The sequence below is a fragment of the Chionomys nivalis genome, chromosome 24 (assembly GCF_950005125.1).
Source record: "Chionomys nivalis chromosome 24, mChiNiv1.1, whole genome shotgun sequence".
Lineage (NCBI taxonomy): Eukaryota > Metazoa > Chordata > Mammalia > Rodentia > Cricetidae > Chionomys > Chionomys nivalis.
In genome coordinates this window covers 41,853-102,800 of record NC_080109.1, presented here as the reverse complement: position 1 = coordinate 102,800, position 60,948 = coordinate 41,853, and the positions used below count along the sequence as shown (strand labels likewise).

At 41.7% G+C, this 60,948-nt stretch overlaps 2 protein-coding genes across 2 annotated transcripts; one reads left to right on the top strand and one right to left on the bottom strand.

The window, feature by feature from the left end:
- Positions 1-5,791: 5,791 nt before the first annotated feature.
- LOC130865753 (cytochrome c oxidase assembly factor 4 homolog, mitochondrial-like) lies at positions 5,792-12,508 on the top strand. Its single transcript, XM_057756725.1, has 2 exons — positions 5,792-5,882; positions 7,869-12,508. The coding sequence occupies exon 2, from the start codon at positions 7,879-7,881 to the stop codon at positions 8,140-8,142; it is 264 nt and encodes an 87-aa protein (XP_057612708.1). The 5' UTR covers positions 5,792-5,882; positions 7,869-7,878; the 3' UTR covers positions 8,143-12,508.
- A 431-nt stretch (positions 12,509-12,939) lies between these two features.
- LOC130865954 (39S ribosomal protein L48, mitochondrial-like) lies at positions 12,940-29,612 on the bottom strand. The gene is made up of 8 exons (XM_057757130.1): positions 29,523-29,612; positions 24,749-24,801; positions 21,727-21,764; positions 19,791-19,879; positions 18,881-19,050; positions 16,847-16,949; positions 14,787-14,876; positions 12,940-13,196 (listed from the first exon to the last, which is right to left on the bottom strand). The coding sequence occupies exons 1-8, from the start codon at positions 29,541-29,543 to the stop codon at positions 13,122-13,124; spliced, it is 639 nt and encodes a 212-aa protein (XP_057613113.1). The 5' UTR covers positions 29,544-29,612; the 3' UTR covers positions 12,940-13,121.
- Positions 29,613-60,948: the final 31,336 nt, after the last annotated feature.

The window sequence follows — 60,948 nt, the reverse complement described above, 5'->3', positions numbered from 1 at the left end:
CTTCCTTCCTTCCTTCTTCTTTCTTTCTTTCTTTCTTTCTTTCTTTCTTTCTTTCTTTCTTTCTTTCTTTCGAGACAGGGTTCCTCTGTCTAACCATCCTAGCTGTCCTGGAACATGCTCTTGTAGACCAGGTTGGCCTCGAACTCACAGAGATCCACTTGCCTCTGCCTCCTGAGTGCTGAGTTTAAAGGCATGCGTCACCACTGCCCGGCCCACCGTGAAGATTTGTAGCTGTGATTGGTTTAATAAACAAGCTGACTGGCCAGCTGCTGAACAGAATAACTCAGGCGGAGAACTGAGAATGCTGGGAAGGAGAAGGGCTGAGTCAGTGGTCACCAGCCAGATGCAAAAGGAGCAGGTGATGAATATGCCATGCTAATAAAGGTACTGCCCCCATGGCAGAGCATAAATAAGGAATATAGGTTAATTTAAAATGCAAGAGCTAGGGCTGGAGAGATGGCTCAGTGGTTAAGAGCATTGTCTGCTCTTCCAGAGGTCCTGAGTTCAATTCCCAGCAACCACATGGTGGCTCCAAACCATCTGCAAAGAGATCTGGCGCCCTCCTCTGGCGGGTGGGTATAAATGTAGGCAGAAAGTTGTATACATAATAAATAAATCTTTAAAAAAAATGGAAGAGCTAGTTAGTAGCTGGGCATTGGTGGCGCATGTCTTTAACCCTAGCACTTGGGAGGCAGAGGCAGGTGGATCTCTGTGAGTTTGAGTCTACGAGAACTAGCTCCAGGACAGGTTCCAAAGCTACAAAGAAATCCTGTCTCTAAAAACCAAAACAACAACAACAATAACAACAACCCCCCCAAAAATACTAGTTAGTAATAAGCCTGAGTTATTGGTTGAGCATTTATAAGTAATATTAAGCTTCTGAGTCAATTATTTGGGAAGGGCTGACAGGTATTTGGGAATAGACAGGTGGGAAAGAAACGGCTGACTATAACCAGGGCTGTTACACAGAGAAATCCTGTCTTGAAAAACAAAAACAAACTTCCTGAAATATACATATATAGAACTAAGTGTAGTTCATCTCAGCATTTGAGTGCTGAGGCAGGGGGTTAGTAAATTTGAGAGTTTAATCTTAAAAAAAAGATCTATATGAAGCCACTTGGTTTGGAGAGATGGCTCAATGATTAATAGCAATGGCTTCTCTTCCATAGCTCCCAGGTTTGATTCCTAGCACCCACATATAGACTCGTAACTGTCTGTGACTCCAATTTCAGGGGACCCAATGCCCTCTGAGGGCACCAGGCATGCACATGCAGGCACAGTATCCATATATATAAAGTAAAATCAATTTTAAAATATATATATATATAAGAAATTTTTAATCCTAATTTCTTAGAGCAGACTTTTAATTCTGTATAACTCAGTATTGTTTCAATTTTTGTAGCTATGTATATACTGATTATATGTTTTAAAAATTATAAGAAAAAATAAAAATTGTAATGCCTATAACTTGAGTGACAACACTGCTTAAATGAGATATTTTTAAAATCAACAATACAATGTCTGAGCAAGATATTTCATTTTTCTCTGTCTACTCTAATCAGCTGAGAGTCAACAATAATAATAATTAACTGATATTTCAAAAATATTGATATACCTGTCCATTATCTCATTTTTAGCCTTACTTTGCAGATGAACCAAGAGGCTGAGGAGATCAAAACATCTTTCAAATTTCTAGAGCCAATTAAGTAATAAAGTCATTTCTGACTTAAACCATGTCAATTTCTTTCTGTTCTACCATATTGCCAATACAGTAAGTAGCATGTCCGCAATCGTAATGGCCACAGAGTAGACCAGTTGAGTCCTTTTGAAATCCTACAGGCCAGGTAAGAATCACCAGGTGTTCTGTCCTTTAGGGCCTGTACCTTGCACATAGGGGTATAGCCAGCCCCATTAATCTCAATCACATAGTCCAAGTCTCATGGACGAAGACAGCATTTGTCACCAAAGATGGAAAGAAAATACAGACAGCTAAAGGGAATGCAGCTCTGCATGGATTTTACTAAACTCAAGGGTTTTTTTTTTTTTTTTTTTTTTCTGTAGAATACTGGCCTAAAGAGGATGGTCTGAAGCTGGCGGGATGTTTCAGCAGATGAAGGCACTTGTTGCCAAGCCCGACAACCTGGGTTAGTGTCCAAGGACCTGGATGATAGAAAAAAAAAAAAAAAAAAAAAAGAACCACACGCTGTCCTCTGACCTTGCTGTAGCATTTGCAAACCACCCACCCACCACACAAAGATGACCTGAGATGCTCAACAAGTCTTTCTATGAGGGCCAACTAGGACCATGAGAGGTGTGTCACTGGAGGGTTTGAGGGCCAAGTGCAAAGTCAATATGAAGAAGTGTTGTCTTTGATCTACAGCATCTGTCAAAGACACAGTCAGCAGCTGCAAGCTCCCACAGTTATGCATCTACTTGCAAACGTATCCTTGTCAGTGGTTTAACATATGAATCTATCCATACGACTGTTTTCCTTAATTTGCTCTCAGAGCATTCCTGAAGCTTGACTACATACACTAGGACAATTAGAGTGTTTATTCAGTGGCTGGAGTGATGGCTCAGTGATTAAGAATACTGACTGCTCTTTTAGAGAAACATGGTTTCAATTCCCAACACCTTTATGGCAGTTCACAATGGTCTTGAGCCTCTGCAGGTACCAGGCACACTTGTGGTATACAGACATTTAATACAGGTAAAACACTCACATAAATAAAAATAAATTCAAATTTAAAGCTTTCTTTAAAAAAATTCAAGCAGCATGTTCTTAGCCAGCACATCCTTACCTGGCTGTCTACAAGCCCTTTGTTAAATGGAGTTTTTGCCTCCAACCACATGACAAACCACATTGCCAGCTGCAGTTTAGCTGACCTGGATCTGGAAAGTCTCCTAAACCACAAATTGAACTCTCTTGACTGAATTAGCCATGCCAGCAGGGAACAACTTTTACAAATTGATTCACTCCTTTCACCATGTGGGTCCTGAGCATTGAACTTGGGACATCTGTCAAAGATGACTTCTTACCATTTGACAATGATGGTAGTGGAACTAAAACAGCAAAGGATTTGGGAGCTGTCATGAAGTCTTATGCAGAATCCCACAAAAGCAAAGTTAAAGGGCATGATTAATGAAGCAGATGTGGATGGTCACAGTCCATCAATGGCAAAAGAAATAAAAGACAGTTTGTGCAGGGAGGTTTAGAGAAGCACTCAGCTTGATTAGGCTGGCAATGGCTGTGTGGCTGCAGCAGAGCTTTGCTGTGTGCTGACAGATCCTGGAGAGCAGTTAACAGATGAGAGCATGATGAAGATATCAGGGAAGCAGATACTGCCATGACATAAAGAGCTTGTGCAGAGGATGGCAGCAAAGTAAAGACACAATATCCTTAATCTCCTGCACAAAACTGTGCAGTTGCTCTTTCCTTGTAACCTGAATAGGGTTGGGTAGATCAGATGGCAGAGTGCTTGCCTAGCATGCCTGCAGCCCTGGTTTGGGTCCCCATAAACTAGGCATGGTGGTACATTACCATCAAAAGCACACATCTTTGATTATTATACAAATGAAGTAGAGAGGATAAAGGTAGCATGGATGTATGAAGGAGCTATCTGGCTAGGACCAGTTTTCAATGCTGTGCCATTTATAGTGTAGACAGAAGTTTCTGTCCCACCCCACCCCAAAGAACACAGAGGCTTATATTAATTATAAACTGTTTGGCCTTTTGCTCAGGCTTATTACTAACTACCTCTTACAACTTAAATTAACCCATAATTCTTGTGTATGTTTAGCCATATGGCTTGGTACCTTTTCTCTGTAAAGCATTCTCATCTTACTTCCTCTGCATCTGGCTGATGACTCCATCTCTGCTTTTCCTCTTTCCAGAATTCTCTTAGTCTGGTTGCCCCACATATGCTTCCTGCCTACCTACTGGCCAATCAATGTTTTATTAAACCATTATGAATGACAAATCTTTACAGTGTACAAAAGCATTATCCCACAGCATACAGTACATAAAACTTGCCTTGTTCATGTTATCCACAGCAAATCCTTCTAAACCTGTAAGTTCTGGGAACCCATCTAGGCCAATTCATTGATAAAAGGCTACCATACAAAAATGCTTTCCTTTTATAGCACAAAAGAATATCTCAAAAATAAAAACTTGTCGGACAAAGTGGTGTACACTTCTGATCCCAGCACTCTGGAGGTAAGGCAGGTAGATTTTTGTGAATTCAAGGCCAACTTGATCTACATAGCAAATTTCAGCTCTGGGAGGGCTACATAGTGAGAACTGGTCTCAAAATTAATAAATAATAAAGTTCATATTATCATCTTAAAGATTCAATTCAGGCACCTTCACAGATAGTATGCTTATGTAATTGACTTATAGGAACACCACCACCACCCACACAAATAAACCAAAAAAAAAAAAAAACAAAAACAAAACAAAACAAAACCACACACCATATTGAAGGTAGGTGAACTGACTGGGAACAAACTGAATTTGGGAGGGAATATGATGAAAATATAATCAGAAAACAAAGTTTTAGATACATAATTTATCATTTGTAGAGAAAGTTGCTAGAATAATTTTAACTTGGTTTTCAGTTATGAAAAAGAACTCACTTTCTATGATGATAGGTGAAATCATCAGGCATATATGTATTTATCATATATATGTATATCCAAGCTTCAAAGCTGGGCATGAGGGCACACATGTGTAATTGCAGCACTCAGAAAGTTAAGGCAGGAGAAATGTCACACGTTTGAGGCCAGCCTGAACTACATTATAAATTCAAAGGTAGTCTGCACTACAGAGTGAGCCCATATCCCTTCAAAACACAAAAATACTCAAAACAAAACCAGAAATAAATATACGATATAGCAATGGTATCTGAAATGACAGATAATCAGGAAAACAAGCCCTTCTTACAGAATTTAGGAAAGCTGATTTCTTTTTGATGAACCCAATGACACAGAGTGCCATTCAGTGGGAAAGAGGCTGAAATTTGAGAGCTGTCTGGATCTGGCTGGGTGAAATAACTCATTTTTCATCCTGATGCCTAGAACGATGATACAGTTAGGAAACTCTAGCAAGTGTGCACTGCGGATGAGAAAAAGAGGGAAAGGAGGGAGACAGAGAGGAGGGAGATATCTCCCTTGTATCCTGAAAGATGGCAAAGATGCCTGCTATCAAACAAACCTGAGTTTAATCGCGGGACCCACATGGTAAAAATAACAGTACTAATTCTAGCAAGCTGTCCTCTGCTCTCCCAAGTGTGCCTTGGCGACACACATAAATAAACAAATGTAATTTTAAGAATAAGAAAAAGTCTCTTTCACGGCAACAATTAAGTGCTTATTGATCTAGTTCTGACATGGATCACACTACACTTCGCATATATGTTTCCTTGGTCTTGGGAATGAAAAATAATGTCCATTCGGTTTTGAAATTTATTTTATGTGTCCTATGCCCTCCAGTTTACTTGGCAAACCATGCAGTGACCCACTTCGACACAGGGGCCAGGCATAGCTCTCGCTGATGCAAAGATACAATGGGCTACACGCCTCCTCTACTCCTCTTTCATGGCTGGAGTCAACCGAGAGTGTCCACCTCGTCTCAGAAACATCAAAGATACCTCCCCCGTGATGCCGCTCCCATTTGTCCGCCTCTTTCTCCCTTTCCCGGAAAAGTAGGACGGGGGAGGGCTCTACATGGAGCTCACCAATGAGAAAGTGCAGAGGGTTCCGTACTTCCGTGTGTGCACCCCCGCGAAGGTCCGTTTCCTGTGGAGAGTACTAGAGAGAAATCAGTTCCTGCAGAGCCGAGAGCCCGCGGCGTAACCGGTTCGCACGCTCTTCTGCACCGGCAGGTGAGCCCTGCACACTCACCCTCGCGTCTGAGGCACCTTGGGGACCGCCGTAGTGCGCCCGAAACTGGGAGAGGTGCTTCAGGGGACCTGGATACCTTTATTTCTCTGCTTCCCCTGTTGTCATGCTTTCCCAGAAACCAAGCTGTCTGCCATCTCTGAGCATGGGTCTAACTCCTTTCTCATTCAAGGAATACCGTGGGCAACAAGTTTTGGGTGTAGACTGTATTTAACATTTACTGAGTCTATCTAGTGAATCCCAAAGCTGTTTTTGTGTGTGTATCACTTGCTGGTGATTCCACCCAATGAGGCAGGTTTCCAGTCAATGTATTTCAAAGTCATTTTCCCTTTTTTTTTTAAATTATTTATTTATTTATTTATTATGTATACAATATTCTGTCTGTGTGTATGCCTGCAGGCCAGAAGAGGGCACCAGACCTCATTATAGATGGTTGTGAGCCACCATGTGGTTGCTGGGAATTGAACTCAGGACCTTTGGAAGAGCAGCCAGTGCTCTTAACCTCTGAGCCATCTCTCCAGCCCCCAGTCATTTTCCCTTTTATTGTGTAAGTGATGTTTATACAGAAATGGAGCGCTTTAATCCTTTTTGTGCCTTACTCCTTGTCCTCATAATAATAGTCTTAAACTCCTAACATGGGTTACGAAACTTTGCTGGTCAATCATTTACTCATTTCTGTCAGTTTTCATTTCCTGCTCAACTGTTTTCTCCAGTCACTGAAGTGTTTTATTGTTTTGTGATTCTGGGAATCAATTTTAATGGACTCTTCCATCTTGAACATTTGCTCTACCACCAAACTACACCTTCAGCCCAGTCACCAAACTTTTGATTCCGCGTGTCCAATGCTGTCTTTCTACCTCTAGCCAGAAATGTTTTTTCCATGTCTGGCCAACACCTAATCATCCCTGAATTTCAGCCTGGAAGTCATTTTCTCTAGAACAGCGGATATCAATCTTCCTGATGCTGCAACCCTTCAATTCAGTTTCTCATAGTGTGGTGGCCCCCAACCATAAAATTATTTTGTTGTTACTTCATAACTAAATTTGCAATGATTATGAATGATACTATAAATATCTGATATGCAGAATATCTGATATACAACCCCCATGAAAGGGTCTTTCAACCCGTGGAGGGGTCTCAACCCACAAGTTGAGAAACATTGCTCCAGGAAATCCTCCAGGCTTATTCCTGCCCCTGTAAATTGCCTAAATTTTAAACTCCATGAGGGCAGGAGCTGTCTCTAATCTGGTCATACTTGTACACTCTCAACATAGTAGCTGGCACACAACTCTCAGTTACCAGAAGAGAAGAGGCGTTTAGAGTCCTTTTAACTCATTTACAGCCCATCATAAAGCTTGTGCAAAGGTGACAGTCATCTCTATTGAAGCCTTTCCTCCTTGCTGCATTCTGTGGGGTGCTGAAGCAGATGATTCTGGGGAACAGTCTGGGCAAACACACCTCACATTAGGATATTGTTGACTGAGTAACTTCATACCCCACAGACTCACCTATTGCCCCAGCCTTAATGTGCCTTGTGCTACAACTACACTGAACTCTCAGTCCTGTATGTCAATCTTGCATGTACTTGGATTCCCTTCCAAGTGTTTGCTGTTACTCTTCTAGAAGAAAGAAGAAAGGCTGGTTCTTTTGAGGTAGATCAGAAATGGAGTCTTCAAAAAGATAGCCATTTCATTTAATTTGCATTCCACAAGCAGACACCACTGAGCTTAGATACTTTTATCTCAGTTCTGCTCAAATCATTTTGCAGACCCTCTCTCTGCCAGGCTTCCGGCTGGGGGTGGAGGTCCTATGGTAAATAAAGCTCAGTATTTGACCTTAAAAAACTTAGTCTCTAAGTGACACAGGCATATAAGCAGGCCACAGAGTGCACCTTGGACTATATTGTTTATGAGCGGGAAGATGTGTATAGTCATATCTGTATGTTAACCTTGTCTGTGTTGATATTCTAGGTTCCTCAAGATGTCAGCTTCAGCCTCACAAGGCCATAACTGGACCCGACAGCTGAAGAAAGAAGACAAGGAAGAAGACCCACTGGACCAGCTGATCACCCGCTCTGGCTGTGCTGCCTTCCACTTTGCAGTGCAGGAGTGCATGGCCCAACACCAGGACTGGCGTCAGTGCCAGCCACAAGTGCAGGCATTCAGGGATTGCATGAGTGCACAGCAGGCAAGACGGTGGGAGGAACTGCAGAGGAGGAAAGAGCAAGCCAGTGTTCAACACTGAGACCCTAAACCGTCATCCCACAACCTGGCCCTGAAGAAATAAGCACCCAGAGCGACCCTGGGAAGAAGTAATCCTAAGTAGTAGAGTGTGCAATAGGAGATAAATAATTTGGACCATCTTTGGGACTAGGGTTGAAAGCACCATGAGCTGTTTTTATTCTATGATCAGATGGGACACATCTATACTGTTCCTGTTTCACCCGTACTTGTATCTAAAATTAGTGGGATATGGACCACCCCCTCCATCCTACCTCTTAAGTGTGCCAAGTACTTTGTAAGTATATTCACAGGCTAAAGGTAAATTGGTTGCTCAATCAGGCCTTTGTTTTTCAGTCACAAATTTAACAACAACAAGTGTTTCTAAGGCATTGTGTTATTAATGTGCAATTTGAAGAGTTATGTGACCTTCCTGTTGCTTAGAGACTAGTGCGACTGGCCACACTCAAACAGTGAACTCAGTTTCCAACAGTGACAGAAGAGCCTTTATCTTTTCTGGGTGTTTTATTCAGTTTAATGGGGGTCAGGAGCTAATCGAGAAACATTTTTTAAAAGACGGAATCTATGTAGTCCAGACTGACCTTGAACTTTCTGTATAGCCAAGGATCACCTTAAACTCATGATCCTCCTGCCTCCACCCCACATACTGAGATTACAGGCATGTGTTACCACACTTATCGAGGAAACATTTTCAGCTGAGTACTTGGTGTATGTCAGGCTCAGTGTAACAGATTCAGAGCCTGCCCCATCCTACCAACACACAAAGCTTGCCAGACATTTTGTAAGTATGTTTGACATTAAAGTACAGACTTTGACCTTTGGAAAAATGGAACCACTATATGCTACTACTTGACAACAGTTTGACAGAGCTGATAATGCCTTCTCTGGGGTGCTGTTTCCTGTTTATAACATCAACAGTTGCTTCTCATTTTTATTCAGCGAAACCATGAAATCTGTTTCTGCATGCCCCTGGAAGTTATTTGGAAATAGGAAAGGGTTTGGAAGGTGACTCTGCCATAGAAGCTTGGTTTTTTTTTTTTTAATTTATAATTATTAACAAACATCTCTCAGGCATCTATATGTTAGCGGTCCAAGTCTGAATTATGGTAGACCCTAATACCTACTTGAGCCTTGTGTGCAGAAATGTTAGGGAAGACAGAAAGTAGAGAAGTTTATTGAAGAGTAAAGCCCTGTTTCAAGTTGAAGATAAGTGAGTAGATATAGCTGCATCTCTGCCGGTCCACTCCTGCTTTGAGTTGAGTCAGCAGTGGGGCAGGTAGTGTGCATTGTGGTGTCGTCACAAATCCCAGAGATGGGCACAGTGTGGTGCACGCCTTTAATCCCTGTACTCAAGGCAGAGGGAGGCAGTTCTCTGATTTCAAGGTCAGCCTAGTGTACTCGTGAGTTCCAGGACAGCTATAGGTGCATAATGAGGTTCTGTCCAAAAAAATTAAAAAATCTCAGAGATAAAAAGAGGGACTTTTAAAATTGAAGTACACATTACTTATTTGTAATGTCGGAAGAATTACCATCTGGAACAAATTCAAAGTACATCATGGTCAGTAAGAAAAGACAAGAAGAAACACTGGCTGGACTGAGGCCCATTCCTACTTATATCCCAGCATTTAGGAGGCTGAGGCAGAAAAATCACCCATAAGTTTCAGGCCAGACTGAGCTACATAGTAAGTTTTAGTTTAGCCTAACCAATAAAATGAGATTATTTAAAAAAGAATATGCTTTAGATTATAGGAAAATATAAATAGGTGCTCTATTACAGACAATCCAAAAAAACAAAAATCCACACGCTTTTAACATAAAATGTTAGCTGATCCTGCTGGCAAATGAAGTGACCAGTATTGGTGGAGAAAGGAACAGACTCATTCTTGTGAGGAGAGCACTAACTTTTTGGATGACAATTTGGTAGAACATACACAAAGCTGGCTGCAGTGACACATGCCTATAATTGCAGCAAGGCTGAAACAGGAGGACTGTAGCCAGTCCAGGCTACATTGAGTTCCAGGACAGCCATAGCTACAGTGTCAGCACCTATCTCAGGAAAAAAAACATAAAATATACAAACCCGTTTCATAAGAGCCTCTACTGAATACATGTTGTAAGATGCATGTGCTGTGTGTCCTGCAGCATGCATCACAGTCAGAGGGTAAATTCCATCATTAAGGACACAGTTACTCTGTATTCCAGTCTGTAATGATAATGTGTCTACATGATTTACAGTGGGGCTGTGTCCCAATAAACTCTCACTATAAGTGGAAATGCATTTAGTTAAACAATGTACCATGAAGGAAGGGGAAAATATCCTGAATGAGAGAGTACAGAGGGAGGGTGAGAGAGTAGGAGGAAGGGGATAAAATGGAAGCTTGGTTCCCAGGCGGTATTGGTGCACACCTTTAATCTCAGCACTCAGGGAGGCAGAGACAGGAGGATCTCTATGATTTTGAGGCCAGCCTGGTTTACAGAGTGAGTTCCAGGACTGGTTCCAAAGCTATACATAAAAAACTTGTCTCAAAACAAAAAAATTGAAGTATAGTACAGGCATATGTGTACATATTTTAAGAAAATCCTTTACGATTACAGCAATTAAGCATCAGCATTTTTCTGTGTTTTTTTTTTATGTATTTAAAGAAACATCTAGGCATTAAAGAGGAAACTCACAGGTTAGAGGCTAGCCTTGGTAGTATAGCAAGATCCTGTTAATAGATAGTAACTAAAGGCAGGGATTGCCTCAGTGGAAGAAAGCACAACCTGACAAGGACAAAACCCTGTTTGTTCTCCAGCACCATCAAAGAATAAAATAGCACATGAATTTGGGAATGTTGGCTCACTCTAATCCCAGCAAGGGAAGCTAAGACAGTCGGATTGCTTTCCTGAGCTCAAGGGCAGACTGGGCTACAGATTGTGAAGTACCTGCTGAACATCATAGCCTGCCAGCATAGCACACTGTAGAATCAGTTGTTCACCTTTATCATGCTGCCTGAGGGGAGCTAGGATCACGGCCACCCACAGCAGACACTGATGCTCAGATAAGCAAGCACAATAGAGTCTCCTAGACAAGACATCCCCAGAGAAGCATCAGCGTCATCACCTTGGAAATGGTAAGATACAAAGTTAAAACCTTTGCTCCTTATCTACAGGTCAAAAATAGATGACTGCAGTCTAGTGATTAGTGCTCAAAAACCCTGACTCGAGACCCTGATGAGCAGTCTGAGAAACAATGATTTAGCCAAAGATTTGACAAAGTTTACAATGGGCAAGACAGCTGGCATTTGTGTGACTGTTCAACTCACCCACTGCACCCCAGTGCAGTCAGAGGCAACAGCAAGTAGATGATCATGACTTTTTTCCAACAAACTTTTACTAACAGGAAGTTGAACCAGACAAGAAGTGATTATACAGTATTGTGAATATACTATATAACACTGAAATGTGCATTTCAAAATGGCTAATTTAGATTGTTTTATTACACATTTGTTTTTTGTGTGTGTGACATTCAGAGGTCAGCAGACAACTTTCAGGAGTTGGTTCTTTCTACCTTGTAAGTCTCAGGAGCCAAATGGAGGTCACAAGGCTTGGCAGCAAGCATCTTTACCCACCAAGCCACCTTTCCAGTCCTACAATCACTAGTTCTGTGGTATGTAAATGTTACCACAATAAATTATTATACAACAAAAATAGGGCCAGAAATAGTGGTCCACACTTTTAATCCCAGCTCTTGGCAAGCAGATCTCTGAGTTCAAGGCCAGGCTGGGCTACATGTAAATTCCAGGACAGCCACAGCTACATAGAGTCTGTCTTGAAAAAACAAAAAACTAAAAATAGGCAAAGGTAGGATTTGATTCATAGACCATATTTTGCTGACCCCTGACCAAGATCAAGTTTTTGAACTTGGCAATGCTTCTGCTTCAACCTCCTTAATACTGGGATGATACATGCCACCACACTTAGCAAGTATCTTTTATGTATGTACATATGTATGTATGTAGATAGAGTCTCATGTGAGCCAAGTTGCCCTTGAAGTCACTATGTACCTGCAAATGACCCTGATCTCGTAATCCTCTTGCCTTTACCTCCTAAGTATTGGGAGTACAGGTGTGTATTATCACAATTGGTTGAATCTTTTACTTTATAAAGAACCCAGCCTCGGGAACTTCATTAAAGCAACAGAAAATAGATGAGCACAGAGTTCACTTATGTTGTAAACTCTAATTCATTACAGAGCTACATGTCTCTATATCTATATAATGATACAATTTTTTTTTTTTTTGGAGACAGGGTTTCTCGGTAGCTTTGTAGTCTGTCCTGGAACTCACTTGGTAGACTTTGTTGGCCTTGAACTCATGGAGATCCACCTGTCTCTGTCTCCCAAGTGCTGGGATTAAAGGCATGCCAAGTCATACTCATACCGAGCACATTGGCACACATCTTTAATCCCAGAATTTAGGGGGTGGGAGTTTGGGCAAGGAGGTAGGTGGATTTCTGTGCATTTGAGGCTACCCTTGTCTACAGAGCAAATTCCAAAACAGTCAAGGGCTACATAGAGACCTTGACTCAAACAAACAAACACATAAACGAATAGCTTATACTAGATTGCTTTAAAACATGAGTTCACACTAACTGAAAAAGTATGGTGGAATGAAAACATGATTAGACAAGGAGACACAGAATTCCTTAAAGATAGTTTGACGCTAGCCTGGTCTACAGAGCTAGTTTCAGGACAGCCAGGACTGTTACACAGAGAAACCCTGTCTCAAAAAACGAAACAAAACAAAAAAATTTACAGGATAATTACTACCCACACACACACAGAGGCAATAGCAAATTTTATTAGGTAAGTGGTAATTGGCAAGCACCGCATGCCACAGACACAGGAGGCGTTCCCAGTATGAGCACTCTTTCTCTTGGCTTATGCCTTCACGCATGAAGATTTCTCTGAGGCCGATGATGACATGAGAGGGCTTGCAGTGTTTAGTTCAACTTGGCCAACAATTCCTCCAGTTCTGGCCGAGCTTTGAACCTTCCCTTGAAGTCTTCTTCGGTGTGCTAGGACAAGGAAAAGAAAACAAATGGCAATCACCACAGAACTTTTATTGCCCATACATATAAATGCACCTCCAAAAAGGGTCCTTGGGCAGCTCTGCAGAGAGTAATCCAGAGTCAGCCCTTTCTCAATGAGCATGCAGCGTGACCCAGACTTGAGCTTGGTACCAGGAATCAACGCTGAACCACACTTTATCTTGTCTGAGACAAGACAGACATGTAAACAGGATGCTACAAGTATTACACCAGAAGTTTTCTGGCTATATTTATTTGATTTTGCATCATATTATAGACCAGGGCCTTTCACATAAGAGGTAAACACTGCCACTGAGCCATATGGTCTAAAAACTTTGGGTTTGTTTGTTTTATGAGACAGGGTTTCTTTCATAGTATTTCTGGCTGTTCTGGAACTCACTCTAGACCAGGCTGGCCTATAACTCATAAAGATCCCCCTGCCTCTGCCTCTTTTTTTTTTGAATGATGTTTTGTGTGTGTGTGTGTGTGTGTGTGTGTGTATGTGTGTACATGTTTACCCATATGGAAGTAAGGGCAACATTTGAAAGTTAGTTCTCTCCCTCCACCATGTGGTCCTGGGAATTGACTTCAGGCTGTCAGGTTTGGCAGCAAGAACCTTTACTTGCTGGCCCATCTCACCAGTCCTGTTTGCTTTTTTGAGATAGGTTCTTGGTATATAGTCCAGGCTGACCCTGAACCTACTATTTAGACCTGGCTGGCCTCAAACCTCAATCTTCCTGTTTCTGCCTCCTCAGTGCTAGGATTATATGCACAGGAACTGCAGTATTTTTAACACCATCAGCACATTCTCACTCTATATGCAGATCTCTGTGGAACTGAAATAATCACCAGACAGGTATGCACAGAACAAGGGTAGCTAGATGAAGCAATATACCAGGCTAACATGACATAATGGGAACTGTGTCATAAGAAGGATTGTCATGGCCACTATATTTGAACCCAGTATTTAGGCTAATGTTGCTTATTTCTGCATGCTTCTCATTCTTTACCAGATACATTCAATGGAGCTATAATCATTCATTGGTGGTCTAGAAAACGTCTAAGGTAATGCCCTGATGCAGTGGTTTTCAACCTGTGGATCATGATCCCTTTGTGGGTCAAATGACCCTTTCCATCAGAAAACACAGATATTTACATTGATTCATAACAGTAGCAAAATAAGTTATGAAGTAGCAACAAGAAAATGATGAGGAACTGTGTTAAAGGGTCACAGTGTTATGAACGTTGAGAACCACTGCATTCATTATACTGTTTACAACCTTAAAACATGTTTCTGCTTTATCGCTTCCTTGAAGAGAGAATCTGGAGGTGATGGGCTCAGTCCCTAATGTCAGGATGCTGTGATGGAGGCCAGCTCCTGTGTTACACACAGCATCATTCCTGACACCTCAGAGGTCTCAGAGTAATGGTCACGGGGCCACCAGGCTGTACAGTTCTCCTGACAGCAGCTGAAATATACATTTTTCTGTTATTTCAAAACTAAGCAGCACTGACTTCTTTATCCTCATTGTGAGCACACAAAGGCCACCAAGAGCCTCTTTCCACACTGGCACCTACCTCCCTCACTGACAACTTCACTCCTTCTGGAAGATTGCTTTGTAGTATTTCCAAGAAAATCTCTGCAAACGTAGCACTCAGACTGCTGATCTGCAAATGAAGAGAGATGTCTAAGGGAGAGCACTGAAGGTCAGGTGACTTGCACACAGCCTGGATGTCCCTGCAGCAGCTCCCGTGGGGAAGAGGCTGACTACCAAGCAGGGCCTGGACTCCCTTTCAGCTCCAGTGGGGGAGAGGCTGATATTCAGGCTTCTGAGCTCAGTTCCCACAGGATTTCTCTTGCTCTTTGTTGAAATGTCTGCTTGCCATTGTTTCTGTAGGCAGGGAATGTCACAGCCAGACCAATACTGATTTTCTGATGCAATTTGGGTTTACCATACTGCTGTGGTCCTCAGGAATCATGCAGTGAGATTTCAGCTGACCCACCAGAATGAATATATTCTGATGGAGATAAACCCAGTTTGCAAGGTACTGGGCCTACCACCTTTTGTATATTGGCTGATTCTCACAGTAGGTCTCTTGTGAAGCTATAAGCACTCTTCCTTGGTGCAAGATTCAGCATAGTATGGATTATTGGGCACAATTCTTTTCCATGTACTAGTATATTGGTTCACCCCCCACTTTGTGGTACTTAGTCCTGCAGTCAACAACCTTGGTTCTCACAGTCTAATCTCTGCTTCATTCTCTGAGGTACATTAGGAGCCATCTCCCTGCAACTATCTTCCATTTAGCATGACATGCAGTCAGGAAACGAATCTTTCATACAGATCACATTTGGGACCTTCAAAAATTAAGCGACGTCTAAGCTCAGAGAACTGTCTTTGTTTTGCGCTGGAAACTTTACAAAATAGGAAGAGAACAGCCAGAAAAGATAAAGAAACTGGTGCAGAAAAAGACATAGTGGAGAGGACATTTCTCCTTCAGGTCTAAGTCCCGTACTTGATGTAAGTCTTCTTCTGGACCCTGAGGGGACACTAAGGCTGGCACTCAGAAGTCTCTGATACCATACTGACCAGGTGTTGGTGTCAGGCCTGTCTTGAAAATCCAGAGGTGAGTCAGATGTGTGGTGGGAAGGCATAAAGAGTACTATGAGGACTCACAGGAGAAATAAGCATTTAACTCATTCAAGGTTAAGTTAAAAAAAAAAAAAAAAAAAAAAAGCTTCAGGAGTGGATAATGTCTGGGTGAAGTCTTGGAGTAAAATGGAATTAAACCAGTAGAATTAGACAGTAGCACGGTCAGTTTTCATGGCTGAGAGAGTAGCATTCTATAAAATGTAAACTGCATAACAGCATTAGAAAATCCAGATAAGCTCCTATGGTTGGAGTGAAAGGGACATCAAAGAAGAGCAGGAGGGGACGCACAATGGTGCTAGTGCTACAAAAATTCTACTTCACACTATTGGTCTTGGCAGCAAGTAAGAGGCACCTAAGATACATCATAAGCAAATTGCTATTTAAAGACTTAAAAATTTCAAAGTCACTTTAAAATTAGGATATTTAGATTTAGGTGTTGCTCCCTCAACATTCTTACTGCTGCTGATAAGGTTAAGGTTCTTTTGTGGACCAAAAGGAGGAATACAATGGAACTGTAAATAAAGTTTCACACAGTGGAATATTTCTTGGTTACAAAAATGAATGAAGTTTTATACTGAACAAGTATCAGAAGACAAAGAAGGATTAAGCATTAGGCTCAAAGGATTACAAAGAGGGAAACTGTCCCAAACAATTAGTTTTCCATACAATCAGGTCCAGGAGTACAATGTGCAACATCCACAAAAGTCCACTAGACAATCAGGTCTACTGTATTTAAAGCTCAGCCAACAGATCAGGGGTATGTGTGTTTGTGTGTGTACCTAGGGGTATTGTTATACAATGATGCTTGGTGAATGAATGCGATTTCATAACAGGAGAGGTGGAGGAGTCGAGAACCCAGCTGTAGAGTTCACCATTATTTAAGGGCAGTTAGAACAAATCGAAAAAACTCTGACATATGGAGAAAAAGATGGAGGAAGGGAACCAGAGAAGCAAAAGAATTATGAAATCTTCCAGAGTGCCTACCTGAACCACTCGCTCATGGGTGGTAAGGACTGAGTCTATGACCATTTTGTTGCCTTGTTCTGGTAGCCTCATCACCTCCATGGTTTTGGTGGGCATCGCGTAACTGCAGAAGAAGAGTTAGCTGTTGAGTGTCCACCACATCTACCAGGATCCTCTGTGAGTACAACCACTGCTCCATATCATATCTCCTACAGGATTCTTACCTGCAACCTTGTCTAGACATCTCTGAACTCTGAGGGAACACACTGTGTTCAGTGTCTTTCTGTGTCCCCTTGACAATGACTGACACATTACCCTGTGTGTAACCTTGGTGATGATACACATTTGCTGCTCCTGGAGCAAATTCTAAGGGATTCTAAGGGAATCCAGCCCAGCACTTAGGCATACTTTGGAGGTGAGCCCTGATCACTGTGTGTAATGGAGAAATAAGGCGACGTGTCCAACAGCTCTGGAGCAGTGTCTTTCAGCGTCAGCACTGTAATGTTCCACACCAGGCATTCTCGTTGTGGAAGCTGGCCTATGTATCCCACCTGTACCCACTGAATGCCGTGAGGACCCCTCCAGTAGGACAGAATGATTTCAGTCACTAGTTTGGGAGTCACTACTGTCAATTCTGTGCTTACTTGCTCTATTAGCTTCAGCGGGCCAAGCTCTACGGGGAGGAGAGCAGTGTGGAGACTGTCATTTTTCAGTCCACTCTTCCCTATGACATTCATGTGTAAATGAAATTACAATCTGAGCCTCTGTGAGCTACTGAGGATCTGATGTGGTGGTGAGACTGAACTAATGGCCATGTAGAATATGGTATGTTGCATTCATCTTACTGAAAAGTTCATCAAACTAAGGAGAAATGAAATACTAATAACGACAGGTAGCGGTACCACATGCCTTTAATTCCAGCACTAGGGAAAGTGAAAATCTGAGTTCAAGACCAGACTGTTCTACAGAGTGAGTTCCAGGACAGCCAACACTACACAGAGAAACCCCATCTCCCATATCAAAAAAAAAAAAAAACCAAAAAACATGCTCTTGTATACCAGGTTGGCCTTGAATTCACAGAGATCTGCCTGCCTCTGTCTCTCGAGTGCCAGGATTGAAGGTCTGTGCCACCACCGCCTGGCAACAAGAATTTTTATATGAACTAAGTAATACTCAAAACAATTGCTAACTTGGTGGTTTGTTTAGTTTGGTTTTTTGAGAGTGTCCACATAGCCTAGGTTTCCCTTGAACTCTTAACTCTCTTGCCTCATCTCCCAAGTCCTGAGACTTTAGGTATGCACTACCACACTTAACCAGATGAGACTGAGGGTAAAATTAAGATGGGGGAGTTGATTTCCTATGTTGTCCATGTTGGCCTTGAACTTCCAGGTTCAATAAATCCTCCTGCCTCAGCCTCCAGAGTATCTAGAACTATAGTCTGCTGTTCTATATCTTGATTATAATGGGATTGTTTCTACTGTGTGCATTAGTCAAAGCTCACGGAACATGCCCACTGAAAGTAAAGGACACCACAGAAAGTCCGACTTTATGTCATGATATCAGCTGATATAAGTAGAAGGTTAGTTAAAAATAAACACAATGAAAGCAAAATCCATGTCACAAAATTCTAGCAAGATATCTTGCCCAATATTCCAAGCCTGAGGTCCCCTTTTTATTGCAAAGATTAAGAAGTGCTAGATCAGTGTTCAGGACACACCAGCGTCACTCTGAGAATGTCTCCTTCGCATAATTAAGTTGCATAAGAACTTAAAGGGAATTCATTTCCCTTTAACAAAAGAACTTAATCCTGAAAATCGACCTCTGACCTTTACACATGTTGTGCTTTATGCACCCTGAGACATGTATGAACAACACATACACAGTAAATACATTTAAAAGCTAGGTTAGTTACCTTTCAGTGGTTGCCAGAACTGCAGTTTGGGAGGGGAAGAGACTGGCTGTACGGGAACATTTTAGGTCAGTGACTTGTTCTATGCTTTGACTGAAAAGTGAAGTATTATACAGACACATCCCCAAAAAAGGCACCCTTCCTACCTTTCCTCAACTTTGATGGAGAGCCGGTTGCAGAGGCGGTGGACATACTGGGCATAGCTTTCTGCTAGAGTCATGTCATAAGCAGTCAGGTGAATATTTAAAACACCATATTCATATTCTGTCCCCAGATTAATGGCTCTCACGTCCACTTTTGCTTTCTTCTTTTTAGGCTGAATAGAAAACAAAGAGAAAGAAAATAAGTCCAAGTATTATATAAGAAATTAAAAAAAAGAAAAAGGGAGGGAGGATAGGAGGGAGGGAGGAGAGAAAGAAAGAAATAAAGAAAGAGAAAGAAAAAGAAATCTGCTGGGCGTGATAGTTAGGCATTCGAACCCTCAAAAGGCGAGACAAGTGGATTTCTGTAAGTTCAAGTCTAGTCTGGTCAACATAGGAGGTTTCAGGTCAGCCAGAGCTACATAATGAAATTTTATGCCATACTCCCCCGCCCCCAAAAGAAAGACATTTAATCATAATGTATTAAGGTTTGTCTTCCAGAGTTACATAACTAGAAAAGATAAACTTCATGAACTAAATCCAGAATTGGTTAACTGCAATGGATTATTTATCTTGAGCAAGTTCCTCTTCCTCTTTATTACTGAAGCTTTCAATAGGAGTGGCCACAGCAAACTTCAATGCCTTACCATGAGTGGGAAGCCTCAACACTTCCCTGGCTAAACAAGCTAGGAATCTTCATGGCAATTAACACTGCAGTCAGCACAGTGGAGAAGGCTGACATCTGGAAGGGAAGAGAGACGGTGCAGATCCCAGTGAGGAGGAGCCGTCTGAGGACTCCAGGAGGCTTACTGTAGCCACAAGAAGGGCTAGGAGAACAAAGAAAGCTGATTCCAGTATCCTTTTTGGTACCCTCCTTCTTGTCCATGCTGGCCTACTACATCTGCCTGTAGCTCACCTCTAGCACTTTCACCAAGTGTCGGTATCTGCCAATGCCATGAGTAGGCTTTGTTCTGTAATGCCGGCTGGACCTCATTACAACACCACCTAAGGGAAAACAAGACAAATCAGAGACAGAAGGAACATACGTATTAAGGTTGTTCTTGCTTATTTCCAGTTTTCCCTTTCTTTTCCTCTTTTTCTTAGCTCCCACTAATTAGCTTTCTTTGGGAAAATCTCTCCTGAAAAGTCAAAGGTGGTCAAGGGAACAAAATATGTTTTAATGAGACTCTCATTTCTTCTTGCTCCTCAACAAGCCATTTTTTGACATTTTTGTTTCTTGGTATGTTTTGTTTTTTTTTTTTTTAGTTTTTATTTATTTATTTATTTATGTATTTATTTTGAGAGCAATTGCTCAGCAGGTGAGTGTGCTATTGCCAAGCTTGATGGCTGAGTTCCAACTCCAGGACCCAGATGTAGAAAGAGAGAATGAATCCTGAGAGCTGTCTTCTGTCCTTCACATGTTTGCACACACACCACAGACCACAAATCCTCCATACACACATACCTCGGACCATATTCTTCTTAATACAGGGTTTCATTTTGTAGCTCAGACTAGAACTCACTATGTGTCCCAAGATGGCCTGAAACTCACATCCTTTACTCCTCCTACCTTAGCCTTTAAAGCACTGAGATCACAAGTATAAGCCACCACACCCAGGCCTACTTGAAGTATGGAGAAAAGGGAGCAGGCAGCAAAAATAGCCAGGAAAAAAAAATCAGCAATTTCTATAAACTCTTAAAAATCTTGCAGTACTGTACACAGCTCAGCTGCTCACCACTTGCCTAATGTTCCCAATTCAAGTTTGAGCCCAGTTACCACAAAGAAACAAAAAAGTGTGATTTGATTTATTTGTGTTTATAGCACAATATTCAATATATATTTTAAGTGAACATCGTTCCTCCCAAATCTAGGTTCATTATTAAGAAAAAGCAGGGGCTTTCTACACATGCAGTGGGCTCAGCAGGAGGACTTACTGCCAATCTCTTGCTTCCAAACACACACATACACACACTTTTGTTGTTTTTTTTTTAATATTTTTTATGGTTTATTTAACTTTATTTTATGTGCATTGGTGTGAAGGTGTCACATCCTCTGCAACTGGATCTTCAGACAGTTGTGAGCTGCCATGTGGGTGCTGGGAATTGAATCCGGATCCTCTGGAAGAGTAATCAGTACTCTTAACCACTGAGCCATCTCTCCAGCCCCTGTTATTCCTTTATCTCTGGTACTCATTAGTTATATGACTAACAGTTGTTGAGAGCACAAAAGTCCTTGTGCTCACAGACAGCACCAGGGATGTTAGACATGCAGGGTTGTCTTTTCAAGGGAAAAGATGTATAACATGTTTTCTGCCCAGATGACTGGTAATGGAGGTGGCTAAGAACCTAGGAGATTCTTGCGATATCTCTAGGGCCAGACATGGGGCATGCCTTTAATCCCAGCACCTGTAAACTCAAGGGAAGAGAATGTCTAAGGCCAACCTAGATGACCCAGTAAGGTTCTGTCTCAAAAGCAAGTCAGCGGGTAGTGGTATGCACATCTTTAATAAGTGAATCCTTGAGTTTAAGGTCAGCCTGGTCTACAAAGTGAGTTCCTGGACAGCCAGGGGTACACAGAAACCTTATCTCAAAACAAACAAACACACAAACATACAAATAAACAAACAAACAAACAATCACCGAAGAAGGAATAGACTTGTGTAACCCAAACTCACTACAGGGTTCTTGCTCTAACCACTCCAAGTTCTTGTCCACAGTCCTTGCCTATGAAAGTAAGATCTGGCCCCTGCCACCCGCCTAAAAATTTCATTAGATATTCTAGACAAAAATCACTGTAGAGTGATAGAAGGTCATTTCCAGAAAACAGACCATACCAAGATATAATCACTTACCTGCAGAACAAATGGGATTCTCTCTTAAAATTTTGAATCTAAAACGAGAGGAAAAGTATGTTGAATATAATTGGATATTCACATTTATTTGCAGTATTACTATAGCCTTTATGTTCTATGTCAGAATATGCTAACAGTAGATGCTTCCTTAGTCTCTCCTTCCACAAACATAATTAAGCTCCTATTATATAGCAGTTAAGGTAGCCCTGAGGAGCCGGGTGATGGTGGCGCACACCTTTAATCCCAGCACTCGGGAGGCAGAGGCAGGCGGATCTCTGAGTTTGATACCAGCCTTGTCTACAGAACTAGTTCCAGGACAGGCTCCAAAGCCACAGAGAAACCCTATCTCGAAAAAACAAACAAAACAAAACAAAACAAAACAAACAAACAAAAAAAGTAGTCCTGAGGATGCAAATACTAAGTATAGCATCTCTTACAAGGTCCACTTGGGAATGGTAAATACAAACAAATGAGAAAGCACTGATCCAAAACAGAAATATGTTCAATAGTCAAAAGAAGTATGGTCTCTTCAACCCGGTTGGTGGAAATAGGGAAATAGAAATATTTAAAGTGAGTTTTTTAAAAATTATGAACTAGACGATGGAGAAATGGCTCAGAGGTTAAAAGTACTTGCTGCTCTTGCAAAGGACCCAGGTTCAGTACTTAGCACCCATATAGCAGATCTCAACTGTCTATAACTTCAGTTCCAGGAAATCCAATGCCCTCTTCTGGTCTCCCTGGACAACAGGCATGCACACATATATACATGCAGGCAAACTATTCATACACATATAATGTTTTTAAAAATTTCTTTCTCTGTGGGCTGGAGAGGTGGCTCAGTGGTTAAGACCCCTCCCTGACTAATCTTTGACAGGACCTGGGTTCAATCCACATGTGAGCTAATAATTGTGTCTAACTCCAGTTCCAAGGGGACCTGATACTATTTACATGCTTTTAAAACACCTGTAATATAAAATAATAAAAAAAAAATCTCAAAAAAAATCTTTCTCTTCTGAACTCAGTTGCTTCAGGACCTTCGGGCTACCGTGTATATATGGTCAAGTCCAAGAACCACACCACACAAAGCCAATTCTGAAAATGGTACAAGATACCCCAGTCACAGCTTTAATTCCAGCATTTGGGAGGAAGAGGCAGGAGGGTTTCTGAGTTCAAGTCCAGCCTCGGCTACAGAGCTAGTTCTAGGACAGTCAGTAACTAGCTCTGTAGTTCTCCACACATAAGAAGCAGCTTCTTTATTCATTAACCAATAAAAGCAACACATAGACAATAGTACTTCCCACACCACTCAGCAACAAATAAGAGATGAAATGGGAAGCCGTGAGACTGAAGCAGATGAGCCTTGCAGTGGTATAGTAGACTAGGAGGATGGAGGAAAAGGGACAACAATGACAACTAGGCTGCACGGGGGTCAGGAGAACAGGACAGTCAGACAACTCTGGTCTAGCTGAGTAGGTATCTGCAGCATTCTAGTTTCTACATTGAGAAGCTTTGAAACCAAACTGTGGTACCAACAAATCTGTAATGGAATGCTGACTGAACCATTTGTAAACCATGACATCAAGCAAGTTGTTTGATGTCACTGTAATTCTCTTATTTCATTCTTAAAGCACAGGTAATAACTGATAATCTTATAAGGCTGAAATGCTATCTTAAACTCAGTCACTTTCCTATTTTATGAAATGATGGCATTTGTATTTGTTCTATAATTTTTTTTTTTTTTTTTTTTTTTTTTTGGTTTTTTCGAGACAGGGTTTCTCTGTGGTTTTGGAGCCTGTCCTGGAACTAGCTCTTGTCGACCAGGCTGGTCTCGAACTCACAGAGATCCGCCTGCCTCTGCTTCCCAAATGTTGAGATTAAAGTTGTGCGCCACCACCGCCCGGCTCTATAATCTTTTTGTGAAGGTTACAGATAAGATATAAAATGCCTTAGAATCATTGCAGGTATAATAACATATATTAAATAATGATGAAAAATATATTGAAATGGAAAGAGAGCAAAAAGAGAAAGGCTTCAATAGATACTATTTTAAAACAAACCAAAAATGTTGGATTTGAAACCTAATTCTAATTTATATAAGCTATACCATTTTAAAGCAATAGATTTCACTCTCTTTAGACTTCAGTTACTAAATGCTGTAGGCCAAGATAAGGATTATACAATCTATTTTGAGTAAGATGGTATAATAGTATACCGAGACTGAATTTAGAACTACCTAGGAGACACATTTCTGGGTATGTCTAGGGGGGTGTTCCCAGAGATGTTTAACTGAGAGCTTTCACCTCTCACTGATTGAGGAAGCCATGCCTTCTCCACCACAATGGACTGACCGTACACTCAAACTGTTAAGTCAATCCTTATTTGATAATAACACTAAGACCATAGTTAATAAAGATAGCATACCATTTGAGAATTGTGAGCAGAGGAATGATGTAATTGAATATATTTGAAAGAATCACTCCAATTTCAGTATGAAGTGTGGAAAAAAGTAAACATGGAGAACAGATGAGGAGCTGATTCCCAAGAGCTTCTAATTAACTCTTATAACTTATATTAACCCATTATTCTTATCTATGTTAGCCACATGGCTTGGTACCTTTTTTAGTGATGAAATCACATCTTCCTTCTTCTGTGGTTGGGACAGGACTGGGGAGGAATGGGCTCCTCCTCCCCAGAATTCTCTTCTTCTCTACTTCCTGTCTGGTTGTCCCAGCTATACTTCCTGCCTGGCTACTGGCCAATCATCATTTATTTAAAGCATAATTTACAGAATATAGACAATTGTCCCACACCAGAGTAACAAGAGAAATGATAGTATCAAGGTAATTCCAAGGTTCTGAACCATGAGAAGAAGGTAACTGCTTTTTTTTTTTTATGTGGTGAAGGAGCAACGTGGCAGAGAATTAAAATTTGAAGTGCTTTGCAAACACATAGCGGATATAAAAGCAAAATCTATAACAGCTATGAATCGACTGATGGCTGTATTTATCATTAATATCCTTACCTCAGGATAGAAAATGCTTGCTTAGAAACAGCATCTTTCCACAGGCCCAGCACCTACAAGACAACATTCATGTGAGGACCTTAACCTTTCAGAAAGCCAAGCACTTCATCTCACATGGAAACCCAACAGTATATAGACCAAAATGTACCAAAGTGCTCTTACCTGGCAAGCAAACCAAGGTCCTTTTTTCTTTCTCTGCCCACTACAGATTTAAAAAAACCAAAACCCCTCTCCCACAATTTTTCATCCCATTTCCCTTTCCAAATTTGATACATTTTTCTAATTTCAACCATAACATATAGATTTGCCATTCACTGCATACTAAGAGGGTCTTCCTTAAATATTCTTTAATTCTCAAACACTGCAAGATAATTTTTGGCAACTAAATCCCAGAAAGGTTTTACTTCTTAAAGATGGCAGCTAATAAGAGACTAAGAATACTGTCTCACTCTAAAGGCTGTGTCTTACATCACACCAACTCTCTCAACAGCAGCAGGAATAATCACATTACCACATGAGAGAAAACAATACTAAGAGAGGAGGCAACCGATATTTTAACCTCACTCTGCCCTGCTAGCATCTACATGAAAGATGAGTATACTTTCTTAATAAGGAAGAATGTGGCACATATAAGTTCTAGACAATAAATTCTAAACATCTGAATTTCTGCTCATCATGGGTAATAATTACAATTCTTTTGACATGTATATCTACAAAGATTGTACAAAAAGATAAAAAACCTGAGACACTGTCCCAGTCAAGAGTACCTTAAGGAAATATAATGACTAAATGGGATATAATGTCAGGATGGATAATGAACCAGAAATTAGATAAAAACAAAAGAAACCTGAATAAAGTATGGGTCTTTGTTAATAATAGGATTATCAATACTGGTTTATTATTCATGGAAATTACACTACTATTTTTCCATGTATTTCTTTATTTAAGGTGGGAGAGTATACGTGGAGGTAAGAGGACTGACTATTTGAGGAAATTGGTCCTCATCTTACACCATATGTGTCCCATCAATCAAACTCAGATTGTCAGTGTTGGCAGCAAGTCCCTTTATCTGCTGAGCCAGCTCACATGCTCTAAAAGTTTAATAGAGAATAGTGGACTTTATGTGAACTCTTTATGTTATTAACACCTTTTTTTGCAAATCTAAAGCTATTCTAAAACAGTAACTTATTATTTCTTTCTTTCTTTATTCGTTAATGTTATGGTACTAGAAAATCCATGCCTTGTGCACTTTCTCAGGCAACAAAGTTTCTTTTTAAAAAGCCTAAGTAAAGCCTGGCGTGGCACACTCCCAGCACTCAGGAGGCAGAGGCAGGCTGATCTCTGCGTTTGAGGCCAGCCTGGTCTACAAGAGCTAGTTCCGGCACGGGCACCAAAGCTACCAAATACTGTGCTGCATGTTAAAAGGAACACAAAATCAAAATGTAATGAACACAATGAAGTTTAAAGGCAATATATTAGGTGAAACAAGCCATCCAGTCACAAAAGATTGAATACAGCATGAAAGGTTCCCTTTCAATGAAATATTCAAGTCTATAGGGAAAGGAAGTAGAGTTAACAGTTGCTGGGCTGGGAATGGCGTAGGGGATGACAGATAAGGAGTATAGGTTTGTTCTAGAGTTGATGGAATGTTAAAACTTAAACAGCCCAAAGAAACTATAAATATTATGTGATGAAATAAAAACATATGTATGCCTGGCATGACTTCCTGGGGCTGGAAGTCCTGAGCTTTTGCAGCTTATATACTTTCCTAAAGATCTGTTCAAAATCAAGAACCATCTCCTGAGATAAGTGCGTAAAAGGCACTGATGGAGAAAAAGTTCATATATGACTTCAGTTTACATACATTATTTCAAACTACTTCTCTGAGATGCTTAATATCATCCAATGCCTTCTATGTTGAGCCATTTTCAGGGGTGAGGTTCAGTTCTGTTCCTCTCAGGTACACATTCAAGTTTTGTTTGGGGAAAATTTAGAAATAAATAAGTAAATAAATGGGCGTGCACCACCACCGCCCTGTTCATTTTTTTTTTTTTTTGAGGCAGGGTTTCTCTGTGTATCCCTAGCTATGTGGAACTCACTCTATAGATTAGACGAGGCTGTCCTGGAACTCAGAGATCCACCTGCCTCTGCCTCTTGAGTGCTGGGATTAAAGGCGTGTGCCACTACCGCCTATGGCAACTCTTATAAAGAAAACATTTAATTGAGGGTGGCTTGCTCACATTTTTAGAGGTTCAGTTTGAAACCAGTCTGCTTTCTGTATAGTTTCCATGACAGTTGGTGCTATATTCCATCCCCTACCCTAAACCCCCCCCCCAAAAAAAAACAAACAAAAAAACCCCAAAAAACAAACAAAAAAACCTTCCTGGTTTAGAACCTGAACATTTGCAGACATCTCTTTCAGAAGGGTCTCACACCTAGAAAATCCAAACCAATATCCCTTGTGTCTTCCACAGTTTGAACCTAGTTTCTCTTTTATAACAGAATAAATGCGGTTCTTTTTAATACTAGCACCTCAAGTAATACAAGCACTTTCAAGTTTTTCTAAGTTCTCTCAAAAAATTGCTGCTTCTAGTGTTTCCTTTGGCTATCCTCTTCCAACATGACTACACTGACTATCAAAATCTATCTTCCCATGGGCCATTACGAGCACAGATTTTATAACCATTGACATTTAAATGTCCACATCTATTCTGTCTGCTGGGATTGTTTAAAAATATATGAAGAGCTGCTCAGCAGTGGCGGCACAAGCCTTTAATGCCAACACTCGGGAGGCAGAGGCAGGTGTATCTCTGAGAGTTCCAGGCCAGCCTGGCCTATAAGAGTTAGTTCCAGGCCAGGCACCAAAGTACACAGAAACACCCTGTTTCGAAAAAACAAAAAAACCACAAAACTATGTGAAGAGCAACTAAAAATACACAAATGACTACAAGACACCAACATCCCTATTAGCACCATTTTTTGTCCCTTACAAAGTATTCACCCTACTTATACTATCCTTCATCATACCTTTTGTGTTAGTATTCAGACATTTGTACTGCTCCTCTGCTGTAGCCACTAAGAGCACCTGTTTATATTCCCTTTTAAAAGGGCCCTGTTCACCTCCCATCTCTCTCTTTCTCTGTCTCCATCTGTCTTTTTTTTTTCCGTTTCTCTGTGGTTTTGGAGCCTGTCCTGGAACTAGCTCTTGTAGACCAGGCTGGTCTTGAACTCACAGAGATCCGCCTGCCTCTGCCTCCCAAGTGCTGGGATCATAGGCGTGCGTCACCACCGCCCGGCTCCATCTGTCTTTGTCTCTCTCCCTTCTACTGCTCCTGTCCCCAGACACCGTCCCCACTCCCCTTCACTCCTTTTACTTTCCCCTTTCCTTAAAAACAAAACAAAACAAAACCTCCAGGTGAACTCTTTCTCATGGCATCTTTCCCATGCTGCTTTTAATAAATTATGACATTCTTTTGTTGTTATTTTTTTTTTTAATTTTTGAGACACGGTGTCAAGTAGCTTAGGCTAGCCTCAAACTCAATCTGTAACAAATGCTGTCCTTGAACTCTTTATCTTCCTGCTTCTACCTTCCAAGTTGTTGGATTAAATGCCAATGCCTGACTTTGTCACATGATGTCCTTAATGGCACGTTTTCAATGTCTCTTTTAGAGTTTGAGTAGTTGGAAATCACATTTCTTTTAGAACACTGTTCTTCCCTTCTAGCATTCCTTGGAAGGAAGACAAACAGAGGCAGAGAATAGACTGGAATGTTAAAATCGACTCATTCCTATTATCCTTGCTCCAGACCTGTTATCGCAAATTGGATAACCAGTGAGTCCTTTATTAAGGACGGAAAGAGAAACTTAAATTTAGATACATTCAAGTGTAGTCACACATATCCACAAGTAGCAATAAGCATATCGATTTATAAATAGATTTAATATCTACAATTAATGCCTAAAATAAAATCTCAATATGAGAGAGAGAAATAATATCAAAAATCTAAGCAGCACAACACACATGAAAACCCCAACTGAGATTTGTTAAATTTTTCATGGGAAGATAAAAATCGAGACTGGATTTAAGAATGCTGATTTAGCTAGGTCAGTGTTGCATGCCTGTGATCCAAGCACTGTGTAAGCTGAGGCAGGAGGACTGTGAGTTCAAGAGCAGTCAGGGCTACATGGTAAGACCCTACTCTCATAAAAAGAATGAAGGCGGGGGTGGGGTGTGGTGGGTGATGGACTGCTAGGAGAGGAGGGAGGGGAAAACAAAACAGGATGAAGTGGCTGGTTTTTCTTAAGTAAGATTTTGGAAGCCATAGAGTAACAACAATGTGGTTGGTTCACCCTCTTCTTTGACATACTCTTAAATAAGGTTTTGTAAACAAAAATGTAATCTATCATTTTCATATTCTTCTCACCGAGTAGCTTAATTCATAACCCAACCACTTCAATAAGACACGATTCTTAAAGTTGGTTTAACGTAAAAAAATAAAATGACCTGCCTAAGGTCAGACAATTTATGGGGACTATGCCGTGGCGTCCTAATTCCCTCAGTGAGCACTTTCTTTCTGGACAAGTGGAGGGGGCGTGGCGCGAGACTGCAAAATTTACCCTGGGCGGAGGGAGGAACCGACTGTGAGGCACCGCATGGACTGCTGGGAGGGGCATGTTCTCAAAGTACTAAGCCCGGATAGCTACCCGCCGCCACCTTCCAGCTCTCCTTTGTCTTCCGCCTCCCCAGCGCCCTGTGCACGTGAAATCTACGTTACCTTTCCCAGGGTTCCGCTCATTCTTAGTTACTCCACTTTCAAAGGAAAACCGAGAACCCGCCCCGGCAGCCACGACCCCTGGGCTTCTGAAACGCGCCCGGAAATGTTTTAATCAGGTCCGTCTACAAAATCCGACCGAGATACTTTCTACTCCCGCAGCACTTTGGTTCCGGAAGCTTTTAAAACCCAACTACTAGATTTTTTTCCCTTATCCCACTGTCAATATATATATATATCCTCATAATAATTGAGAATAACTATTTTTTATTCAGTGGTCCATTGTGTGCAATCATTTGTGCTCACTTAATTCTGTATCCGAGTTCCAGAACTGCCAGGGCTATACAGAAAAATACTGTCTCAAAAAATATCCTTTGTTAAAAAAAAATCCTTTGTTAAATGGTAAATATATAAAAAAAACATTGCGACTTAGTAGTGGAGTACTACACAGTACATGAGATGCCGTTTTTGACTTGCACAAAGTAACTCCAAACGGACCTTACACCTATTTATCAAATGCTAAGTGCATTACTTCTAGAAGACACTTGTCACCAGTCCTCTCTGAGTTTGGCAACTGTCTATGCTTTCGGAGGTTTCTCTAAGGCCCTGATGTATAGATCAATAACAGAGCTCTGTCTCTAATCTCGGGAATACGCTTGAGAGAGCTGGTAAAGATGTAGGATCAGGGCCTTTGGAAAAGGGTTGTTTCTGATTCTCAGAACCCAAGCAAGAATTTTCACAGAAGGGTGAAAACTGGTTATCCGTCCCAACAGTACTGAGGACTTTGTTTATAATGTACTTGAGTTACCCAGTGTTCCTCTTGTGCAACATTGTCTGATTAGACTCTTTCTGAATTTGTATACTTCCTTTTGAAACTGATTTACATTAGCAAGAGACTCGCTGTTTAATTATAATTAGCAGGCAGTGCTGGGAACGCTGTGCTGTGAACCTTCTGCTTACCTGGTTACCAGGTACCTCATTAGCCAATCAGAGCCTCCAGCAGACCCACCAGTCAAATGGTATGGTTCTTTTGGGAGCCAGGCTTCCGGTTTCGCTCTTCCCCGAAGAAATCAATCAATCATCGTTTCTCTCATGCTCTGCGCCTTGGGCTCCCTTGTTGGGAGAGAGCATGTTAGCTTTGCAGCTGCACCGTGGTGAGTAAGGGGTTTCTCCCCACAGACAGGAGGAGCCACTGTCCCCAGGTGTGTAGGAGTCCGGCCTTGGTGCAGTGGGCTGTTCGCCCCACGTGTGGAGGAGTGGCTGGGCTTGGCGGGTGAGGGGCTGCTGTGCTGATGCTCGTGTCTGGTGTGGTGTGTCCTCCCCTGGCTGGGTGGGAGCCAGTGCACAAACAGAGTTTAGTGTGTTCCTTCCTCGTCCTGCCTCATCCTAAGTAGTTCTAAGTGATCCTTGCAACTCCCTGCTGTCAGCCTCTCAATAACTTCACTGCCTGGGCTGTGTCTGCACAGAGCACAGCTTTTGAAGCCGTAAATGGTGGTTCCTATAGTGCTTATATTGTCGCATTTGTAGAGATATCACCAAATATGCCAAACTCGGAGACTTGTGGTCTCTCCTGGGTCTTCAGAAGTTCTGCACTTTTAATATTTATGTTTATGATTCGTCTGTAGTTAATTTTCTGGGTCTTGCCAGCTGTGGGGTATCGGGAGGGACAGAAACCCTGACGAGCAGGCCACTCATTGTTACAGTGGGGTGTCCATTGCAAAAACAATAAAAGGATTTGTGTGTGGAGCGTGGCTTCTCCCTTCAGACCGGAAGGAAAAGGAAAAGTGTCCTGTTCTTTGGATGAGGAACATGATATGGAGTGGAAGGGCAGAACAGAAAGTTCTGTGATATCTGATTAATTTGATCTCTGATCACCCAGTATGGCAGCTGATAATATTCTGACTTCCAACAGGGTGGTGTTAGCCAGTGATTGACTTTGGGAATGCTTAGCAAGCAAGTAGGTAGCTTATATAATCTTTCCAGGATTCTTCTCTGCTTCTGTTGTAATTGAATTTTGATGGACCATGAGCTAGGCTATGGTTCTGTTTGTTTATGTAGTGACCTGGGCAGTGCTTCATGTCCTCTGAGCCTCCCTTAGTATGGATTTCCTGGGAAGAGAGAGACTCTGCAGCTGTAGTATATTATGCTTGTAATATCAATGTCTAGTGTATACATAGTAGTGTACTTTTGGTGTGCAGTGGGAAGACAGATTGGAAAACTGAATATTGCATTCCAATTTCAACTTTGTAATATAAATTTTTCAAATACTTTAAAAGATGGTAGAACTATGGTGATGTTGATTGTCTTTTGGCAATACATGATTAGAATGCTAGTAACTTTCTGTTTTCACCAGTCACAATGATATGATTCCGTGATCTTTATTTCTAGGGACAAAAGGAGCACCATGCTTTCTCAGGTGTGCATGGTGTTGGGCAGGTAGATAGGACAGAACCTATATTTTGTGATACAATCCTTGTGACAGGAAGCAGATATTAAATTATTATATATTTTTAAATATTTTTCTAAATATTTATCTTCAATATTGTTGACATTCTTGATTGTTATAGCTTTGATGTAAGTTTTTTTTTTTTTTTGAGTTTTTGGTATCTCAGTCTTTCAACTCACAGAGATCTGCCTGTGTCTGCCTCCCAAATGCAGACCACCACTTTCCAGCAAGAAGTCATATTATGTCAATCTGTCTACTAATTTTTTTTATAATCTTATTGATCACTCTGAGTGTTTCCACAATGAATGTGGCTTTGTAATCAGCTTTTCTGTTATAAATTTTTGGAAATTGTCATTGAATTGTATTCATTTTATGCTTCAAATTTACTATACACAGCATATTTGTTTTTAGGTATCAAGTTCCCAAAAATTAATTATATGCTTCTTTATTTACTTTGGTTTTATTTTTCTTGTTGCTGTTAATCTGTGAAATACTCTTGGTTTATTGGATACAATGTCTTTGCTGGTGGGTTTTTCTGATGTGAGGTTATCTGTTGCTTGAGTTTTTGTGTGTGAAGTTAGCTTTCTTGGTTTGTGGTTTTCCTTCTAGTACTTTCTGTAATGCTGGGTTTGTGGCTGTGTGTTTTTTAAATCTGGTTTTGTCACGGAATGTCTTGTTTACTCCATCAATGGTGATTGAAATGTTTGCCGGGTATAGATATCTTTGCTTGCATCTGTGATATTTTAGTGTCTGCAGCACATTTGCCCAGGACCTTCTGGCTTTCTTGGTTTCCATTGAGAAGTCGTGCTTATTTCTGTTATGTTTACCTATATGTGCTACTTTGATGTAGGTAGGTCATTGGCTAATAAAGAAAACTGCCTTGGCTCATTTGATTGGCCAGCCTTTAGGTGGGTGGAGTAAACAGACTAGAATGCTGGGAAGAAGGGAAGTGAGCTCAGACGCCATTTCCTCTCCTCTCTGTGGCAGACACGTGCTCCCGGGCAGACGCGATGAACCAAGCCGCCAGGTCAGACATGCTGAATTTTTTCCGGTAAGACTAGTGCTACACAGATTATTAGAGATTGGTTGATCGGGATATGAGAATTAGCCAGTAATGGCTATAGCTAATGGGCCAAGCAGTGTTTAAAAGAATACAGTTTGTGTGTTGTTATTTTGGGGCATAAGCTAGCCATGCGATCGGGAGCTGGGGCGCCATGAACACACCCAGCAGCTCCCCACTACATTACTTGACCTTTTTCCTTTGCAGCTTTTAATATTCTTTCTTTATTTTCTACGTTTTGTGTTTTGATTATTATATGGCGAGGCTTTTTTTTTTTTTTAATCCAGTCCATTTGGTGTTCTTTAAGCTTCCTCTACCTCCATGGTGATATCCTTCTTTAAATTGGGAAAGTTTTCTTCTATAATTTTCTTGAATATGTTTTATGTGCCTTTTATCCCTATTAGTCTTAGGTTTTGTCTTTTGATGTTTTCCCAGATATCCTGGATGTTTTTTGTTAAGAATTTGTTAGAAGCAGGGCGGTGGTGGCGCACGCCTTTACTCCCATCTCTTGGGAGGCTGGTCACTAACTCTGTAATCGGCTAGGGGGTGGCGGCTATAGGTTGGCGGGGCTATGGGTGGGTGGGACCTTGCCAGGGCCGGGGAGGGGCCCGGGTGACCGGGCACTCTGGGTCAGCGGGCCTTTAGTGGGACTGTGGGGCTATGGTTATGGCGTAGCTAGGGCTGAGGCGTGACTAGGGGTGGGGCGTCGCTAGTGTTGGTCGGCGCCGTGGGTGTGGCGTTGCCAGGGCCGGGGTGGGGCCGCGGTGACCTGGCACACCGGGTCCGTGGGGACTCGGTGTGGCTGGCTGGTCTGGGGCGTGGCGTGGGGTACTCGCGGGTCTCCGGTTCCCGGTCCGGGACTACGTCTCCCATGATTCCTCGCGGCGGCCATTTTGCCATCCTGGGACGGACTCGGTCTCCCAGGATCCCCGTGCTGGAATCCCGGGCTCCTCTCTTCCTTCTCCCTCTCTCCCCCTGCCGCCTGCATCCGCCGCTTGTGGAGCCGCGATCACCGCGGGTGAATCCGAGGTGCCGGTTCGGAGCATGGGAGAGGGGGAGGGTGCGGAGATCCGTGGCCGCTTCCCGCCGGTTCCCGGGACCGGAACCGGGGCTCCCGGGCCGGCGCGCGGGTGTGTGGTGGTGGTGTTCGTGTGGCGTGGGGGTGCAGCGAGGAGGGAGGAGGAGCGAGCCGCGCGGCTTCCCGGCGGAACCGTGGCTGGCGGGCTAGCAGGGGGAGCGAGGGTGGTAGGGGGGAGGGATTGAGCCAGCCGCGCGGCTTCCCGCCAGCAGTGGCGGTGGCGGGAGCGGCAGTACCCAGCGGCCCAGGTCCAGACAGACGTCCACGTTGTCCGGCTCCCGCCCCCCTTCTCCCCCATGGTGGACACAGGACACTCGGGAGGCCCCCGTACTCTGGCCCCTCTGCCCGTCCCAGACGCTGACCCCACGTCTTCCCCGTGCCCTCCGCAGGCCCCTGACCGGACTCAGGACGCCCCCGGACCCCGAGATGCTGCGCTGGAGGCTGCAGGAAGATGCACAGAGGGCCACAGAGGGCCACAGAGGGCACATAGGGCCACAGTGCGCCCCAGTGTCCACATACTGCCCAGACAGCGACCATGACTCCACCGGGGGCCTGGGCCCTGGGGGTGGCCAGAGAGGATTCAGGTAAGCGCTGACTGTGCTGGCTGGGGGTGGGGGCAGATCTCACGCCCACGTTGTCCATGCCGCCCCTGGGGAGAGGAAGGGTAGACTCTGCAGGCCTGGCATGCTATGATATTATGCTTGTAATACCACAGTCCAGTGTACAGAGTCATGCTCTTGGTCTGCAGTGGGAAGAGAGATTTGAAAATTGATGGTGTGGTTTCTAGAATTTTTGAATGTTGCATTCACTTTCAAGTTTGTCTTATAAATGTTTCAAACAGTTTCAAAACTGGTAGTATTATGGTGATGTTTATTGTCTTTTAGCAGTGCATAATTATTAGAAAGCTTCTAACTTTCTGCTATCACCAGCCACAATGACATGATTCAGTGCTGTTTAGTGGAACAAAGTTATACAGTTTCTTATCAATGTCATTCTTTCTCTCAGGAAAGGCATTACTCCATTTCAAATTTGGGATAGATAAGTATTATACTTTTTTTTTAAATTATTTTAAAGCATCAATTATTTGTGTCATTTTTAACATTCATCTTATTTAGATGCATTACTGCTATATTTTTCAATGTTTTCTAGTTTAAGAATTTCATTCCATTTTTATTTTTCTTTTCTTTTCTTTTTTGGTTTTTCGAGGCAGGGTTTCTCTGTGGTTTTGGAGCCTGCCCTGGAACTAGCTCTTGTAGACCAGGCTGGTCTCGAACTCACAGAGATCCGCCTGCCTCTGCCTCCTGCAGTTTCCTGTTTCCCCCTCAGGGCCACCTGAGAGCACAGATATCCCATTAAACCATGGATATTTCTTAATTTTGATTGTTTTGATTTGGCTTGATATGGAAATTTTGCGTCGTCAGTTCGCTTAGGAAATATTCCTAACATTTTGAGGTTCCCACCGAGCTAGTGCATGTTCTTTCCACGAGGCAGGCCTCTTAGTCTGCAGTTTGAGCTGTTTATGCCACGCTTAAAACCGTCTTCTGTGCTACAGCGGCTGCCTCTTCGTGAGTCCCTTTTCTTGTCTATGCTATAGGGTTTGTGGGTACCCAGTCGTACTTATTTTTGTGATTTTCGGATTTCCATTTGAATTCGTGAGCTCACGCTGGGAACCATCTGTAATGATGTCTGGTGCCCTCTTCTGGCCTGCAGACATACACACAGACAGAAAATAGTATACATAATAAATTAATATTTAACAATAAAAAAGAAAATTGCTTTAAACACCTAATCCTGCCTCTGCTGCCCAGTGCTGCGTAGGTAGTCCTTGAACTCCTTCATGTCGGGACCTTGTCTGTTTTTTGAGATGGAAAAATATACCAGCTAATGAGTGACCTCCAGTATCTCTGTCTTTTATTGTTGATCATAAATGAAGATTGATCTGTGCAAGAACTGAGTTCTTAGGTTCCCACCCAGCTAGGACATGTTCTTTCCACGTGGCAGGCCTCGTGTTGAAAGGCCCCTAGTCTAGAGTAGCACTCGTCTGCTAAACTGTGAAGTAGGATTGCATAATTGTTTTTTTTTTCTTTTAATAAAATTTTTAATTTTTTTATTAATTAATTAAATTAATTTAATTATTAAAGATTTCTGCCTCTTCCCCCCCACCACCTCCCATGGCCCCCCCTCCCCCAACCACGTCTTCCTCCCTCCTCAGCCCAAAGAGCAATCAGGTTTCCCTGCCCTTTTGGTATGTCCAAGCACCACCCACCTCTATCCAGGTCTATTAAGGTGAGCTGCAGTCCTGGTGTGATAGGATATTCTGCTTGTTATATCACTGTCCAGTGTACAAACAGAGTCATGCTTTTTGTGTGCAGTTCGAAGATAGACTGTAAAACTGACAATATGGTTTCTATGAATTTCTAAATATTGCAGTCTCCTTTCAAGTTTGTCTTATAAATGTATAAATAGTTTAATAGCTGGTAGAACTACAGTGCTGTTGATTTATCAATGCATGATTAAACTGTTCTAACTTTCTGCTACCACTAGTTGTAATGGTATTATTCATTGATGTTTAGTTCCAGGATACTAAATTAACTTCCATTTTCTAAATATTTTTATAAATATTTATCCTAAATATTTTTATTCTAAATATTTTTATAAATACTTATCCTAAATACTTTTAGACATATTTATCCTAAATATTTTTATAAATATTTATCCTTAATATTTATCCCGTTCCTGATTGCTATACCTTTGTTTTAAGGTTTTTTTTTTTTTTGAGTTTTGGGTTTCTGTGTCTTTGAACTCACAGAGATCTGCCTGTGTCTGCCTCCTAAGTGCTGGTAGTAAAGATGTGCACCACCACTTAGATGTGAGTTAGCCAGAAACATGCTTAATGCCAAACAGTGGTGCATGAGAATTGTCTGAATTCTGTCAATCATACTTTAAATAAACGCTGATTGGCAAGGCAGGAAGTATAGGCGGGTCAACCAGATAGGAAGTAGAGGTGTGGTGATGAGGACAGGAGTATTCTGGGAAGAAGGAAGCTCTTCCCATACTCCTGCCCAGACTCCTAAGAAGCAACATGTGATCTGCCCTGCTGTGAAAGGTACTGAGCCACATGGCTAACATAGATCAGATTAATCTGTTAATATAAGCCTCAAGAGCTAATAAGTAGCCTGAGCTAATTTACCAATCAGTTTTATATATTATGTAGATCTTTGTGTGATTTTCCTTAGTGTTTGCCAGTTGTGGGGAACTGGGCAGTGAAGAAATCCCAACATGCAGGTCCCTGTCATGTTACATAATGGCGTCTATGGTGTAAACTGCATCTACAGAAAGCCTGAGAAAGTTTGGAACGAATATAGTTAGCATGTTTTCTTGGTAGCAGCAATTTCTTGGGTCTGCTTTGAAAGATCAGTCCAGAGCTTTGATGTGTGTCTCTGCCTCTGCTTCCATCATTTGATGGATGTATGTTCTTTGGTGATATTTAATTTATTCATCATTCTGACTACAAGAGAAGGCCAGCTCAGGTTCCCCCTTCTCTATTGCTTAGTGTCTTATCTCTGGTCATCCTTGTGGATTCCTAGGAATTTACTAAAGTCATGTTTCTTGCTAACCTCATAATGGCTCCCTCAATCAAGGTATCTCTTTCCTTGCTCTCATCTCTGACCTTCCTCTATCTCAATGCTCCCATTTCCTCAAGTTCTCTTCACCCCTCCCCTTTCCCCCTTCTCTTCTCCTACCTTTCTTTTTCCCCATCCTTGTGTTCCCATTTTATTTCAGCTGATCTTTTATATTTTGTGTCCGGCGCCCCCCACCCCCCCCCCCCCCCCGGCGGACACAGGACACTCGGGAGGCCCCCGGACTCTGGACAGAGTCCGCCCGGCCCAGACGGTGACCCCACGTCTCCCCTGTGCCCTCTGTAGGTCCCTGACTGGACTCAAGATGCCCCCGCACCCCGAGATCCCTCGCTGGAGACTGCAGGAAGATTCCCAGAGGGCCACAGTGTCCACAGACTCTGCCTAGAAGGCGACCATGACTCCACCGGGGGCCTGGGCCATGGCCAGAGAAGCTTCAGGTACGTGCTGATGGTGCTGGGTGGGGGTGCAAAGCCCATGCCCACGGTGTCCTGGTCGCCCCTGTGCAGACACAGGACACTTAGGAGGCCTCCAGACTCTGCACAGACAGAGCCCAGAGTCCGCCAGGCCCCCCTTTGCCCGTCCCAGACGCTGACCCCATGTCTCCCCCGTGCCCTCCGCAGGCCCCTGACTGAACTCAGGATGCCCCCGGACCCCGGCATGCCGCGCTAGAGGCTGCAGGAAGATTCCCAGAGGGCCACATAGGGCACAGAGGGCCACAGTGTGCCCCAGTGTCCACAGACTCTACCCAGACAGCGACCATTACTCCACCGGGGGCCTGTGCCATGCCCAGACAGGCTTCAGGTACGTGCTGATGGTGCTTGGGGGGGTGCAGATCCCATGCCCACGGTGTCCTGGTCGCCCCTGTGCAGACACAGGACACTCAGGAGGCCTCTAGACTCTGCACAGACAGAGACCAGAGCCCGCCAGGCCCCTCTGCCCGTCCCAGAATCTGACCCCATTTCTCCCCCGTGCCCTCCGCAGGCCCCTGACTGGACTCAGGACGCCCCCGGACCCCGGGATGCCGCGCTGGAGGCTGCAGGAAGATTCCCAGAGGGCCACATAAGGCACAGAGGGCCACAGTGCGCCCCAGTGTCCACAGATTCTGCCCAGACAGCGACAAGGACTCCACTGGGGGCCTGGGCCGTGGCCAGAGATGCTTCAGGTATGTGCTGATGGTGCTGCGGGGTGGGTGGGGGGGACACCAGAGCCCATGCCCACGGTGTCCTGGATGGCCGTGGGGAGAGCAAGGGGAGATTCTGCAAGCCTGGATATTATGCTTGTAATACCACAGTCCAGTGTACAAACAGAGTCATGCTCTTGGTGTGCAGTGGGAAGAGAGATTTGAAAATTGATGGTGTGGTTTCTAGAATTTTTGAATATTGCATTCACTTTCAAGTTTGTCTTATAAATGTTTCAAAGCTGGTAGTATTATGGTGATGTTTATTGTCTTTTTAGCAATACATAATTATAATGCTTCTAACTTTTTGCTATCACCAGCCACAATGACATGATTCAGTGCTGTTTAGTGGAACAAAGTCATACAGTCTCTTATTAATGTCGTTCTTTCTCTCAGGGAAGGGACTACTCCATTTCAAATTTAGGATAGATAAGTGTTCTATTATATTTTTCGATGTTTTCTAGTTTAAGAATTTCATTCCATTTTTTCTTAAGTGCTGTTTGTTTATTTATATCAGTTCAGAGCAGGGTTTCTTAACTTTTGTGGTCACAGCTTCCTATGGGGGATCAAATGATCCTATCACAGGACTGGCCTAAGACCATCAGAAAGCATGGATATTTTATATTATAATTCATAACAGTAGCAAAAATATATTTATGAAGTAGCAATGAAAATCAGTTTTTAGTTGTGTTTCAACACATCAGGAGGAACTCTTTTAAATGATCACAACATTAGGAAGATCGACAACAACTGGTTTATATCAGTGTCTCCTGTAACTCAGGCTTACCTCACAATATCTAATTGGGAATTGCTTTGAACACCTAATCCTGCCTCTGCTACCCATTGCTGGAAAGATACTCCTGCAACTCCCACCCGGATGGACCTTGACTGGTCTGTGGAAAGGAGAAATAGGTCAATGAATGATTACACTCCAACTTCTCTAGATTTTATTGTGAATTTACAAGTGTAGTAGGACCGATTTAAGAATTTAGTTCACTGGGCTGGAGAGATGGCTCAGAGGTTAAGAGCACTGACTGCTCTTCCATAGGTCCTGAGTTCAATTCCCAGCGACCACATGGTGGCTCACAACCATCTGTGCTCACATCTGGCGCCCTCCTCTGGCGTGCGGGCATACATCGAGGCAGAATGTTGTATACATAATAAATAAATAAATCTTTAAAAAAAAAAAAAGAATTTAGTTCACTGCCCAACTGTAAAGCAAACATAGTCACAATGGAAAAATGGATGGGCAGGAAAGAGTATGAAGGTTTTCCTGCTTGGACAGTAGTTGACATTAGCAATGAGTAGTGACACACCACAAACTTTGCATTCAAGAATCTATATAAAAACTTATAATTAAACTAAATTACTGTAATTACAATATTTCAAGCAAACTAGAAGAACTAAGTAAAAGGGTGTCGTAGGTCCTGCCTAACATGACTGTGTACCCTGAGAGAAATAATGTGAGTTGTACTTGGTGTGCTCTAATACAGATCCCTAGTCTCTGGAGCACATGACCATGAATCTTGTTTGAACATTTTAACCATATTCTTTTGATATTGTAATTATATTACATTATTTTCATCATCTGTCTCTTGCTTCCAATTGTTCCCATGGACTCTTTATTGTGTTCTAATCCATTGCCTCTAGAAATGAGAAAAATCATGAAATTTGCTTTATTAAGAGTTGCAGTTTGAATGTGACCTAGGTTTTGCTTTATAATATCTGAGCTATGAAGGAAAGGGTTGATTACACTGGCCAGTGACTCTGTAATGGAACATATACACACAAGGGACACCCTATTTTTCAAAAAAAAGGAAGTGCTCTGAGAGACTGGAACTTTCTATTAAAATACCAAATTTCCAGACTAGAGCCCTTTGTTCACCTATGGTGCAATGGCAGAGCTTGGAAGGTATGTGCTGACTTTGTCATTTGATTTCTGCTCATCTAGTAGGACAATTGCTACTGTCTTGAGGGTCAACTGGGCAATCCTATCTATTGAGTCACTCTGGATAAGCCTAGCCATCAGGAGCATCAATGGGAAGTAGATTGTTAGCCATGAGTGAGCCAATAGGGAGCCATGAGAGTTGTTTTTATTTTTCCCTAAATTGTATAGTTGATTTCTACATGCAGTTCTTATCCCACCTTCCTCTGAAGAGGTAACACTACCTACCATTAATGGATTCTGGTAACTGCTATTGCCTTGAATCCCAGCTAGGTTGTTCTAGCTAATGAGTTATTGTTTTTTGCAATCAGGATCCCCAGTAGTAGGTACTTTACAGGTTGTTTCCTGATTCTCTTGTTTTTCTCTAAGGATCTGTTTGGAGGACCACAAGCCATGCTATGTTGAATCTAGGAGCTACTGTCCTCAGACCAGGAAGAGCAGTTTGCCTGAGCTGTCAGAACTGCTTGGATAGGGATGAATCAGGAGTCAGACATGTTCTGTTGTTCTTTGTGGTGACCTGGGTAGTGGCTCTTGAACTCTGAGCTTTTTTGAGTGTGGTGTAGGCTCTGCCATTCTTGCATGGAAGACTATGTGCTTGTAATATTGTTTTCTGATGCTTTGTAATTGCGAATTTGTTTAAACAATGCTGGCTATATTTCAGGATTAGGGTTTGACTGGTCTATGAGAGCCAAAATAAACTAGCTAATGAGTGACCTCCTGTCTCTCTGACTTTTCCTGTGTGATCGTAGATAAAGACGGATCTGTGAAAGAATTGAGTGCATAGACAAAGTTTGAAGCTGGTAGATTCACAGTACAGAAAAGGAGAGACAGGAAAACTTTCCTATTTCAACAGTAACTGAGATTAGCAATGTTTAACTATGTACTGATTTCCTAATTAGGAATTAGGTAATTAATTTTAGATGCTCCATAAATGTCCTGATGGTCATTTCTTGGTGTCCACAGAATAGGCAATGAATAATCCTGACTGACCTTATTATGAAACCCAATTGCTATAGTTACAATAGTTCAAACAAAATAGATCATAGTTAAATGTTGTGTCCCTGCCTAACAGGACTGTTACTGGTTTTAGATATATACCCTGAGTTAAAAGATTTAGATATCTTTGATTTGATTTATTACAAATCCCTAGATTATTGAGCCCATGGCCATAAATCCTGTTTCAACTTTTCAAAATAATTTCTTGAGATTAGAACTATATCATATCCACATTTTCTTTTCTGTCCCCATGCCCTACTATGACCCTCCAGTGCCTTCTAATTTATGGCCTGCTTTACTTTATCAATAGTTTTGAATGTGACCTGTGTTTGGCTGCAGGTTTTCCCAGCTATTATATGATGGGTTGGCTACACTGCACATTGAGTGTTTAATGGCATGTCCACACAAAGGACATCCCTGTGGTTTGCATGAGGAACAGGATATGCTCTTGGTAATGGTGATGAAACCCGTACTAAAATACAAAATTTCTGTACAAAGGCCCTGCCTCTTGGTCTGTAAGGGCAGAGGTCTCTAATCCTTTTGGACTTAAGTTCTGTGCATGGGGATAGATATGGATCTATTTTTATTCTTCCATCTGTTGCCATCCACTTATGCCAACACTATTTTTTGAAGATGCTTTTATCCCCATTGTGTAATTTTAGCGTCTTTGACAAAAATCAGGTGTTCATAGGTTTGTGATTTAGTATCTGGGTCTTTGATTTTATTTCAATGTTCAACGTCTCTTTTTTTATGCCAATACCAAGCTGTTTTCATTAGTGTAGCTTTGTAATTGATGTTGATGTATTGTGATGCCTCTGGAAGTTCCATTCTCATACCGGATTTTTTTTGGTATTTGTTGTTATTTTGATGTGAATTGCTTCTAATCTATAGAATGCTTTTGGTAAGATTGACATTTTTATTATTGTAATCCTATCTATCCAAGTACATGGGAGATCTTTCCATTTCCTGGTGTTTTCTTCAATTTCTTTCTACGAAAAATCCAATTTCATTTCATAAAGGTCCTTAAATTATTTGGTTAGTGGTACCCCAAGATATTTTATTTAATTTGTGGCTATTTTGAAAGGTAATGTTTCTCTGATTTCTTTCTCAGCTCCTTTATCATTTGTATATAGGAGGCCTACTGTTTTTTTTTTTTTTTGATTTTATCTTGTATCTATCCTTCCACATTATCGTAGGTATTTTTCACCTGTAGAAGTTCCCCTGTAGTGTTTTTAAGGTCACTTATATATACTATCATATTGTCTGCAAATAACAAATTTCCAATTTGAATCCCCTTGATTCCTTTTTTTGTTTTTATATTGCTCTAGGTAGAACTTCAAGAACAATGTATAATAGATATGGAGGTAGTGGACAGCCTCATCTTCTTCCTGATTTTAGGGGAATCACTTTTTCTCCACATTTAATTAGATGCTGGCTGTCAGTTTGATGTATATTGCTTTAATTATGTTTAGATATATTCCTTGTATCCATGTTGTCTCCAAGATGTTTGTCATGAATAGGTATTATGTTTTGTCAAATGCGTATCTAATGAGTTGGTTATAGGTATTTTTTCTTTCAGTTTATTTATATGATGGATTACATAGATTTTTTTTATGTTGTACCATCCCTGCATCTCTGGGATGAAGCTGACTTGATCATGGTGGATTTTTTGATGTGTTCTTGGATTCTGTGTTATGCATTTTGTTGAGTATTTTTTCATCTTTGTTCATAAGTGTGATTAGTTTGTAATTCTCTTTCTTGTTTGAGTCTTTGTGGTTTTGGTATCATGTTAAGTGTAGTCTCATAAAAAGAGTTTGACAATGTTCCTTCTGGTTCTATTATGGTGAACACTTTGAGGATAATAGGAAGTTGGTATAGAATGCTGCATTAAAACCATTTTTCCCTGGGATATTTTTGTTTCTGAGGCTTTTGATGATAGCTTCTATTTCCTTACAGTTTAAACATCTATTTAAATTGCTCACCTGTTCTAGATTTTATTTTGTTATATGTTACTTATCCATCCAGAAAATTGTCCATTTCTTTTATGTTTTTTAATTTCGTGGAGTACAATTTTTTGTAGTATTATGTAATGATTATCTGGATTTCCTTAGTGTATGTTGTTATGTTCCCCTTTTTATTCGATTGTGTTATTTTTGCATTTCTTTCATTGCTTTTTTATTAGTTCGGATAAGGGTTCGTCTATCCTGTTGATTTTTCTCAATGAACCTGCTCTTTGTCTCATTGATTCTTTGTATTTTGTAAATTGTTTCTATGTAATTTATTTCAGTCCTCAATTTGATTGTTTTCTGTCTTCTGCTCCTTCTGGTCATGTTTGCTTTTTTGTTCTAGTGCTTTCATATGTGGTGTTACGTCACTTGCGTGAGCTTTCTGTATGTGCTACAAGCTTTCCTCTTAGTACTCCTTTCATATTGTCCCATAGGTTTGGGTACATTGTTAATTTTAGGAAGTCTTTAATTCATTTCTATCTTTACCCATGGGTGGTACAGTAGGTTACTGTTCAATTTCCATGATTTTTTAGCATTTCTTATATTATTGTTGTCTTATGTTCTAACTTTAAACTTTGGCGATCCACTAAGATACATAGGGTTACTCCAATTTTTTTGTATCTGTGGATGTTTGCTTTGTTCAGTATGTGCTTGATTGTCGAGGATGTTCCATGAGGTGTTGAGAAGAAGGTACATTCCTTTTAGTTTAGGTGTAGTGTTCTGTACGTTTCTGTTAAGTCCATTTCATTCATGGCATCTGTTAGTTTCCTTCTTTCTCTTAAGTTTCTGTCTGGTTGACCTGTCCATTGTGGACAGTGGAGTGTAGAAGTCTCCTACTCTTAGTGTGTGGATTTTGTTGTGTGTTTTAAGCTTTAGTAATGTTTCTCCCAGCCACCATGCTTGGTCTCGACTTCAAATCCCAGCATGCCAGGTACTGACCCCTCCCTTGGTACTTAATTGATGTGGTTTCCCTTTCCTCTTCCCTGGGTTTCCTGTCCACATGGCTTCCAGGTTTTCTCCTTGAGGCCACCCGAGAGCATAGATCTCCTATTAGACCTGGATACTTCTTAATTTTGATTGTTTTTATTTCTCTTGATTGGTAATTTTTGCATCGTCAGACAGCTCGTTCAGGAAATGTTCCTAACATTTGGAGGTTTCCGCCTTGCTAGGGCAGGTAATTTCCACGTGGCAGGCCTCGTGTTGAAAGGCCCCTAGTCTGCATTTTTAGCTCTCTACACCATGCTTAAAATCGGCTTAGTGGGTACAGTGGCTACATCTTGTCGAGTCCTTTTCTTGTCTATGCTATAGGGTTTGGGGGTCCCATTCGTACTTATTTTTGTCTTCTTATTTTCATTTGAAGTTGTGAGCTCATGTTGGGTATTTGAGTCAGGTTGTGGTCAATCTAGTGGGATCGGAGTTGGCTGAGGCAGATTTCTGTTTGTATCTGTACACTGGGCACTTACTAAAAAAAGCCAGGTCTGCTTTTGCCCCTGTAAGCCTCTTACCAAAAAAAATCTTTTAAATTGGGCTTGATTGGGAATTTTTCGTAACCCAAATTAGAATTTAAGTATTCTATTTTTCTAAATATTTATCTTAAATATTGTTCATATTTCCGATTTTTATAGCTTTAATTTTTAATTTTTAATTTTTAATTTTTTTCTTGAGTTTTGAGTTTCTCTGTCTTTGAACTCAGATCTGCCTGTGCCTGCCTCACAAATGCTGTGATTAAAGATGTACACCACCACTTTCCTACCATAAGTCATTATGTCAGTGTGTAGTATTTTTTTATAATCTTATTGATCACTCTGAGTGTTGCTACTATGAATGTAGCTTTGTAATCAGCTTATCTGTTACAAATTTTTGTTAATTGTCATTGAATTTTATTAATTTTTTTCTGTAAATTTACTATACACAGCATAATTGTTTTTAGGTATCATGTTCCCAAAAATTAATTATGTTTCCTTATTTACTTATTTTTAATTTTCTTGTTGCTGTTAATCTGTGAAATACTTTTTGTTTATTGGATACAATGTCTTTGCAGTTGGGTTTTGCTGATGCGTGGTTATTTTTTTTTTGAGTTTTGTGGGTTCTGCTAGCTTTCTTTGTTTGTGGTTTCCTTCTTGTACTTTCTGTAATGCTGGGTCTGTGGCTATGGGTAGTTTAATTGGGGTTTTGATATTGAATATGAAAGCACTTCTGACTTTCTTGTTTTCCATTGAGAAGTCTGGTGTAATTCTGATAGGTCTACCTTTCTATCTTTCTTTACATTTTCCCTCTGCAGCTCATAATATTCCGTCTATATTCTACAGCTTTGTGTTTTAATTATTATATGGCGATAGAACTTTATTTTGATCCAGTCTATCTTGTGTTCTGTTCTCTTCTTCTATCTTTGTAGGGCTATATTTCTGTATGTTTGGAAATACTTCTTGTATGATGTTGGTGAATGTGTTTCCAGTGTTTTTTACCTATTTCCTGGATATTTTGTGTTAAGAATTTGTTATATTTAATGTTTTATTTTGCTGATGCATTTATTTCATATAGCTATCTTTAACCCCTGAGATTCTCTCTTCCATCTTTTCTATTCAGTTGGTCCAATTCTTCCAGTGGCTGTCTGAGTCTTCCTTAACTGTATGCTCTGTGTCTCAGACAGCCACTGAGGTCTCCTTTAGCTTGCTCTCTTGCTCTGTTCTCCTGGGTTGCTCTCCCAGCTTGTGCTTTATAGTTCCCCTCTTTGTCCTCTTAGCATGAATCTCTCCTGCTGGCTGTCTATGTAACCCAAATCAGGTTGTGAGGACCATGGCTGGGTCGCTGTACACTCACCTCTTGGTCCTCTCAGTATTGTATTTCAGTACCACTGAGGTTGCAGGATCTTTGAATTTGGGTGCAGGATGGTGTTTGTTGCTTGTGTGGGTCCAGTGGATGGATGGGAGTGTGTATTCTTTTGGCTAGAGAAACTGAGTCATTCAAGGTAGAGGTCCACGGTTTTGCCTCACTATGGTTGGCTTAGAAAGATTGTTGTCGCAGGGCGGTGGTGGCGCACGCCTTTAATCCCAGCACTTGGGAGGCAGAGGCAGGTGAATCTCTGTGAGTTCGAGACCAGCCTGGTCTACAAGAGCTAGAGCTAGTTCCAGGACAGGCTCCAAAGCCACAGAGAAACCCTGTCTCGACAAATTAAAAAAAAAAAGAAAGTGTGGTGTCATACCCAGTGGCTTGTCACTCACCTCTTGTTTCTCTCAGCGGTTATATTTATGGGCCCAAAACCTCCATAAAATGAGGCTAAATAACAAAGATAATCAGGATGGAGACCGACAGTAAAATATTTTAAAAGATGCTTGACCGTTTAACCAGAGTCAATGTTTTGATTAATAGACATCTATTGTAACCAATAAGCTCGCATGTCAGATGGACCCCAGGTTGAGTTTTTACTTCCTATTAAGTAAAGAAAAGGAACTTGCAGTCATATAGTCTGACTTCTTTTAATGGAATCATATTGTGCTTCCCTGATGCCTAGAAGATCTCTAGTTAGGAGTTTTGAATGATGGTGACCACATGACATCCAGATTGTGTATTGTATATACAGTATCCTATAACCCCTATTTTCCAGTCTCACCAGGAATGTAAATCTCTTTAGTCTCCATCCCATCAATCCCCAAATATTGTCTGCCTGGCAAGAATAATGCTATTCTAAGATACACGAACGATGGTGCCTTATGTTGTCTTGCTTATGTTGTCGTATGGTGAGAGGTATCACCAAATTTGCCAAACTCAGAGACTACTGGTCTCTTCAGTATCTTCAGAAGTTCTTCGCTTTTTTTATAATTTTTAAAAAAATGCTGCAAGATCCCTGGTGGCAGTGTGCCTCTGTAGTTCCCAAAATGGTGTTAGCAGACCATGTGGTGGCAGACAGCGTGCCCTGCGAGCAGCCAGTCATAGGCAGAAATGGCTGCTGCTTCCAGAGTGGTGGCCTGAGCGGTTGTGGCAGGACATGTGGTGGCAGGACATGTGTTGGCAGGCAGAGGTACCTGGGAGGAGCCAGTCCAAGGAAAAAAATGGCTGACAGTCCCAGAGTGGTGTCCCGAGTGGTCGTGTCAGGCCATGTGGTGTCAGGCAGTGTGCTGTGAGTGCAGCCATTCTCAGGCAGAGATGGCTGCTGGTTCCCTAGTAGTGGCTGGTCCCAGACAGGGAGACCCATGGCCAGTTGTGCCAAAGATAGAGACAGGGATAGACATGACTTGCAGAGTGAGGTCTACTGCGCATGTGTAGCCTTCTCGTTCAACACTGGGTGATTCTGGGAAATGTGATCCTTTGTATCAGATGGGCAGATGCACTACTCTCCACATGCATGGCCTCTTGGGTCCTTCTGGGAAACACTTTTAGCATTTAGGTTTACGTTTACTCTGTAATTAATTTTGTGGAGCTCGTAAATGGTTTCTCCTATGTAGAGTAGCACTCCACTGCTAAACTGTGAATTAAGATTGCATGATTGATAATAGAATTAATGGTATAAGAATTTCCCATAGAAACACATGGCCTGCTTCAACTTTTCACAGTAATTTCTTGATATTATAACTATATTATACTTTGAGCCTCCCTGTGTATGCATTTCCTGGGTTAGAGGTAGACTTTGCAGTCCTGATACGGTAGCATATTGTGCTATATATGCTGATATGTGATATATATGCAGAGAGAATATTTATTACAGGAGAGAGGGGAAGGGGGGGGAGACAAAACCTGTGTGCACCCCGAAAGAGGAGAGAGACATACTCCATGGCCTGTTTTTAACATTTATTGTTTGAATGTGACCTGTATTAGGTTGCATTACCTCCCATGTCTGAATTAAAGTGTTCCCTACACTTGACATTGAGTGTATAATAGTGTGTATATGCATAGGACCCTGTGCCTTGGATGAAGAACAGGAAGTGCTCTTGGGGAATAAAAGATTTTATTAAAAACTACAAAGTAGCGTCTTATCTCACCATATTGTTGAAGGACAAACCTTGAGTACTTTTGCTCTTTGAGATATTTGATCCTTGTTCACCCAGTCTGTTAAATGGTAATATCTTGAAGCCCAGTTTGTGACCCCTGGTAATGAAGGACTCTACTTGCTAATCAGGATCACCGGTACCTTACTGTTTTTTTAAAGGATACTCTTTTTCTGCTGAAGGGATCACCAGGAAGTTAATGTTGGCTGAGTTATTAGCTGCTTACAAAGCAATGGACCATGAACCAGACAGGTTCTGTTAGTTTGCCTGGTGACCTGGGTAGTGGCACTTGGCCTCTGATCTTTGTTGAGTTTTAATTCCCTGGTCGAGGGTGATGCTTTGGCATACTAGCATGGGAGACTATGAACTTATAATGTTGTTGCCTCATGCTATGTAATCGATAATTGCTTTAAACACCTAATCTTGCCTCTGCTACCCAGTGCTGGTTAGGTAGTCCTGCAACTCCTTCATGATGGGACCTTGTCTGCTATTTGAGAAGGAAAAATAGACTAGCTAATGATTGACCTCCATTATCTCTGTCTTTTATTGTTGATCATAAATGAAGATTGATCTGTGCAAGAACTGAGTACTTAGGTTCATCTTGAAGCTGGTAGATTCACAGTGCAGAAAGCGAGAGACAGGACAGTGGTAGAGAAGGTTCCTACTTCAACAGTAGTTGAGATTAGCAGTGATTAGCTATGTAGTAATTACCTACTTAGTAATTAGGTAATCCATTTTAGATGCTCTATAAATGTCCCGTGTGGCCATTTCTTGTCCACATGCTAGTATAATCAAGAATCTTGATAAACTGATCTTGTCCTAAAGCCAAATTGCTATAGTTACAGTAGTTCAACCAAAATAGATCTGAGTTAAATGTGGCCCTGCCTAAGAGTACTGTTATCACTGGTTTTAAATATACACCTTGATATAAAAGGTTTGAGAAATCTTTGATGTTCTCTACTTACTGAAGCCCATGACCATCCATCCTGTTTCAACTTTTCAAAATAATTTTTTGATATTATGTCATATCCACATTCTCCTTCCTATTGAAATATTGGATTTATTGGATGGTTATTACTGATGATTCATTCATGTCTACAGTAAAAAGAAATAAATGAAAATGAAAAGTTAGTTTGAGTTGGCAAACAATTACTAGCATAAGCAGGGATTTTCAATGAGTTTATTACTATTATAGAGAAGGGCCTTGCCATGGAATGTAAGTCTGGCAAGATGCTCCAGGAGAAAGACTATCCACATAAACCTTCAATTTATGTAAGGAGTAAGCACAGTGATTCCTCCTCCTAGCAAGGAACTTTATACAAAACCTTCTATGTCTGTGGCGCAAGTGTGTTAGTGTCTATCAATTAAGAATTTAAACTTTTCAGGACCACTCATCATGGGCTGGTCCTGGAAACAAGAAAAACTCAAAATTTAAGGTATTGGTCTCTTAGTTTGTGGTTACAAGTCAGTATTTTATTGTTATCCATGATTGGCAGAGTCAGAAACCCAGTGAAGAGATTGTGAGATTTCATGCCATGAAGCTGTGATTATAAAACCTGTTGTTGTTTTTTCTTTTTGTGGGGCCTCCACCCGACTCTTAAAAAAATGACATACATGGGCTGGAGAGATGGCTCATAGGTAAGAGCATTGCCTGCTCTTCCAAATGTCCTGAGTTCAATTCCCAGCAATCACATGGTGGCTCACAACCATCCCTAATGGGTTCTGGTGCCCTCTGCTGGCCTGCAGGCATACACACAGGCAGAATATTGTACACATAATAAATAAATAATTATTTGCCGGGCGATGGTAGAGCACGCCTTTAATCCTAGCATTCTGGAGGCAGAGGCACGCGGATCTCTGTGAGTTCGAGACCAGCCTGTTCTACAGAGCTGGTTTCAGGACAGGCTCCAAAGCCACAGAGAAACCCTGTCTTGAAAAACCAAAAAAAAAAAAAAAAAAAAAAAAAAAAGACATACACAGAGCCAAACTCGGAGACTTGTTGTCTCTCCTGGGTCTTCAGAAGTTCTGCACTTGTAACATTCAGTTTTAGGATTCATGTGTTAATTTTGTGTGGCTTGTAAAAGGTTTCCCCTGTGTAGAGTAGCACTCCGCTCCTAAACTGTGATGTGGAAGAGTAGAATTGATAATAGAATTAATGATGTAATGATTTACTAGTTCTTAGGAGACAATAAGTCACCCAAAGTGTTATGTTGGGAGCCTAGGCCCAGTCCTTAGCATCTATCCCAGCCACCACGTTTTTTATGTACTTCAAATCCCAGAATGCCAGGTCCTAACCCCTCCCCACGGTACTTGAGTCATTCCCCCCCCTCCCAAACAGAAACACAGGTCTCATTCCTGAGGCTTCCTGTTTCCCACTCGGTGACACCTGAGAGCGCATATCTACCTTTAAACCTGGATCTTTCTTAATTTGTATGGTTTTGATTTGGCTTGATGTGGAATTTTTGTGTCGTCAGAGAGCTTATTTAGGAAATATTCCTAATATTTTGAGTTTCCCACCAAGCTAGGGTAAGTCCTTTCCACGTGGCAGGCCTCGTGTTGCAAGGCCCCTAGCCTGCAGTTTGAGCTGTGTATGCCATGCTTAATACCGGCAGGGAGACATGTGGCCGGGTGGCCAAAGATAGAGACAGGGATAGACACGACTAGTAGATTCTGCACATGCATGGCCTTTTCGTGCAAATCTGCGTGATTCTGGGAAATGTGGTCTTTTAAATCTGGCGGGAAGATGCACTGCTCTCCACTTGCATGGCCTCTTTGTCTAACTCTGGATGCTTCTGTGAAATGTGGTCTTTTAGATCATGCTGGCAGATGCTCTACTCTGCACACGCGCGGCCCTTTTCACAAATGCTGTTTGATTCTGGGACATGTGGTCTTCCCAGGTTAGGCGGAACATTATGGCCTATACGCACAGCGGCCTTCTTGGAGATGTAGTGCCCCAGAAGAAAAACAGACGTGACTTCCAGATTGAGGTTGAATACCATAACACTTTTATCATTCAGGTTTATTTTGCCTCTGTAGTTAACTTTGTCGAGCTAGTAAATGGTTTCTCCTGTGTATAGTTTCACTCCATTGCTGAACTGTGAATTAATATTGCATGATTGATAATAAAATTAATGGTATAATAATTTTCCATAGTTTCTGTAACACATGGTTATAAAGCATACTTCAAATTTCACATTAATTTCTTGAGATTATAACTATATCATACTTTGAGCTTCCCTCTGTACGCATTTCCTTGGGAGAGGGAGACTCTTCAGTCCTGATATGGTAGGATATTGTGCTATATATGCTGATATGTGATATATATATTGAGAAAATATTTATTACAGGAGAGAGTTGCAGAGAGAAGAGAGGAGAGACAAAACCTGTGTGCACCCCAAAATAGAACTACTCCATGGCCTCTTTAACCGTTATTGTTTTAATGTGACCTGTTTGGTTGTAGTACCTCCCAGCTAAAGGGTTCGCTACACTGGACATTGAGTGTATAATAGTGTGTATATGCATATGACCCTGTACCTTGGATCAAGAACAGGAAGTGTTCTTTGAGAATAGAAGATTTTATTAGACTACAAAGTAGCGTCTTATCTCACCATAGTGTGGAAGGACAAACCTGGAGGACTTTTGCTCTCTGAGATATTTGATCTTGATCTTCATCCCCTAGTAGTGGCTGGTCTCAGGCAGGGAGACATGTGGCCAGCTGGCCAAAGATAGAGACAGGGATAGACCCGACTTGCAGAGTGAGGTCTACTGCGCATTCGTGGCCTTTTCATTGAACTCTGCGTGATTCTGGTAAATGTGGTCTTTTAAATCTGGTGGGCAGATGCACTACTCGCCACATGCATGGCCTCTTCGTCTAACTCTGGGTGCTTCTGTGAAACGTTGTCTTTTTCATCAGGCAGGCAGATGCTGTACTCTGCACATGCGCAGTCCTTTTCTCAAACTCTGTGTGATTCTGGGAAATGTGGTCTTCCCAGGTTAGGTGCAACATTTTTGCCTCTATGCACAGTGGCCTTCTGGGAGATGTAGTGCCCCAGAAGAAAAACAGACATGCCTTGCATAGTGAGGATGCTTTGAAATGGATTTAGGCCACGAGGTTGTTCAAATTCTCTAAATGGGCACATACAGTTCATGGCCAGGTCTGTTTTTGCCTCTGTCACCTTCTTAAAATATCTATCTGATACAAATGAGCACTTTTGGTTAGAGGATTTAATCACTGCAAACGAGTGCAAGTTAGAATAAAAAATGGAAACCCAAAAGTAATATTGTTGCTAGGCAGGACCAGGGAATGATGTCTCTTGAAAGAGTGTAGAAGATATCTAGACTTTAGTTTTTAAAAAAAATATAGAAAGTAGTACAGAGAACTAAATTGGCTGTTCTTATAGGACCAAGAAGACAGAAATGTTAAGAGTAATGCCAGAAATTCGAGATTCAGATCCTAGGATTTCAGTTGGAAATCATAACACATTAAGTTAGAGGTTATTTGTATGATATTTTTGCTCTAAAATCTTTCTGTCTATTACTTGGAAATTTATTAAAGCACAATCAAAAAATGGGCTGATTCATTAAATGAAATATTGGATTTGTTATTACTGATGATTCATTCACGTCTATAGTGAAAAGATAACAATTGTGGCTCAAATAAATGAAAATGAACTTTATACAAAACCGGCTATGCCCTTTGGTCCAAATGTGTTAGTGTCTATCAATTAAGAAGTTAAACTTTTAAGGACCACTCATCATGTGCTTGTCTTGGAAAAAAAAATCAAAATTTAAGGTACTGGGTTCTGAGTTTGTGGTTACAACTCAGATTTCATTGTTACTGGCATCCAAGATTGCCAGAGTCAGAAACCCAGTGAAGAGATTGTGAGAGTTCATGCCATGAAGCTGTGACAATCAAAGCTGTTGTTGTTTTTACTTTTTGGAGTGCCTTCCCCGGCTCTCAATAAAACGACATACACTGAGCCAAACCCGCAGACTTGTGGTCTCTCCTGGGTCTTCAGAAGTTCTGCACTTTTAATATTTAGCTTTATGATTCGTCTGAAGTTAATTTCTTTGGGTTTGTAAAAGGTTTCTCCTTTGTAGAGTAGCAGTCCGCTGCTAAACTGTGATGTAGAAGAGTAGAATTGATAATACAATTAATGGTATAAGTATTTACCATTTCTTAGGAGACATTAAGTCACACAAAGTGTTACGTTTGGAACTTAGTCCCCAGACCTTAGCCTTAGTAACTAGGCCTGGTCTGTTCTTCATATCCCAGCATGCCAGGTCCTGACCCCTCCCTCTGGGTGGTATTGGGACACCTCCCCAGGGTTCTTAAGTCATCCCCCCCAAAGAGAAACAAGTGGTCTTATTTTCTTCCTCCATGGTGTTGCGTTCCTGTGGCTTCCTGTTTCCCCCTTAGGGCCACCTGAGGGCACATATATCCCATTAAACCATGGACATTTCTTTATTTTGATTTGTTTTTGACCCTTTTTTTTACCTAAGAGCCACTTTGGGTCATGCTCCGAAATGTACTTATGCCACGTGTTTGATCATAGCCTCTAAATGGGCACTTACTGTTAAAAGCCAGTTCTGTTTTTTCCCCTGTGCTCTCGGTCCACCCCCACCTTAGCCAGTCTCAGCACCAGCTGCCTGAGGCACTTGCCCCTCCTCTACCCCCTCAAGCCTACACTCCCTACCTCTTCCGGTTTAGCCACATTTATTCCCCAATCCTTTGCTTCTATCCCAGCCACCATGCTTGGTCCGGACTTCAAATCCCAGCATGCCAGGTCCTGACCCCTCCCTCAGGTACTTAATTGATGCCCCAAAAGAGCAACACGTGGTCTCCCTTTATTCCTCCCTGTGTTTGCGTTCCAGGCGGCTTCCCTGTTTTCTCCCCTCTCTGCCACCCGGCAGCGCAAATCTCCCTTTAAACCTGGATATTTCTTAATTTTGATTGTTTGTTTGGTTTCATTGGTAATTTTTGCGTCTTCATAGTGCTCGTTTAGGAATTATTTCTAACATTTGGAGATTCCCACCAAGCTAGGGCAGGTCCTTTCCACGTGGTAGGCCTCGTGTTGAAAGGCCCCTAGTCTGCAGTTTGAGCTGTCTATGCCACACTTAAAACCGGCTTCTGGGTTACAGTGGCTGCGTTCTGGTGAGTCCCTTTTCTTGTCTATAGGGTTTGTGGGTACCCATTCGTATTTATTTTTTTTCATTTTCGGATTTCCATTTGAAGTCGTGAGCTCACGCTGGTAATTCGAGTCAGGTTGTTAATCTTGCGGGATCGGGGTTGGCTGAGGCTGAGATCTGTTTTTATCGTGAGCCCGGGCATTCCATCTCTGAGATCCCTTTTTGACCTAAGAGCCACTTTGGAGGACGTTCTGAAATGGACTTAGGCCACGAGGTTGGTCAAATACTCTAAATGGTCACTTACAGTTCAACGCCAGGTCTGTTTTTGCCCCTGTAAGCGTCTTACAAAAAAAATGTTTTAAATTTGGCTTTATTGTGAATTTTTGCATCTTCAAAGATCTCAATTTGGAAATATTCCTAACACAAAGTAGAATTTAAGTATTTTATTTTTGTAAATATTTTTCTAAATAATTATCTTAAATATTATTCACATTCCCGATTGTTATAGCCTTGATATAAGCTTTTTTTGATGTTTGGGTTTCTCTGTCTCTGCCTGTGTCTGCCTCCCAAATGCTGTGATTAAAGATGTACACCACCACTTTCCCACCAGAAGTCATATTATGTCAGTCTGTGTACTATTTTTTTATAATCATATTGATCACTCTGAGTGTTTCTATTATGAATGTAGCTTTGTAATCAGCTTTTCTGTTATAAATTTTTGCAAATTGTCATTGAATTGTATTAATTTTATTCTATACACAGCATATTTGTTTCTTTATTTACTTTGGTTTTGTTTTTCTTGTTGCTGTTAATCTGTGAAACACTTGAGTTGTTGGGTTTTGCTGATTCTAGGTTATCTTTTTTTGGAGTTTTTGTGGGTTCTCGTAGCTTTCTTGGTTTTGGGTTTTCCTTCTAGTACTTTCTGTAACGCTGGGTTTGTGGCTATGTGTTGTTTAAATGTGGTTTTGTCATGGAATATCTCATTTCCTCTATTGATGGTGATTGAAAGGTCTGCTGGTTATAGATATCTGTGCTTGCATCTTTGGTCTCTCAGTGTCTGCAGCACATGTGACCAGGGCCTTCTGGCTCATTTGGTTTCCATTGAGAAGTCGGGTGTAATTCTGATTGTCTACCTTTATTTTGTACTTGACCTTTTCCCTTTGCATCTCCTAATAGTCTGTCTTTAGTTTATATGTTTTGTGTTTTAATTATTATATGTTGATAGGAATTTATTTTCATTCAGTCTATCTTGTGTTCTGCAAGCTTCTTCTATCTTTGTAGGGCTCTCCTTTAAGTTTGGAAATTTTTCTTGTATGATGTTGGTGAATGTGTTTTCAGTGTTTTTGAACTGTAGTTCTTCTCCTATCCCTATCATTCTTATTTTTTGCCTTTGATGTTTTTCCAGATTTCCTGGATGTTTTGTGTTAAGAATTTGTTAGATATAATGTTTTCATTGGCTGCTGAATTTATTTCATCAGAATGCAGCTGTAGTTCCCAAAATGGTGGTAGCATGCGATGTGGTGGCAGATAGTGGGCCCTGGGAGCAAACAGTCTTATGCAGAAATGGCTGCTGCTCCCAGAGCAGTGGTCTGAGCAGTTGTGGCAAGACATGTGGTTGTAGGCAGAGGTCCCTTGGAGCATCTAGTCTCATTCAGAAATGGCTGCCAGTTTCATAGTGGTGGCCTGAGTGATGGTGGCATGCCCTGTGGTGACAGGCAGTGGTCCCTGAGAGCAGCCTGTCTCAGGCGGACATGGCTGCTGGTTCCCTATTAGTGGCTGGTCCCAGGCAGTGAGACACATGGCAGACGGGCCAAAGATAGAGACAGGGATGGACACGACTTGCAGAATTAGGTCTACTGTGCAACCTTTGCCTTTCTGTGGAACTCTGGGTGATTCTGCGAAGTGTGGTCTTTTAAATCAGGCGGGCAGATGAAGTAGTCTCCACGTGCATGTCCTCTTTGTCTAACCCTGGGTGCTTCTGGGAAATGTGGTCTTTTATATCAGGCGGGCAGATGCTCTACTCTGCACATGCGCGGCTCTTTTCTCAAACGCTGCGTGATTCTGCGAAATGTGGTCTTCCCAGGTTAGGTGCAACATTATGACACCTACGCACAGCGGCCTTCTGGGAGATGTAGTCCCCCAGAAGAAAAACGTACATTTCTTGCAGAGTGAGATTGAATACCATAACACTTAGCATTTAGGTTTCCGTTGCCTCTGTAGGTAATATTGTTGAGCTCTTAAATGGTTTCTCCTGTGTAGAGTAGCACTCCACTGCTAAACTGTGAATTAAGATTGCATGATTGATAATAGAATTAATCGTATAAGAATTTCCCATAGAAACACATGGCCTGCTTCAACTTTTCACAGTAATTTCTTGATATTATAACTATATTATACTTTGAGCTTCGCTATGTATGGATTTCCTGAGGAGAGTGAGACTCTGCAGTCCTGATATGGTAGGATATTGTGGTATATGTGCTGATATGTGATATATATGCTTAGGAAATATTTATTTCAGGAGAGATGGAGGGGTAGAGAGCTATGAATCAAAGGGTTCGCTACACTGGAAATTGAGTGTATAATAGTGTGTATGTGAATAGTACCCTGTGTCTTGGAGGAAGAACATGAAGTTCTCTCGGAGAATAGAAGATTTTATTACACTACAAATCACAGTGAGGTTGAATACCATAACACTTTTACCATTTAGGTTTATGTTGCCTCTGTAGTTAATTTTGTGGAGCTCGTAATAGGTTTTTCCTCTGTAGAGTAGCTACACCTACTTTTATCTTAGGTGCGTTTAATTGGAAAAACTTATCCTGTACTCTGATGTAATATCTGTCTTTGAGGTTGAGGTGTGTTTCTTGTATACAACAGAAGTCTGGATCTTGTTTTCCTATCCATTTTCTTAGTTTGCGTCCTTTTATATGTGAGTTGACACCATTGATATTAAGTGCTATTAATGACCAGTGCTTGTTAAATCCTGTTCTTTTTCAGGGGGAGTGGTTGTGTGTTTCCCTTCCTTTGGTTTTGCTGATGTGAGGTTATCTGTTGCTTTAGTTTTTGTTGGTGAAGTGAGCTTCCTTTGTTCGGGTTTTCCTTCTAGTACTTTCTGTAAGGCTGGGTTAACTTAGTTGTGTATATCCCTTGCCATTTACCTAAACCTGTTAGGACCTCAAGGATAAATTAATCACCTTATATCTATATTTTGCAAATTGTCATTGAAATGTGTTTATTTTATTCTGCAAATTTACTATACACAGCATATTTGTTTTGAGGTATCAAGTTACCCAAAAATTAATTATATGCTTTTTTATTTCCTTATTTTTATTTTTCTTGTTGCTGTTAATCTGTGAAATACTTTTGGTTTATTTGATGCAATGTCTTTGCAGGCGTGTTTTGCTGATGTGAGGTTATCTGTTTTAGTTTTTGTGTGTTCTGTTAGCTTTCTTTGTTTGTGGTTTTCCTTCTAATACTTTCTGTAAGGCTGTGTTTGTGTCTATGTGTTGTTTAAATGTGGTTTTGTCATGGAATATCTCATTTCCTCCATTGATGGTGATTTAAAGGTTTGCTGTGTCTAGTAGATATCTGTGCTTGCATCTGTGATCTCTTAGTGTTTGCAGCACATCTGACCATGGCCTTCTTGCTTTCTTGGTTTCATTGAGAAGTCAGGTGTAATTCTCATCAGTCTACCTTTATTTGGTACTTGACCTTTTCCCTTTGCAGCTCATAATCTTCTGTCTTTGTTCTGTATGTTTTGTGTTTTAATCAGTTGTCCATCAATGTGAGTATAAGTCCTAAGCTTTGCTTTATGTACTGTGGCTTTCTTTGAAGCTTACATCACACCTCCTATTGTATTCTTTCATCCAATAAGTAGCCTTTGTTCCTAGCTACCTCACTTATCTTGTATATAAATGATAGAAATATTTCCACCTTTTGGTCCCTCTAATGACATAATAGCTTCTAAAAATGATAATTAAACATCTAGAATATCATTTCCATATTTGTTTTTTAGTTTCAAGTACATTACAATACTGTATTACACAGTACATGAGATGCCATTTACAACCTCCACAAATTAACTCCAAATGGACCTTACACCTAAACGTCAAATGGCAAGTGCATAACTTGAAACTCTGTCTCTCTGAGTTTGATTATCTGCCCATGCTTTGGGAGGTTTTTCTAAGGCCCTGATGTGTATATAGAGCAATCGGCAATAATCTTGAGAGAGTTGGTAAAGATGAATAGTCAGGGTTGTTTCAGATTCTCAATCCAAGACTTTTCACAGAAGGTTGTAAACTATGGTTATTATTTCCAATTCCAATGTAGATTTTGTTTAGAATGTTCTTGATTTACCCAATATTCCTCTTGTATAACATTGTCTGATTAGCTCCTTTCTGAATTTGTATGCTTCCTTTTAAAACCTAATACATTTTTACATTCCTTAGATTAGCAGACAGTGCTGGGAATGCTGTGCTATGTCCCTTTCTGCTCAACTGGTTCTGTCACTCTTACCTCACTAATAAATCATAGCCTCTAGTAGTGTTCTTCCCGGAGCCATGCTTCCTTCCAGTTTAGGACTCCCTCTTGTAAGAGAGTTTATCAGCTCCGTAGCTGCACCATGATTAGTGTTTGCTCTCCATAGATGGGAGGAGTGGTGGGCTAAGGTGAGTGAGGTGCCAAAGTCACCAAGTGGGGATCAGTGGCCTGCCTTGGTGCATTTTGCTGCTATCCCCATGTGTAGAGGAGTGGCTGTGCTTGGTGGGTGAGGTGGGGCTTTCCTGTTCCCAAACTCGGTGGAGTGGTTTCCTGAGACTTGTGGCTGGCGTGGTGTGTCCTTCCCTGGCTGTGCGGGAGCCTGTGGACAATCATAAAGTTTAGTGATGTATTTTCCAAGAAGTCCTAAGTGATCCTTGCAACATTCTCCTGTAGGCCTCTGAATAACTTCAATGCCTGGGCTGTGTCTGCATGTTGCAGTGTGCTTGGATCCGCAAATGGTGGTGCCTCTACTGCTTATGTTGTCGCATGTTGAGATATATCACCAAACTTGCCAAACTTGGAGACTACTGGTCTCTCCAGTACCTTTAAAAGTTATGCAACCCCCTTTTTAAAATAATTTTTTAAAAACTGCATCCCTGGCGGCAGTAGGGATCAGAAATGCCTTAGGTCCCAAAATGTTGGTAGTGGGCATGCCTCTGTAGACAGCTGGCCCTGTGAGCTGCTGGTCCCAGAGTGGTGGCCTGAGCAGTGGTGGCAGGTCATGTGTCAGCATGCATTTGTCCCTGAGAGCACCCAGTCCCAGGGCTGTTTCCTGCTCCTGCCTCCACCAGTGCTGTCAGGAAGCCTCTTGGCTAGCTCCTTGAACCCCTCCTCCCCCCCCCCGCTCGCCCCATCCTGGTTTCCCTGATCCTGGTAGTGTCTTGAAGGGCTGCTTCAGCTGGTACCCAGAGCTCTGCCTCCTCCCTCTGCTCCCCCCCCCCAATCGGCACTTTAGTTCCCTTGCGGCAATCATGGCTCCACAAGTGGCATGTTGGGGAGGGGGGAAATTGTTTTTTTTTCTTCTTTTTTTTCATTTTTCTCCTTTCTCTGCTTCTCCCTTGCGATGGTATCCGGCTACCATCATCGATGGATTTCCGGGCAGGAAGGAAGGAGCCTGGGCTTCCAGGCCGAGGATCTTGTGAGACCTAGTCCATCCATGACCGGTGATCCTGTGTGACCAAGTTGTCCATGACTGTTCTGGACTACAGGCAAATTTGCCCCCGTGGGAAATCATGGGAGACCTACTCCCTTACCAGGAACTGATTCCCGGAGGCCCTGGGGTCCATGGCAGCATTGTGGCCGCTCCCCCACCACCCCGGTGTCCGTGGGCACACCATGTCCCTCCCCTGGTACCCCAGCCACCCCAAGTCCCCATGAACCCCAGTGCCTAGTACCCCCCACGCACTTCACCTGCCCTGTCAAGGCTCTACCAC

Coding starts and splice junctions, on each gene's coding strand:
- LOC130865753 (XM_057756725.1), top strand. CDS start 7,879: ATGTCAGCTTCAGCCTCACAAGGCCATAACTGGACCCGACAGCTGAAG.
- LOC130865954 (XM_057757130.1), bottom strand. CDS start 29,543: ATGAGCGGAACCCTGGGAAAG. Junction 19,051..19,790: donor ACTTGGTGAAAGTGCTAGAG/GTGAGCTACAGG, acceptor TTTTCTATTCAG/CCTAAAAAGAAGAAAGCAAA. Junction 13,197..14,786: donor TGAAGTTGTCAGTGAGGGAG/GTAGGTGCCAGT, acceptor TCCTTGTCCTAG/CACACCGAAGAAGACTTCAA.